Raw genomic sequence first — 72089 nt, forward strand, 5'->3', positions numbered from 1 at the left:
AACACGATTGGGTCGAACTATTATGCTGAGGAATCTGATGAACAAAAACTTCCAACCAGCAAAATGTAAATATTTGGGATTTGTATCTCTGGTGTTTAGTTTGCTAGGTTTTTTGTGTTTTTAATGCTCTGCTTGACCTGTGATATCTTTAGCCTATATATATTAAAGGTAGAATAGGTGTTGGTATAAATTCAAAGGAGGGAAGCCACCCTAGATTAAATTGATGGTTTGGTTGTACGGGGGACTCTTTGGAAGTTTTTTTGTTTGGTAACTGCGATCATCCTCAGTTGGGGAGGTAGATCTAGGTTTCAGGGGGTGAATTGTTTTTTTTTGTTTGTGTGAAGGGGTGGGGGGAGTGTTTTGGGGATTACTGTGGCAGCTTATTCTTTTCTGTTACAGATTGGCAAGGTTTTCTTTCCATTGTGTGCAGCTTGTGCCCTCGCTCTGTTTTGGATTGTGGGCCCTGTGTGTCTTTTGATATGGTTAACATGAGTGCTGCTGATGGAGGCCACCCTGTGAGGGTTATTTCTTGGAATATAAAGGGGCCTAATGGTCCTGTTAAAAGAGCTAAAGTTTTCTCTCCTCTGAAACAATTAAAAGCACATATTATTTCTACAAGAGACACATATACGAGTGGAAGACCATTTTAGACTCCGTAAAGCATGTATTAGTCAGGTTTTTCACAGAAATTATATATACACAGCTTAACTCCTTTCATGACATCACAGCTTTCAAACAAAGTAAATCTCATTCAGTAACTCATCATAGTCTTTGCAAAAATATTCAGTTCTTGCAGAAAATCAAATGCAGATTCTTCGAATAAGAATAAACTTGTACACACAGAGTGTTGGGCAGAGAGAGAAGAGAAAATGGAAGGGGAAAATAAATAAATCAGGGATAGGGTAAGAAGGGGAGGAGGGGCATTAATGGAAGTTAGAGAAGTCAATGTTCATGCCATCAGGTTAGAGGCTACCCAGCCAGTATATGGTGTTGTTCCTCCAAACTGAGTGTGGCTTCATCTTGACAGTAGAGGAGGCCATGGATAGATATGTCAGAATGGGAAAGGGACGTGGGATTAAAATGTGTGACCACTGGGTGATGCCACTTTCTCTGGCAGACAGAGCATAGGTGTTCAGCGAAATGGTCTCCCAGTCAGCATCGGGTCTCACCAATATATAAAAGGCCACACCAGGAGCACCAGACGCAGCATACCACACCAGCCGACTCACAGGTGAATTGTTGACTCACCTGAAAGGACTGTCTGGGGCCCTGAATGATGGTGAGGGAGGAAGTGTAAGTGCAGGTGTAGCACTTGTTCCGCTTACAAGGGTATGTGCCAGGAGTGCGATCCATGGGAAGGGATGGGGGGGTGGGGAATGAATGGACAAGTGAGTTGTTTAGAGAGTGATCCCTGCGGAAAGCAGAAAGAGTGGGGGAGGGAAAGATGTGCTTGGTAGAGGGATCCCGTTGGAGGTGGCAGAAGTTATGGAGAATTATACGTTGGACCCGGAGGCTGGTGGGATTGTAGGTGAGGATAAGGGGAACCCTATCCCATGTAGCATTAATTTCCTCCCATTTTACCCCATCCCTGATTTATTTATTTTTTTCCTGCTCCCCTTTTTGTTCTCACTCTGCCCATCACTCTGCCTGTTCTCCATGTCCCACTGGTGCTCCCGTACCACTTGCTTTCTCCCTAGGCCTCCCATCCCATGATCCTTCTTCAGCACTGTATCCCTTTTGCCAATTAATTTTCCAACTTTTAGCTTCACCCCAACCCCTCTGGTCATCTCCTATCATTTTGCATTTCCCCCGACCCCTCCTACTTTCAGATCTCTTACTATCTTTTCTTTCAGTTCGTCCTGACAAAGGGTCTCTGCCCGAAACTTCAGCAGTGCTTCTTCCTATTGATGCTGCCTGGCCTGCTGTGTTCCACCAGCATTTTGTGTGTGTTGCTTGAATTTCCAGCATCTGCAGATTTCCTCCTTTAAACTTATACATCCAACCCTTCTCCCTAAAATGTTCATTCATCCCACTTGGATTCTCCTTCCAAAAGTTACGCAGCAGGCAATTTACAACAAACAAATAAATGATCAGTTGAAGGAAACTGGAGCACACAACCACACTGCTGCCACACTCCCGGTGTGGCCTTTTATATATTGGTGAGACCCGATGCTGACTGGGAGACCATTTCGCTGAACACCTATGCTCTGTCTGCCAGAGAAAGTGGCATCACCCAGTGGTCACACATTTTAATTCCACGTCCCTTTCCCATTCTGACATATCTATCCATGGCCTCCTCTACTGTCAAGTTTAGTGCCCTTAACACTCCTTGCAGGTAGGTAGGAGCTATGGGGATGTGGTAGATTGACACAGACCCAAGGGGACCAGGCCCGGTCAATGAGCTGAAGTGGTAGACTTGTCTGAAGAACCACACAACTTTATGTCCACAGCACTAAAGTTGACTAAATATATGAAGAAAAGAATAATGGACAATTGCCTAAAATTTGAATAAAACATTATTCAAATTCCACTGGACACTGTATATGACCCCAATAGACTCACAGCTGAAGTGTTGCCTCACCTCTAAGGACTATTTTGGGGCCCTGAAAGGTAGTTTGAGAGAAGGTGTAGGGGCAGGTGTAGCACTCGTTCTGCTTGCCAGGATAAATGCCAGAAGCGAGATCGGTGGGGTGGGATAAATGAACGAGGAGTCGTATAGGGTGCGATCCCTGTGGAAAGCAGAAAGTGAGGGTGAGGAAAAAATTTGGTGGTGGGATCCTAGAGGAATTGGCAGAAATTCTGTAGAATTATGTGCTGGATATGGAGGCAGGTCAGATGGTAGGTGAGGACAAGATGAACCCTATCCCTGGTAGGGTGGCAGGAGGATGGGGTAAGACAGAGATGTGTGAAATGGAAGGGATGTGGTTGCGGGCAGCATTGATAGAGGAGGAAGGGAAGACCCTTTCTTTGAAAATGGAGGACATCTGTTTCATTCCTTCATTCTAGAATGAAAAGCCTCAGCATGAGTGCAGATGAGAGAAGACGGAGGAATTGAGAGAGTGATGCAGTTTTTACAAGTAAAAGGGGGAAGAGGTACAGTCCAGGTAGTTGTGTAGCTGTGAGAGTCTGTGGGTTTATTATAGACTTCAGCAGATACGATGTCTCCTGAGATAGAGACGGTGAGATTGAGAAAAATGAAGGAGATATCAGATTTATTTTAGATATAAGTAGGTTAGCTGTCTCAGATTTGGATGGTTTGACCCTACTTTTGGACTGCATTATCCATTTCCTAAGTAAACTAGAAAAAAATTGTTGCAATCAAAGGATAAGACATAGGAGTAGACTGAGACCATTTGGCCCATTGAGCCTGCATCACTATTCGATCATAGCTGATTCATTGTCCCTCTCAACCCGGTTTTCCTATCTTCTGGCCATAACATTTGACAACTTTATAATTAAGTACCTATCAACCTCCGCTTTATATATACACAGTGACTTGGCCTCCATGGCCATCTGTGATGCAACCTGTCAGAATGCTCTCTACTGTACAGCTATAGAAGTTTTGAGTGTATTTGTTGGCATGTCGAATCTCTCAAACTCTAAATGAAGTATAGTTGTTGTCTTGCTTCCTTTATAACTGCATCGATATGTTGGGACCAAGTTGGGTCCTCAGAGATCTTGACCCCCAGGTACTAGAAGCTGCTCACTCTCTCCACTTCTGATCCCTCTATGAGGATTGGCATGTGTTCCTTCATCTCATTCTTCCTGAAGTCCATAATCAGCTCTTTCATCTTACTAACGTTGATGCAAAGTTGTTACTGTAACACCACTCCCTAGTTGGCATATCTCCTCCATCTGAGATTCTACCAACAATGGTTGTATCATCAGCAAATTTACAAATGGTATTTGAGCTGTGCTTAGCCCTACAGTCATGGGTATAGAGAGAATAGAGCAGTGGGTTAAGCACACATGCCTGAGGTGCCCCAGTGTTGATCATCAGTGAGGAGGAGATATTGCCACGAATCTGTGTAGATTGTGCTCTGCCAGTTGGGCAGTTGTGGATCCATTTGCAGAGAGAAGTAAGAGAGGGAAAAGGGATTGGGAAATGGAGCAGGAGGTTGGGGGCATTCCCAGAAATTTGAAAAATTGATGTTCACGTCATCAGGTTGGAGGCTACCCAACCGGAATATAGGGTGACATTCTGACAACAGTGGAGAAGGCCGTGGATGAACATATGGGAAGTGAAATGGAAGGGGCTGGCCACTGGGAGATCCTGCTTATTCTGGCAGACAGAGTGTAGGTGCTCAGCGAAGCAGTCTCCCAATCTATTTCGGGACTCACCGATGTACAGGAGGCCGCACTGTGAGCACCGAACACAGTAAACAACTTCAACAGGCTCTCAGGTGAAGTGTCGGCTCATCTAGAAGGACTGTTTAGGGTCCTGAATGGTAGTGAGTGAGGAGGTGTAGGGGCAGGGGTAACACTTGTTCAGCTTGCAAGGATAGGTTCCAGAAGTTGGGTCAGTGGGGAGGGATGAATAGACAAAGGAGTAGCATAGGGAACAATCCCTGCGGAAAACAGAAGGTGTGGGCAGGGAAAGATCTGGTAAGTGGTGGGAACCATTGGAGGTGGCGAATGTTTTGATGAATTATGTGTTGGTCATGAAGGCTGCTTGGCTGCTGGGGAGGACAAGAGGAACCCTATCTCTGGTAGGGTGACAGGACGATGGGGTAAGTGTAAATGTGTCGCTTGACCTCACAAACAAGTCTCCGGATCCAGAAGGTTCTGCATCAGCACACTCTGTAGTCCCTGGTCCTGAAAGGCAACAAAATTCAGCTGCACTGTGCCATTATACGAGCATGCAGTGGAATGTTATGAGCAGAGTTATTCGAGGACAAGTATGATGTATTCCAGGTTCAAAATATTTCGTTTCATAACTTTGATGAATATTGTGCTATGCAATGGAATTTCTAGGCACATGAACAATAGAGACAAGCCAATTTTTCAGAACTGCTATCTGTCACACATTAACTACACTCATGAGGTCACTGTAGGTCTTACTGCACTATGTTGAGGTACTATGGACTGCCTCTGTCACCTCACTACACCGTCCTCTAGGGGTCGTTACACTACCCTCTGGGGTGATGGGGTGATGGGGTGTGAGCGGTTTAGTGTAGAACAATCTCGTTCATCCATTCCAGATTTCAAATTAGAGACCGCAAAGCTGTATCCAAGAAACCAGGGGCTCTTGCTGGTTCTGAGAACATCACTGCTACCAGTGTCTCTGTCTTCCTTCCACAGAACTCCGGGAAGGGGAAAAGCAGGGAAACACAAATAGTTAAAAGACTGTCTGAGATGCTGCCAGGTATGAAGAGTGGACAGATAGAAGATCAGCCAATCAGGTTGGGTCTGATGGGCCAAGTTATTTATTACTGTTGCTATCCCAGCATGCCTTTGTACGGTAATTGGATACTGAGAGCTCTGCATCTGCCTGCATTGTTGTTTCAGTGGCATCATTTCTTGGAGAAAGCTGGTGTCCTTTCTAGGATAAGTTTGTATGTTTGTATTCACCATCAGGAAATTGCTGTCAATCTGTTAGAGCAGGAAATCAGAACACAGGACACACTTCTCCATCGACTCAACATTAAAAGTCCATCTGAAGCTGTGAAAGATATTCAGAGAATGTTATTTCCAATGAACATGAGTTACAGAAGACTGGAAATTCTCCCATATTTTTATTTTATTTCTTAACCAAGCACAGAGGCTTGATTACATAAGTGTGCTGAAAGCATTGCTGTAACTGTAACTGGAGCACAGTGTTGGTGTTGTGCATTCATAGGCACATCATTGAAGGAAGATCAGGCTGCTTGTGTCGAAAGTAAAGCAGAGTTATTTTTTCAAGCCAACAAACTTTCATTGCAAAAAGTTTTCTCCCAGTTAAACAGATTACAGCCCAGTCATTTCTTTAAACAACTTCAGACAATTAAGCATATCCAGTACTTTCTGTTGTAATTTACATGTCTACTATCTGTAACACTTTCTGTATCATTTTGGATGCTCAGCAGTTCCAAGACTGGTGAGATGAAGATGTCAGTCAATCCTAGTGTCACACAGACAAAAATAGGCCTTTGGCCCATCATTAAGTTGCTGCCATGTGATTGGCAAATCGTATATTTGCATCAACGAGCAGGTGTTCAGGTGTACAACTGGACACAGAGGTAATCATTCAAATATGAAATAAAATTAACTACCATTTTGGCTCAATATATGTACACATTGAAATTTATTCATCTGTTGTTTAAAGTTTGGTGGACTCTCAGCTTTGTTACAAGAAATGACGTGAAGAAAAATGATTATTTATGATGTGACGAATTTCATGAATTTTCTTCACTTGCTGAAACACACAAAGAAATTTGTTGAAAGAGAAGCTCGATCAGCTTCACTGTCACTTCACGTTGGGCCCTCAGAAGGGAACCATTGACTTGGAAGATGTGATGTACATATTGCAAGATGCTAGAAATCTCGTTGTGAAATATCAAGCCACGTGTCACAAACCAACTCACTTTCGTAAATTGTCTGCAGGGAAAAAATAAACAAGCCATTCAGAACTTCAATGAAACTCTCGCTATCCTGCATTTTGCCAGAAAGCTAAGTTGATTAATCAATGTAAATATCACTTCGGAAAGGCATTTGAGTACTGTCCAATATCAGGTATTGAAACACAACTGGATTCGGCAGTTATAAGTGTAAGAAATGGAGAGTATTCCAAAACGAAGGAGATCTGCAGTAATCTTTTGAAATTAGATGATATTCATCCAGTAAATCTTTCCTAAGTATTCAATAAAGCTGAAATGTGTAAACATACTTTCTTTACAATATACGTTAGTACGATCTGTTATTTCTTGCCGATGGCGAATTGCATGGGGACAGTATTTACACAGTATACTCTGAGATTGGGGTGCAGGTGGTTGATACATCCTCGCTCTCCCAGTCTGGTGGGCCTCATGTCCTAGGTGTGTGCAGTTCGAGAGAGGTGTTTCTCTCACCACTGAATACATCGGCTTATTAGTGAGAGGCCAACCAGTTATGAATGTGGAGATGTCTGCTCAAACAGGGTTTCATTTATTTCAAGATACTGTGCAGAACGGGACCTTCCATGAAGTGATCCACACTGCCCAGCAAACACTTATTTCACACAGGCCAAATCACAGGACAATTTAAAATGACCAATTAACCCACGAACTGTGCATCTTCGGACAGTGGGGGAAACCAGGACATAGTTGGACAACGTGTCCGACAAAACAGAGTAAGGTGTGAAAGTCACCCACCAAAACAGGCAGGAATGACAGCAACGCTTTCTCTGTCTGACCAGATTATTAAGTTAGTGAAGTCAGCATCCAGGTCAGACAAATAGCTGGTGGTAGCATCCATTGTTAATACTGGTCACCCACAGATGTACACAAGCGGTTTCTTTGTATACTAGCAATGTGATATGCCTGTGGACACTGGGTTACCAGTGAATAACTGATCCAGCTTTGCCAGTGGCTGGAGAGATGATTTACATTATGAGTGTAGAGGTGAATGAATGAGGGCAGAGAGAAGGGAGCCTCACCTACTTGAGATTGAGGGATCGCAGTGATGCGAGCACAGATAACTGGATCCGTTAAATTGAATGTGATCTGTTTCTAGACTTTCAGACAACTGGAGAAGGCAACTGGTTTCCTTGGCTGCGTAAGTCTAGTGAAGACACTCTCCGGTCCTGCCCAGCTCGTGAGATTGAGACGGCTTCTCCCACCCCAAACCCCAGTTTGTGAGGATGCTGTGTAATTTGCTACCCTGTTACAAATTGGTGCCATGAAATTATAGACAGTGCACTGTGCAGACATACAACCCTGCAAACACCCATTTCAGGGAGGTAGCACCACCACCCCTGCCCCCACAACCCCATGTCCACCCCACCCCCGGTGCACCGCCTAGAATGAATGCGTACAGGATATTTGATTACGAAAGAACACAACGATTTATTGTCCTGATGAAGGGTCTCGACCCAATACGTCGACTGTACTTCTTCCCATAGATGCTGCCTGGCCTGCTGAGTTCCACCAGCATTTTGTGTGTGTTGCTTGAATTTCCAGCAGCTGCATATTTCCTCGTGTGTATTAGAAAACTAGTAGTTCTACTTAGCACAAAGAGAGACCAATCAGTATCTCTCTCTCTCTCTCTCTCTCGCTCTCTCTCTCTCTCTCTCTCTCTCTCTCTCTCTCTCTCTCTCTCTCTCTCTCTCTTTCTCTCTCTACCTCCTCTCCCTCCCCCTCTCACTCTCTCGGTCTCAAAAAAATCAATTTCCAAGTTATTCTACATAATTTGTGGGCATCAGGGAGCTGCTAGCAATAGGCGGGAGACTCCTGGAACTTCCGGGAGAGGTGGGATGTCTGACTGTATATGATTAACGGAATTATGTTTATGAATCTAAACTGAAGGGTTAGGAAAAAAGAAAAAAGCCCATTCTAATGAAACAGTCAAATGTCCACAAGTTGGAGCTCATCTTGAACTTCTCTGCTGAGAACACGCGCTGGGCCTTAAGTCAGTCTGAAACCACCCTTGAAACGTCACTCGCAATCTGTCTCGTACAAACGAGCCTACCACTGGATCGTACGCGATGATCGGATCTCCCCAGCATCTTCTCTCTCCATCTCCCACCGAACACAAGCCCAAAACCAACCTTATTGTCCCTCACCAAGAAAACCTCCCGCTAATTGGATGGCAGACATTCCACAACATCACTTATCTTCATCAATAACCTAAACAGACTTAAAGCAGAACAAACTGCTCTTACAGAAATGATAAATGAAAAACCTACATCATAACAGTATACGAGGGGTGATTGACAAGTTTGTGGCCTAAGGTAGAAGGAGTCAGTTTGAGAAAACCTAGCAATTTTATTTTTCAACATAGTCCCCTCCTACATTTACAGATGTCTTGGAGCATACGGATCCCTTCTTGTAGAAGTCAGAGTCTTGGACCTCCAGAAGTGGTCCACAACGGGGGGGGGGGGGTGATTGATAAGTTCATGGCATAAGGTAGAGGGAGATGAGTTATTAGCTTCAAACTTTCTGCATATTCACTCAAAGGGTTGAACTGTACATGCATGTAACTAGAGCTGTATAACTCATTTCCTTATTCGCAGCTGTGAACCAAAGCATTGCACTCTCCCCCACCACAAAAATTCATGTCCTCATGACCTTGAAATAATTTCTCATCTTGTCACTGGTAACACCGTCTTCAAAGGAATTTCCTGATGTCAGATCCTCCAATCCGCTGTAACTAGTAGTGACATATCTCACTGGGGGATTTGGAGTGCAGATCTGAACAATGGATTCCTAAAAGCTATAAATCCCAGTGCAGACAATGTTGTTTAAAATTCATTTCGATGTCTGTTTTGTGGATGTGAATCAGGAGATGTGAAGGTTGTGTGTAGTTTCAAAGAAAGCATTGACCATACATTGAAAATATGGAGTTGTCTTGTGACGTTTGACACATAAAATATCGAGCCCCACGTTGGTCCAGCAGACCTTTCCACCAAAGGCATCTATACCTGATGCATGCTGTACCTTGTTTTGTCTAATAAAGAAACTGTTTTGTATTTACCGGTGATTGTCTCCGGTGATTTCATTCACACAACACCCCGGCACTACATAGACCAGCCTATCTGGGGGACTCCTGACTCTTTGAGGCCTCCTTATCTCATCAACTACTACTTCAGTTTCAGACACTCCTTGGGATAATTCTCAGGTGGAACCACCTGGGAACGCTGAAGCCGGTCTGGAGGCGATGTGACCCGGTGTAGGATCTGTTCCTCAACTCCAGTCTGGGCCATTCTCTCAGTAGTAGAGACAATGCAGAGTGTTTCAGCTTTTCTGTTTGGGTCCGGTCTCCTTTCGCAGTCGCTGAACAAACAGTACCAATACACGGGTCATCTCGCTGACCAGCTGCCATTTCCTGGGGCTCAATTCTGGCAACTGCTTTGTCTTCAGAGCAGTCAGGTTGCAGTAAGCATGTGGAATGGCACCGTCAGAACCTCCCAAATGATCTACATCTCGATTCTGTCCTTGCCTTTCCCGTACCTTCCCGTGATGGAAAACTGGCACATGGCTTTCACTCCAATGGCAGGAAAGCGCTCCCACTCTCCGTCCCTGTCCAGCCCGTCATGCACACATTGGGACAACGCTTCGACATCAGTGTTTCTGCTTCCCAGACGGGAATTCAGACTGAAATCATAGGCAGACAACACCAACAACCATCGATGGCCTGTGGCATCCAATTTCATCGAGGCACGATGTAAGTTAATGGGTTGCTGTCCATCCTTAAATCGAATTTGGCACTATATAGATATTCACTTAATTTATGCACCACTGCCCATTTCAATGCCAGGAACTCCAACTTGTGCGTGGGATAGATTTTCTCTGAGGGAGGTACACTTCGGCTGACAAATGCCACAGTTCTCATCCCTGTGCTCTGATCCTGATATAGAACACCGCCTAAGCTCTCTCTGCTGGCATCTGTGAGCATGTACGGCATCCGGGGGTCTGTGAAAGCTCACACTGGCACTTTTGTCAGCAGATCCTTCAGCAACTGAAAGGACTCTTCCTATTTCACATCCCATCTTACCGCAAAAGGCTCTGAATTGCTAAAATAATCTCAAACATCCACTCCTTTCTTCCTCCCTTCCTTCCCCAATGGAGGGTCAATGCACAGAAGCTGATTTGAAGGGTGACTCACTTTAGAGTAGTCTATCACGAACCTCCGATAGTACCCACAGAACCCAAGGAACGAGCACATGGCACTCACTGTCTGAGAAGTGTAGGTTGAGAGGTGACCCAATAGAGGGGTATAAGATGATGTGAAGCATTCATCGTGTGAATAGTCAGAGGCTTTTTCCCAGAGCAGTTGTAGCTAACACGAGAGAGCACTGTCTTAAGGTGCTTGAGAGTAGATACAAGGAGATGTCAGGGATAAATTTTTTACACAGAGAGTGTTCAGTGCGTGGAATATCCTGCTGGCAACAGTGATGGAGGCAGATACGATGGGGTCTTTTAAGAGGCTCCAGGATAGGTACACGGAGCTCAGCAAAATAGAGGGCTATGGGTAAACCTAGGTAGTTTTCAGGTAAGGACATGTTCGGTACAGCATTATCAAGCTAGACCAGATAATTTTGAAAAGGACGGTTTCACATAAAAATGATAGGCGTCCACACTATACGTTTTAAAAAATATCTCCGTCCACATTGAAATGGAGACTTTGGCAAATCTCCTCCTAATGCGCATGCACAGGACACATCTACCGAAAACAAGCGAGATGTTTGGTGTTGAATCTCGCCATGAAAGTGCGCATTTGTGCAGTTATAGGCTAGAAAAGCTTAAACAACGAGCAGCTGCTGGCTCTCGCGCAGAAAGACATAAAAGTAACAAAAGCAAATACTGGAGCGTACGGAGGCAACCGACAGGGAGTTCACGGACAGTATGAACCAGGCTGACGACGATCATTGAAAAACTGACTAACTCTGTTGCATTAATAAAGCACCTTGTTAAAGGTGTAAAACATGTCTGGATCCGTATTATTTTGTATTTCCATACAATGTTACATTAGGCTGTTACACATCTATTGTCAGAGAAGTACTTGCAGAAATAGGTAAACCACCTTCATACAAGCAAGGACAGAAAACAGGGCAAAGTGTGTATCCTTATTGATTCAGTAAGTTATGGGCCAAAGTATTTGGTGAGTACATTTCTAACTCTTCTGGCTTCAGTCTCATTGCTGTCTGTTCTCAAATTGTTATGTTGCGTTCAAAAAAACAATGAAATGGTGCGCTGCCACCTGAGAGCGTTTTCAGATTTCTCCTGTTACCCGTCCACACTGATCTGCCTGAGCGGTGTTTTCAAAATTACACACTTTGGAGAGCGTTTCTGAAAAACTCCGGTTTCAGGGGATGAAAACACTGTTTTAGTATGGACAGAGGACAAAAACAAAGAGAAAAAGCTTCGGTTATGGATTTATCTGGCGTAGTGTGTACGTAGCTTCAGTTTCTATGTAAAGAAAAACAAAAAGAAAAGGGCCCATTCTAATTAAACAGACGAATGTGCACAAGGTGCAGCTCATCCTGAACTTCTCTGTTACTCACACGCTGGGCCTTCGGTCAGCGTGAAATCACACACCACCTTCCGAGCGTCACTGACAATCCATCTTGAACGAGCTGGTCTACCACTGGATCGTACGCTATGACTGGTTCTCCTCAGCGTCTTCTCTCTCCATCTCCTACCGAACACAAGCCCAGGACAGACAGAAAGACATACTTTATTGATCCCGAGGGAAAGTGGGTTTTGTTACAGTCACACCAACTAAAAATAGTGTAGAAATATAGCAATATAAAGCTATAAATATTTAAATAATAAGAAGAATATTATGCCACATGGAAATAAGTCCAGGACCAGCCTATTGGCTCAGGGTGTCTGACACAATGAGGGAGGAGTTGTAAAGTTTGATGGCCACAGGTAGGAATGACTTCCTATGACGCTCAGTGTTGCATCTCGGTGGAATGTGTCTCTGGCTGAATGTACTCCCATGCCTGACCAGTACTTTATGAAGTAGATGGGAGTCATTGTCCAAGATGGCATGCAACTTGGACAGCACCCTCTTTTCGGTCACCACCATCAGAGAGTCCAGTTCCACCCCCACAACATCACTGGCCTTACGAATGGGTTTCTAGATTCTGTTGGTGTCTGCTACCCTCAGCCTGCTGCCACAGCACACAACAGCAAACATGATAGCACTGGCCACCACAGACTCGTAGAACATCCTCAGCATCGTCCGGATGATGTTAAAGGACCTCAGTCTCCTCAGGAAGTAGAGACGGCTCTGACCCTTCTTGTAGACAGCCTCAGTGTTCTTTGACCAGTCCAGTTTATTGTCAATTCGTATCCCCAGGTATTGGCAATCCTCCACCATATCCACACTGACTCCTTGGATAGAAAAAGGGGTCACTGGTGCCTTAACCCTCCTCAGGTCCACCACCAGCTCCTTAGTCTTTTTCACATTAAGCTGCAGATGATTCAGATCACACCATGTGACAAAGTTTCCCACCGCAGCCCTGTACTCAACCTCATCTCCTTTGCTGATGAATCCAACTATGGCAGAGGCATCAGAAAACTTTTGAAAATGGCAAGACTCTGTGCAGTAGTTGAAGTCCAAGGTGTGGATGGTGAAGAGAAAGGGAGACAAGACCTACCTTATTGTCCCTCACAAAGAAAACCTCCCACTAATTGGATGGCACACATTCCACAACATCACTTATCTTCATCAATAATCCAAACAGACTGAAAGCAGAACAAACAGCTCTAACAGAACTGATAAATGAAATACCTACAGTAAACATGTCAACCAGCGCACTACAATTGTGACCAGAATTGCAGATTGATGAGAATTAGAAAAAGTGAAAATTATAATTAATTGATAAGGAATGTTCAGTACAACCCATTACACTGGCATTTTGCTAACACATGGGTTATTTCTATGGTTAAGCCATGCTGATGCAGAAAATGCTTCCAAATTGTTTTTCATTCCCTCAGTGTTATCAATAGACTTTGAATTTGAGTTTCTAGTGATAATCAGGAAGTAATGGATTGTATAAATGGGTGTCAGGTCGAACATCAGACGCAACAATGGAGACTCAGCAGAAGAAGAACCACACAAACTGAGAAAGAGCACAAATTGCTTTCCATCCAACGAACATCATGAGGTAAAGGACATTTCTTGCAGTTTACCTTTATGTACAGATTATTATAGAGAAGTTGGTTTACTAAAGTTACTGGATCACAGTGCAATAACTTTGAAAAATCCAGAGTGGACACACAGGCTAACACGGTAGTTGAATGACGAGACTGTAGGGGGATCCCTACGTTACTCTGCTGAGGTGGAAACAGTGCAGGGAACTGCAGTGCTTTACTTTTATTTTTGTTATTACCATGAATTAAAAACACAGTAAACACAAGATTTGCATCTGATTCCTGACTTCTTAAGAGCCTTCTGTACTGTATGGTCGCTAGATCCAAGAGCAAGTTCAAGGGATCATAAATAATCCTTACTCACGGCAGGAGAGGCAAGAGGAGTAGGAGAGTAGGAGTCTGATGAAGTCGGTTTACCTGCACTTGTCTTCCTCAAACAGGGGTCTTCGGTGGAATACGACTGAGAACAATGACACCATTTGAAAAATTTAGCAGTCAGTGTAATCGCTTTACCATGGATTGATTTCCACGGTAATTTGTAAGGAATGTGGACATTCTCTCTGTGACGGTGTGCATTTCCTCTGGGTACTCGACTGTCATCCTACATTAGAAAGATGTACGGGTTGGGGTTAGTGAGTATTTGGTGTCAGAAACGTGCTGACACACTTGCCGACTGTCCTGCACAAATCTTTTTGATCTGATATGATGCCAAATGATGCATTTCACTGTATGTTTTGGTCTACATGTGACAAAGAAAGCAAATCTTTTATCTTCAACATTTTTTGAAGCAGGAGTTGACTCAACTCTGCCATACACTACAGCCATGTAGATTTGACCACGTTGGAGCCTACGGGGTGCATTCAGTACTGAGGTAATACACCAGAGGAACATGCTACTCTAAACTGTCATAATTTCCAGCCCCTAGCGGCTTTCAGGACAGAATGGAGGAGCTGCATCCACGGTGCGGCAAATTCATCTCCTTTGGGAGGAAGCAGGAAGCAGAGTTGATCTCAGAGTAGGGTTAAAGGTCAGCACGACATGTTCTATGTTCGATGCTGGTCGATGTTCTTTCAGAAATGTGCAGCAGGATCAGGGGACGTTGCTCATGCAATTGTTCTGTGAACCGGTCTGGTAACTCGTAAATTGCCAGACTTCAGTGGACTTCACTAAACAGCTTTATCTCACTAATGTTATTGAAGTTCTCAATCTTCTAGACATTGAGTCTGAGTACTGGTGGCTGTCTTGGAAAAGCACCACTTCTCTGTACTGAGATCTGGAGCTATGCTCAGTCTGCTGGCAAAAAAATGAAATTCTGCAATAGTGGCAGAGCTCGACATCTGGTAATAAAACCAAGTCCACCATCAGTGTTACAAAGCAACAGAGCAGCTGCCTTGGCTGTTCAGGAGACACATTTCCATCTTCATCACCTGAATCAATTCTTCATATTGGGTTACTGATCTGAAACATTCTCCTTCCTCAGATGCAGACTGACAGGCTGAGCATTTCCAGGTTTTCAATGCCATAATTATAAAAAACATCTTTAATACAACAGCTTTGATACAGTTGATAACTCTGTTTTTTTCTGGGATTGCAGGTCAGACCTGCACCAAGTGATCTCAGATGGAATTCATGATTATGTTTTTTCTCTCTTGCAGCAACACACCAGGAGATTTATTGAAAGAGAAGCTCGATCAGCTGCAGTGTCACTTCACATGGAGGCCACAGAAGGAAACTATTGACTTGGATGATATGAGTTTGAGACTCCAAAATTCTCTGCATTTTAGTGTAAAACGTAAAGCTGAATTCTACAACCATCTTGCTTTTATAAACTGTCTGCAAGGTCATTTTGAAGAAGCCATTGTAAACTTAAAGGAAGCTGAAAAGATTCTGAGGGAGAAACACAAAGATGGATTTACAAGAAGAATCATCGTCACCTATGGAAACTTTGCCTGGGTGCATTACCACATGGGACAACTGACCGAGGCGCAGTCCTATCTCGACAAGCTGGAGATGATCTGTAAACCGCTCAGTGATGGCCCTCGCTATACAGCAATGATACCCGAGGTGTACGGGGAGAAGGGACTGTCATTGTTGTGTTCTGGTGCTGAATACTATGAGGAGGCAAAGGAATGCTTTGCAAAGGCTTTGGAGCAAGATCCTCACAACATCGAATGGATGTTTGGACTTGTGGCTGCACAGACTCGTCTGGCATCAATGTCTGGAACCCCAGAGAGTCTAGATCGGAGTCAGTCAGTGAAGCATTTCTGATGAGTTCTGGATCTGGAACCAGATGATACTGTGCCGATGGCGCTGTTGGCTGTAAATCTGCCGACGTTAAGGCAAAACGTGGAAGCAAATGAATTAGCTGAACAAGCATTGCAGAAGACTTCTGATCGTCCATATGTGCTTCGCTATGCTGCAAAATATTATAGACAAAGGGGATCTGTTGAGAAAGCAATTGAGCTATTGAAACATGCATTTGAATTAACTCCACACTCTTGCTTCTTACACCACCAGATCGGTTTTGCTACAGAAGTAAGCTGAAATATAATTGTATCAGAAATCCTGAGATGATCAGTCTATGCAAGTATCACTTTGAAAAGTCTTTTGAGCACCGTCGAAGGTCAGCTGTTCCACCACAACTGGACATTGCACCCATCTGCATAACAAGTGTGGAGAATTCCAGAGCAGAGGACACTTACCGTAGATTGGTGGAGTTAGTGGACATTCAACCAGAGAATATCCAGAGCATTTGACCGGAAGCTGGGTTATTTGAACTGTACCAGAAGAAAACTGAAACAAATGCTGTTCGTCTCTACCTGAAAAGAGTGAAAATTGAATATAACTCAAGAGAACAGGGAAAACGTCGCATGAATTTGGAGAAGTGGGCAGATAGGAAACTTAGTGTTAATGCACAAGACAGCAAGGCTCTTGGTATTAAAGCAATTCTGTATCAGCTGATTGGGATCAAGGATAAAGTGACTGAATACTTTGATGAGGCCTTGAAGTTTGATCCTGGCAATGAGGAATATATGAGTGCTCTTTCTCAATTACACATCTGAGCACCACTGGGATGATTAAAAGATGCATTTCCATCTGATCTGAGGATCGGTTTGGTGAGGTGTTGCTTTACTATTTATATCCTCTTAGCACCTTCTCTTACTCATTAGTGTTCAATTTGCAAAATGATCCCTTTGTAGCTAGACCCAATTATTGTGTTTCTTTTAAAAATATTAATCCTCCAAGTACCCTGAGCAAACTGAATTCAATTGTGCTTCTCTGGACTCTGGAAAGATGGGATTTGGGATACTGCAGCAAGTGGAGTTAATTTTTTCACGTTGGTTGTTCGACCTATTAATCATTGATGTATTTTATTTTCAAATATATTAAGTTTGATTTTATCTTAAGGATCTTTGTAAAACATCTCGTAATGATGTGTTTTGTAATTAAAGCTTCAAAGCAGAGTTGGTCTTGCATTGTCAAAATCAAAGGAAATGAGCAACAAATCCTTAACAGCATGATTCCAACCTGCTGAGTGTGGTGTTGCAGTGGCTTGGAAGGGAATGACTGGGAAGTGACAGTGGAGGGGCTTTGGGGATCACTAATGAAATTTCAATAAGATAGTGTTCTTAACAACAAAAAAGGATTAGAGTTTTTATTCATAATAATTAAAACCAAGACAATGTATCTGCAAAACTCCAAATAAGCTTGGGTGTGCATAACTGAGCAGATGCATCAATGTCAGCGAGTTAGAATTGCAGGAAGAATTTTAAATGAAGACAGATTTATAGAGCGGGTGTCTGAGTAGAGGGGACTAGAGTAGGAGGGCTTTGGCACAACAGGGCTTCAGCGATAAGAGGTCGAGGTGAGGTAAATTACTTGTGAAGAATAGGAATAGGAAGTATGTTTGCGAGGCTGGTGTTCTGTACTTGGTGTTGGATGTGGGATGTCTGGGAGACTTTGTTGCCGATAGAGCTGTAAATGTAGTCCATATGGACTTCAGCAAGACACTTGACAAGACAGGCCATGTAAGGCTTACTGAGAAAGTAAGAGGCATGGGTCCCTCTTTGACTTTGCATTGTGGATCCCCAATTGGCTTACTCACAGAAGGCAAAGCATGGTTGTAGACAGGTCATATTCTGCATGGACGTCAGTCACCACTGGAGTGTCTCAGGGATCTATTATGGAACCCTTACTCTTTGTAAATTTTATAAATTAACCATATGAGGAAGTGGAGGGCTGGGTTAGTAAGTTTGCTGATGACACTAAGATTGGTGGTGTTATGGATAGTGTGAAGGATGTGGAATCTATAGAAGAGGTGCAGAGGAGATTTACAGGGATGTTGCCTGGATTGGGGAGCATGTTTTATGAGAATAAGTTGAGTGATCTTGACCTTTTCTCCTCTGAGATGCGACCTGATAGTTGTGTATAAGATGTTGAGAGGCACTGATCATGTTGATAGTCAGAGGCTTTTTCCCAGCGCTGAAATGGCTAACATGAGAGGGCACAGTTGTAAGGTGCTTGGAAGTAGGTACAGAGGAAATGTTGGGGGTAAGCTTTTTACGCAGAGATTGGTTAGTGCATGGAATGGGCTGCCAGCAACGATGGTGGAGACAGAAATGATAGGGTCTTTTAAGATACTCTTGGTTAGGCACATGGAGCTTAGAAAAATAGAAGGCTATGGGTAACCCTAGGTAATTTCTAAAGAAAGTAAATGTATGGCACAGCATTGTGGGCCAAATGGCCTGTATTGTGCTGTAGGTTTTTTATGTTCCTTTGTGCCAATGGACTCATAATGGAACAAGAAGATGGAAGGGTATCGTGCAAGGATCATGCCTTTGACCTGACCAATGGTGTTGGTATGGTGATAGCCAAAAGACATTCCTGTGATGTGCATGGGCTTGGCTGCTGATCAGGTGATAATCCTGTAAGTAGACTATGGAAATCAGATATGGTTAGAGATTGGGGATGTTCCATGCTGTATGTCTAAATAAAATATAATTAAACTTCATTTACTTGTGCACAAGGAGAAGAGTGTGTCTCCTGTCACCACACTGTTCTGAAGTCTGAACAGAGGAATGTCATTTTTATACAGAATTGACTAGCAGGTACAGATGTTCACCCTTTCAGGAGGCAAAACGTTTCAATTCTGATTCCCATTCTCTTTCTGACATCTCAGTCCATGTTCACCTCTTGAGACCACCCTCAGAATGGAGGAGCAACACCTTAACACCTTATCTCCTGCCTAGGTAGCCTCCTACCTGCCGGAATGAACATCCAAATCACAGACCTCCGTTGAAAACCCTGCCCCCCCTTACCCCCCATCCCTAACTATTATTCTAGTCTGGTTCTCTTTCTCTCTCTTTTCTCCCCCCTCACTATAATCTCCCCCCAGCCCTACCTTTCATTCTCTTTTATTTCCCATAATTCTCCACCTGCCCCCAGCCCATTTCCCTCCAGCCTAACACTTCCTAGCTCTCTACTTTATCCCTCCACCCACCTCTTATCCCCCCTCGACCATCCCATGTTACTTCACTCCTGATGAAGGGTTTCGGCCCGAAACGTCGTCACTACCTCCTCCCATAGATGCTGTCTGGCCTGCTGAGTTCTGCCAGCATTTTGTGTTTTTACTTTACTTTCGGTCTGGGCAGCCTCCAAGCTGATGGCTTTCATATCAATTTCTCCTCCTGGGGTGAAAAAATTCCCAACCCTTTCCTCTTCTTCTATTACCCACTCTGACCTCTCACCTCTTCTCACCTCTCTATCACTTCCTCCTGGGTCCCTTCCTCCTCTCCTTTCTCCTCTGGTCCGCTCTCCTATCCAATTGGGTTCATTCCTCTCCACCCCTTAATTTTTCCTACCTTCCTGGATTCAGTGACCACCTTCTAACTGTTCTCCATTCCCTACCCCCACCGTGTTTAAATCTGGCATCTTCCCCTTTCCTCACCAGACATGAAGAAGGGTGCATCACCTGTGTGGCACTGGTCTTCTCACGGGTGACTGGTCGCCACACTCTTTGAGAAAATCAAATTACTCTCGGTGCCACTGAGCTGTCAGAGGAATCCAGGTGTCCAAAGGAGGCAGTGAATAGAAGCACGTTTGGCACAACAGGGCTTCAGCGATAACAGGTTGAGGCGAGGTAAATTACTTCTGAGGAATAGAGTAGGAGGTATGTTTGCGATGCAGGTGTTCTGTACTTGGTGTTGGATGTGGGATGTCTGGGAGACTTTGATGCCGATAGAGCTGCAAATGTAGTCCAAATGAAGTCCACACCCGTTTAGAGATAAGACTTTGCTTCTAAGACAAAAACTATACGTACAAAATATTTATACGAGCAAGAACAATTCAAAATTTCAATATTTTGTTTATGTTGCAAATCTTAGATGCCAAATAAATTGAATTCCTTTTTCATTAAATTCAGTGCGATTCCTTTATTACTCCAATCTCTCTAACTCATTAGATCCAGTGTTCTTCCCTATTTACAAGCTTACAGACTAAACTTAACTTTTCACCTATTCGTGGTTAGTTCATAAACCAAATATAATTCCTTTTCTCAAGTATTATAGTGAACTCCAGTTTCAGTCCCAGGCAGTATATCTACAAGTTTAAATTCAAATTCAAAAATTAAATATACACAGTTCAACACCATTCATGACATCACAGCTGTCAAACAAAGTAAATCTCATTCTGTAACTTATCGTAGTCTTTGCAAAAATAATCAGTTCTTGCAGAAAATCAAATTCAGATTCTTCGAATGGGAATAAAATTTTTCATCCAACCCTTCTCCCTAAGATGTTCATTCATCTCACTCTGATTCAATTTCCAAAAGTTATGTAGCACAGGATCTCTGTTGAAAGCATAAAGTGGGCGTGAGGGAAAAATTTGCTATTGGGATCGCATCAGAGATGGCAGAAATTCCACAGAATTATGTACCGGATGTGGAGGCTGGTCAGATGGTAGGTGAGGACAAGAGGAACCCTATCCCTGGTAGGGTGGCGGGAGGACGGAAGGACATCTTCTTCATTCCTTCATTCTAGAATGAAAAGACTCAGCCTGAGAGCAGATGCAGTGGAGACGGAGGAATTGAGAGAAGGAGGGGCATTTTTACAAGTAATACAGTCGGATGAGTTATAATCCAGGTAGCTGTGAGAGTCTGAGGGTTTATTATAGTCTTCAGTAGATAAGCTGGCTCCAGAGACAGAGACGGTGAGATTGAGAAAGACGAAGGAGATATCAGATTTATTTTAGATATCAGCAGATTAGCTGTCTCAAATTGGCATGGTTTGACCCTACATTGTGGACTGCATGATCCATTTCCTAAGTAAACTAGAAAAAATTGTTGCAAACGAAGGATAAGACATAGGAGCAGAATGAGGCCATCTGACCCATTGAGCCTGCATCACTATTCCATCATGGCCGATTCATTGTCCCTCTCAACCCCATTCTCCGACCTTCTGCCCATAACATTTGACACCTTTATAATGAGGTGCCTATCATCCTCCACTTTATATAAACACAGTGATGCAGCCTGTCAGAATGCTCCTATGGTACCTCTATAGCAGTTTTGAGTGTATTTATTGACTTGTCGAATCTCTCAAACTCTTAATGAAGTATAGTTGCTGTCTTGCCTTCTTTATAATTGCATTGATATGTTGGGACCAGGTTAGGTCCTCAGAGATCTTGACCCCCAGGAACTTGAAGCTGTTCACTCTCTCCACTTCTGGTCCCTCTATGAGGATTGGCATGTGTTCCTTCATCTCACCCTTCCTGAAGTCCATAATCAGCTCTTTCATCTTACTAACGTTGAGTGCAAAGTTGTTCCTGCGACACCACTCCACCGCTTGGCATATCTCCTCCATCTGAGGCTCTACCAACAACGGTTTAATCATCAGCAAATTTATAGATGGTATTTGAGCAATGCTTAGCCCTACAGTCATGGGTATAGAGAGAATAGAGCAGTGGGTTAAGCACACGTGCCTGAGGTGCACCAGTGTTGATCATTAGTGAGGAGGAGCTATTATCACCAATCCATGAATATTGTGGTCTTCCGATTAGGAAGTTGTGGATCCATTTGCAGAATGAAGTAAGAGAGGGAAAAGGGAATGGGAAATGGAGAACGAGGTGGTGGGGGAGTGATGGGGGGTATTACCAGATATCAGAAATTTGAAAAGTTGATTTTCACGTCATCAGGTTGGAGGCTAACCAACCGGAATATAGGGTGACATTCTGACGACAGTGGAGAAGGCCGTGGATGAACATATGGGAAGTGGAACTGAAGGGGCTGGCTACTGGGAGATCCCACGTTCAGTCAGACAGAGTGTAGGTGCTCAGCGAAACAGTCTCCCGATCTATGTCGGGACTCACCAATGTACAGGAGGCCGCACTGGGAGCACCAAACACAGTAAACAACTTCAACAGACTCTCAGGTGAAGTGTTGGCTCACCTGGAAGGACTGTTTAGGGTTTTGAATGGTAGTGAGTGAGGAGGTATAGGGGCAGGTGTAATACTTGTTCAGCTTATAAGGATGAATTCCAGAAGGGAGATCAGTGGGGAGGGATGAATAGACAAGGGAGTAGTACAGAGAAAATCCCTGTAAAAAAACAGAAGGTGTGGGCAGGGAAAGATATGCTAGGTTGTTGGAACCGTTGGAGGTGGCAAAAGTTCTGAAGAATTATGTGCTGGACATGAAGGCTGTTTGGCTGGTAAGTGAGGACAAGAGGAACCCTATCTCTGGTAGGGTGATGGAACGACGGGGTAAGAGTAGATGTGCTGCTTGACCTCACAAGCAAGTGTCCGGATCCAGAAGGTTCTGCATCAGCACACACTGTAGTCCCTGGTCCTGAAAGGCAACAAAATTCAGCTGCACTGTGCCATTATATGTGCATGGAGTGGAATATTATGAATAGAGTTATTTGAGGACAAGTATGATGTATTCCAGGTCAAATATATTTCATTTTAAAACTTTGATGAATATTGTGCTATGCAATGGAATTTCTAGGCACATGAACGATAGAGACAAGCCAATTTTTCAGAACTGCTCTTTGTCCCACATTAGTTACACTCATGAGGTCACTGTAGGCCTTACTGCACTGTGTTGAGGTACTATGGACTGACTCTGTCACTTCACTACACCGTCCTCTAGGGGTCGCTACACTACCCTCTGGGGTGATGGGGTGTGTGGGGTTTAGTGTAGAACATCCAGTCCAGATTTCAAATTAGAGATCAGGCTGCTTGTGTCAAAGGTAAGGCACAGTTATTATCTCAGACCAATAACTTTCATTACAAAAAATTATCTCCCAGTTAAACAGATCACAGCCCAGACACTTGTTTCCACAACTTCAGACAAAAATGCATATCCAGTACTGTCTGTTGTTATTGAGACATCGAGTGTCTGCAACACTTTCTGTACCATTTTGGATGCTCAGCAGTTCCACGACCGGTGAGAGGGAGATGTCAGACAATCTCAGTGTTACACAGTCAAAACTAGGCCTTTGGCCCATCATTAAGTTGCTGCCACGTGATTGGCCGATCGGATATTTGCATGAACGAGCAGGTGTTCAAGTGTACAACTGGACATAGAGGTAATCATTCAAATATGAAATAAAAGTAACTTCCATTTTGGCTCAATATATGTACAAATTGAAATTTATTCATCTGTTGTTTAAAGTTTGGAGGACTCTTGGCTTTGTTACAAGTAATGATGTGAAGAAAAATGATCATGTATGAAGTGATGAATTTCATGAATTTTCTTCACTTGCAGCAACACACAAAGAGATTTGTTGAAAGAGAAGCTCGATCAGCTTCACTGTCACTTCACGTGGGGCCCTCAGAAGGGAACCATTGACTTGGAAGATGTGATGTACAGATTGCAAGATGCTAGAAATCTCGGTGTGAAATATCAAGCCACGTGTCACAACCCAACTCACTTTCGTAAATTGTCTACAGGGAAACAATAAAGAGGCCATTCAAAACTTTGATGAAACTGTTGCAATCCTGCATTTAACCAGAAAGCAAAATTGTTTAATCAATGCAAATATCACTTTGGAAAGGCATTTGAGCAATGTCTAATATCAGCTATTGAACCACAACTGGATTTTGCAGTTATAAGTGTAAGAAATGGAGAGTATTCCAAAGTGAAAGAAATGTACAGTAATCTTTTGAAATTAGAAGATATTCATCCTGTAAATCTTTCCTAAATGTTCAATAAAGCTGAAATTTGTAAATATACTTTCTTTACAATATACACAGTGTACGATCTGTTATTTCTTGCTGATGGCAAAATGCATGTGGACAATATTTACACAGTTTTTGCTCAGATTGGGGTGCGGGTGGTCGATACATCAAAGGTCTCCCAGTCTGGTGGGACCCAAGCCTTGGATGTACGACATTCGAGAAAGGTGGTTTTATCACCGCTGAAAACATTGGCTTATTAGTGAGAGGCTAACCAGTCATGTATCTGGAGATGTCTGCTCAAACAGGGTTTCATTTATATCAAGAAAAAGTGCAGAACAGGTCCTTCCAGGAAATGATCCACACTGCTCAGCAAACTCTTATTTAATAACACAGGCCAAATCACAGGGCAATTTAAAATGACAAATTAACCCACGAACTGTGTGTCTTTACACAGTGGGAGAAATCTGGAGCACCTGGAGGAAACTCGGAGAGAATATACAAACTCCTTACAGGTGCTGCCAGAATTGAACTCCGAACTCCAAACGGCCCAAACTGTAATAGTGTCACACAACCTGTGCACTACCATAGCAAACATTTATGAATGTCTGATTTTGTAATAGAAACTTTGTTATTATGAGTCCCAGTCCGTGTGCTTCATTGAAGATTACTCACTCCAGTATTTAGAAACAAAAGTGGGTTTGGGGGATTTAAGTCTAAAGAAACCAACTCTGAAAATCACGATGAGTCTTCGTATGAGATTCTTTCACTGCAGGTGACACGAAGGTCGGTGGTGTTATGGAGAACGCAGAAGTGAAAGGCGCTTACTGACCAGTCAGGATACAAGAGGATGCGTGTGTACTTGTTTGAGAGAATGTATAGTGTTTGTGAGTGTGTTTGTTTTCATTAAGATTAATTTTGAAATTTTGATATAGCGCACTTTTATAGAACAGGCATCGTAACTAAGTGGCACAGAAGTGGAAGATTGCACAGTACATACCATCTGTTTTTAAGTACGTACTGTTTAATTGTCTTGTCTTGTCTTGTCCATACTGCACCAACCACCGCCACTGGGCTATAAATGTGCAGGAGCAGTGTGTGGAATTTTTATCCATCCCTCATATTTTCAAATAGTTTTGAAATTTCTGAGGGAGAGGTTATACCCTCTGGGGAATGATAATGCCCATGGTTCAGAGAGCTGATGAGCCTGCCATGGATTATGAGAGCGTAAATACCAAGCATATGAGGAACACTCTGGTTGGAAAATCCAGGGATGGCTGATCCAGTCCACATGAAAATGCAGAATGAAGGCCTGAGCTCAACCCACCAGGAAATTTTAGTTTTGGGGACAGTTGTGGGATTTAAATATTCCACCAGAGATAAATCAGAGACGGAGGAAGAGAGGTCATAAAGTGGCTGTAGAGGATGTAGCTGCTATGAAGACACAGTGGACATGCTTTCTGTGCCAGCAAATAGGGCACCTGGCAAGAGATTGCCCAAATAGACATAGATTGGTAAAGGTGATGTCACAGTATGTTACAGCTATGGCCTATCAGGCAGAGTTGGACAATGTGTCCGACAAAACAGAGAAAAGTGTGAAAATCATCCATCAAAAAAGGCAGGAATGACAGCAACGCTTTCTCTGTCTGACCAGATTATTAAGTTGGTGAAGTCAGCATCCAGGTCAGACAAATAGCTGGTGGCTGCATCCATTGTTAATACTGGTCACCGACGGATGTACACAAGCGGTTTCATTGTATACTAGCAATGTGATATGCCTGTGGACACTGGGTTACCAGTGAATAACTGATCCAGCTTTGCCAGTGGCTGGAGAGATGATTTACATTACGAGTGTAGAGGTGAATGAATGAGGGCAGAGAGAAGGGAGCCACACTTACTTGAGATTGAGGGATCGCTGTGATGCGAGCGCGGATAACTGGATCCGTTAAATTTAATGTGATCTGTTTCCAGACTTTCAGACAACTGGAAAAGGCAACTGGTTTCCGTGGCTGCGTAAGTCTAGTGAAGACACTCTCCGGTCCCGCCCAGCTCGTGAGATTGAGACGGCTTCTCCCACCCCAAACCCCAGTTTGTGAGGATGCTGTGTAATTTGCTACCCTGTTACAAATTGGTGCCATGAAATTATAGACAGTACACTGGACAGACATACAACCCTGCAAACACCCATTTCAGGGAGGTAGCACCACCACCCCAGCCCCCACAACGCCATATCCACCCCACCCCCGGTGCACCTCCTAGAGTGTGTGCATACAGGATATTTGATTACGAAAGAACGCAACAATTTATTGTCCTGATGAAGGGTCTCGACCCAATACGTCAACTGTACTTCTTCCCATAGATGCTGCCTGGCCTGCTGAGTTCCACCAGCATTTTGTGTGTGTTGCTTGAATTTCCAGCAGCTGCAGATTTCCTCGTGTGTGTTAGAAAACTAGTAGTTCTACTTAGCACAAAGAGAGACCAATCAGGATGCTTTATCTCTCTCTCTCTCTCTCTCTCTCTCTCTCTCTCTACCCCCTCTCACTCGCTCGGTCTCAAAAAAATCAATTTCCAAGATATTCTGTATAATTTGCAGGCATCAGGGAGCTGCTAGCAATAGGCGGCAGACTCCCGGAACTTCCGGGAGAGGTGGGATGTCTGTCTGTATATGATTAACGGAATTATGTTTATGAATCTTAACTGAAGGGTTAGGAAAAATAACAAAAAGAAAAGAGTCCATTCTAATGAAACAGTCAAATGTGCACAAGTTGGAGCTCATCTTGAACTTCTCTGCTGAGAACACGCTCTGGGCCTTAAGTCAGTCTGAAACCACCCTTGAAACGTCACTCGCAATCTGTCTCGTACAAACGAGTCTACCACTGGATCGTACGCGATGACCGGATCTCCCCAGAATCTTCCCTCTCCATCTCCCACCGAACACAAGCCCAAAACCAACCTAATTGTTCCTCACCAAGAAAACCTCCCACTAATTGGATGGCACACATTCCACAACATCACTTATCTTCATCAATAACCCAAACAGACTGAAAGCAGAATAAACTGCTCTTACAGAACTGATAAATGAAATACCTACAGCATAACAGTTTACGGGGGGTGATTGACAAGTTTGTGGCTTAAGGTAAAAGGAGTCAGTTTTAGAAAACCTAGTACTTTTATTTTTCAACATAGTCCCCTCCTACATTTACAGATGTCTTGGAGCATACGGATCCCTTCTTGTAGAAGTCAGTGTCTTCGAACTCCAGAAGTGCTCCACAGCGGAGGGTGATTGATAAGTTCATGGCATAAGGTAGAGGGAGATGAGTTATTAGCTTCAAACTTTCTGTATATTCACTCAAAGGGTTGAACTGCACATGCATGTAACTAGAGCTGTATAACTCATCTCCATATTCGTAGATGAGAACCAAAGCATTGCACTCTCCCCCACCACAAAAATTCATGTCCTCATGACCTTGAAATAATTTCTCATCTTGTCATTAGTAACACAGTCTTCAAAGGTATTTCCTGATGTCAGATCCTCCAATCCACTGTAAGTAGTAGTGACATATCTCACTGGGGGATAGTCTCAACCCTCTGTTTCCCTGTGTTAGAGTGAGTTTTAGATTTAGGTTTTATACCTTTAACAATTGACTTCAGCTATCAGTCTTCACATCCGAAACTGTAATTTGCATTTAATTTGGAGTGCAGATCTGAACAATGGGTTCCTAAAAGCTGTGAATCCCAGTGCAGACAATGTTGAGTAAAATTCATTTCGATGTCTGTGGTGTGGATGTGAATCAGGAGGTGTGAAGGTTGTGTGTAGTTTTAAAGAAAGCCTTGACTATACATTGAAATTATGGAGCTGTTTATTGACGTTTGACTCATAAAATATCAAGCCCCACGTTGGGCCAGCAGACCTTTCCATTGAAGGCATCTCTATATGATGCCTGCTGTACCTTGTTTTGTCTAATAAAGAAACTGTTTTGCATCTCCCAGTGATTGTCTCCGGTGATTTCATTCACACAACACCACGGCACTACATAGACCAGCCTATCTGGGGGACTCCTGACTCTTTGAGACCTCCTTATCTCATCGTCTACATCTTCAGTCTCAGACACTCCTTGGGATACTTCTCAGGCAGAAACACCTGGGAACGCTGAGGCCGGTCTGGAGGCGATGTGACCCGGTGTAGGATCTGTTCCTCAACTCCAGTCTGGGTTATTCTCTCAGTAGTAGAGACAATGCAGAGTGTTTCAGCTTTCTGTTTGGGTCCTGTCTCCTTTCGCAGTCGCTGAACAAACAGTACCAATACACGGGTCATCTCACTGACCAGCTGCCACTTCCTGGGGCTCAATTCTGGCAACTGCTTTGTCTTCAGAGCAGTCAGGTTGCAGTAAGCTTGTGGAATGGCACCGTCAGAACCTCCCAAATGATCTACATCTCGATTCTGTCCTTGCCTTTCCCGTACCTTCCCGTGATGGAAAACTGGCACATGGCTTTCACTCCAATGGCAGGAAAGTGCTCCCACTCTCCGTCCCTGTCCAGCCCGTCATGCACACATTGGGACAACGCTTCAGCATCAGTGTTTCTGCTTCCCAGACGGTACTTCAGACTGAAATCATAGGCAGACAACACCAACAACCACCAATGGCCTGTGGCATCCAATTTCGTCGAGGTCAGGATATAGGTTAACGGGTTGCTGTCCATCCTTACCTCGAATTTGGCACCATATAAACATTTGCCTAACTTATGCACCACTGCCCATTTCAATGCCAGGATCTCCAACTTGTGTGTGGGATAGATTTTCTCTGAGGGAGACACACTCCAGCTGATGAATGTCACAGTTCTCATCCCTGTGCTCTGATCCTGATATAGAACACCACCTAAGCTCTCTCTGCTGGCATCTGTGAGCACGTACAGCATCCGGGGGTCTGTGAAAGCTCACACTGGCACTTTTGTCAGCAGATCCTTCAGCAACTGAAAGGACTCTTCATATTTCACATCCCATCTTACCACAAAAGGCTCTGAAGTTCTAAAATAATCTCTACCATCCACTCCTTTCTTCTTCCCTTCCTTCCCCAATGGAGGGTCAATGCACAGAAGCTGATTTAAAGGATGACTCAATTTAGAGGAGTCTATCACGAACCTCCGATAGTACCCACAGAACCCAATGAACGAGCACATGGCACTCACTGTCTGAGAGGTATAGGTTGAGAGATGACCCAATAGAGGGGTATAAGATGATGTGAAGCATTCATCGTGTGAATAGTCAGAGGCTTTTTCCCAGAGCAGAAGTGGCTAACACAAGCGGGCACTTTTTTAAGGTGCTTGAGAGTAGATACAGAGGAGATGTCAGGGATAAATTTTTTACACAGTGAGTGGTAAGTGCGTGGAATAGCCTGCTGGCAACAGTGATGTAGGCAGATACGATGGGGTATTTTAAGAGGCTCCTGGATAGGTACATGGAGCTCAGTAAAATAGAGGGCTATGGGTAAACCTAGGTAGTTTTCGGGTAAGGACATGTTCAGTACAGCATTGTGGGCCGAAGGGCCTGTATTGTGCTTTAGATTTTCTAAGGCTACATCCACGCTAGACCAGATAATTTTGAAAAGGACGGTTTCACATAAAAATGATAGGCGTCCCCACTATACATTTTTAAAAATATCTCCGTCCACATTGAAATGGAGATTTTGGCAAATCTCTTCCTAATGTGCATGCAATGGACACAGCTGCCGAAAACAAGCAACATGTTTGGTGTTGAATCTCACTGTGAAAGTGCGCGTTTTGCAGTTATAAGCTAGAAAAATTTAAACAACGAGCACCTGCTGGCTCTCACGCAGAAAGACATAAAAGTAACAAAACCAAATACTGGAGCGTACGGAGGCAACTGATAGGGAGTTCATGGACAGTATGAACAGGCTGACAACGAACATTGAAAAACTGACTGACTCTGTTGCATTAATAAATCCCCTTGTTAAATGTGTAAAACATGTCTGCATCTGTATTATCTTGTATTTCCATACAATGTTACATTAGGCTGTTACACATCTATTGTCAGAGAAGTACTTGCGTAAATAGGTAAACCATCTTCATCCAAGCAAGGACAGAAAACAGGGCAAAGTGAGTATACTTATTTATTCAGTAAGTTATAGTTCAAAGTATTTGGTGAGTACATTTCTAACTCCTCTGGCTTCAGTCTCATTGCCATCTCTTCTGAAATTGTGAGGTTGCGTTCAAAAAAACAATGAAATGGTGCGCTGCCACCTGAGAGCGTTTTCAGATTTCTCCAGTTACCCATCCACACTGATCTGCCTGAGCGGTGTTTTCAAAATTACACACTTTGGAGAGCATTTCTGAAGAGCTCCAGTTTTGGGGGAAGAAAACACCGTTTTCATGTGGACATAGGGCAAAAACAAAGAGAAAAAGTTTCGGTAATGGATTTATCTGGCGTAGTGTATACGCAGCCTCATTTTCTATGAAAAGAAAAACAAAAAGAAAAGGGCCCATTCTAATGAAACAGGCAAATGTGCACAAGGTGCAGCTCATCCTGAACTTCTTTGTCACTCAGACGCTGGGCCTTCGGTCAGCGTGAAATCACACACCACCTTCCGAGCCTCACTCACAATCCATCTCGAACGAGCTGGTCTACCACTGGATCGTATGCTATGACTGGTTCTCCCCAGCGTCTTCTCTCTCCATCTCCTAACGAACACAACCCCAAGACAGACAGCAAGACATACTTTATTGATCCCGAGGGAAATTGGATTTTGTTACAGTCGCACCAACCAAGAATATTGCAGAAATATAGCAATATAAAACCATAAATAATTAAATAATAATAAGGAAATTATGCCACGTAGAAATAAGTCCAGGACCAGCTTATTGGCTCAGTGTGTCTGACACAATGAGGGAGGAGTTGTAACGTTTGATGGCCACAAGCAGGAATGCCTTCCTATGATGCTCAGTCTCTGGATGAATGTATTCCTGTGCCAAACCAGTACATTATGGAGTGGATGGAAGACATTGTCCAAGATGGCATGCAACTTGGACAGCATCCTCTTTTCAGACACCACCGTCAGAGAGTCTAGTTCCATCCCCACAACATCACTGGCCTTACGAATGAGTTTGTTGACTCTGTTGGTGTCTGCTACCCTCAGCCTGCTGCCACAGCACACAACAGCAAACATGATAGCACTGGCCACCACAGACTCGTAGAACATCCTCAGCATCGTCCGGCAGATGTTAAAGGACCTCAGTCTCCTCAGGAAAAAGAGAAGGCTCTGACCCTTCTTGTAGACAGCCTCAGTGTTCTTTGACCAGTCCAGTTTATTGTCAATTCGTATCCCCAGGTATTGGCAATCCTCCACCATATCCACACTGACTCCTTGGATAGAAAAAGGGGTCACTGGTGCCTTAACCCTCCTCAGGTCCACCACCAGCTCCTTAGTCTTTTTCACATTAAGCTCCAGATGGTTCAACTCACACCATGTGACAATGTTTCCCATCACAGCCCTGTACTCAGCCTCATCTCCCTTACTGATGAATCCAACTATGGCAGAAGCATCAGAAAACTTTTGAAGATGGCAAGACTCTGTGCAGTAGTTGAGCTCCAAGGTGTGGATGGTGAAGAGAAAGGGAGACAAGACCCACTTTATTGTCCCTCACAAAGAAAACCTCCACTAATTGGATGGCACACATTCCACAACATCACTTATCTTCATCAATAACCCAAACAGACTGAAAGCAGAACAAACTGCTCTTACAGAACTGATAAATGAAATACCTACAGTAAATATGTCAACCAGGGCACTACAATTGCGAACAGAATTGCAGATTGCTGATAATTAAAAATAGTGTAAATTATAATTAATTGATAAGGAATGGTCATCAGGACAACTCATTATACTAGCATTTCACTGACACATGGATTATTTCTATGGCTAAGCAATGCTAAAGCAGAAAATGCTTCCAAATTGCTTTTAATTGCCTTAGTGTTATCAATAGACTTTGAATTTGAGTTTCTTGTGATAGTCAGGAAGTAATGGATAGTATAAAGGGTTGTCAGGTCGAACATCAGAGGCAACAACGGAGACTCAGCAGAAGAAGAACCGCACAAACTGAGAAAGAGCACAAATTGCTTTCCATCCAACGAACATCATGAGGTAAAGGATGTTTCCTTGCAGTTTATCTTTATGTACAGATTATTATAGAGGAGGTGGTTCACCAAAGTTAGTGGATCACAGTGCAATTACTTTGAAAAACCCAGAGTGGACACACAGGCTAATACGATAGTTGAATGATGAGACTTTAGGGTGATCCCCACGTTACTCTGCTGGGGTGGAAACAGTGCAGGGAACTGCAGTGCTTTACTGTTATTTTTGTTATTAACATGTAATAAAAAGGCAGTAAACACAAGATTTGCATCTGATTCCTGACTTCTGAAGAGCCTTCTGTTCTGTCTGATCACCAGATCCAAGAGCAAGTTCAAGTGATCATAAATAATCCTCACTCACGGCAGGAGAGGCAAGAGGAGTAGGAGAGTAGGAGTCTGATCAAGTCGGTTTATCTGCACTTGTCTTCCTCAAACAGGGGGCTTCGGTGGAATACGACTGAGAACAATGACATTATTTGAAAAACTTAGCAGTCAGCGTAATCACTTTATCACGGATTGATTTCCACGGTAATTTGTAAGGAATGTGGACATTCTCTCTGTGACTGTGTGCATTTCCTCTGGGTATTTGACTGTCATCCTATATTACAAAGATGTACGGGTTAGGTTTAGTGAGTATTTGGTGTCAGAAATGTGCTGACACACTTGCCGACTGTCCTGCACAATTCTTTTGATCTGATATGATGCCAAACGATGCATTTCACTGTATGTTTTGGTCTACATGTGACAAAAAATGCAAATCTTTAATCTTCAACATTTTTAGAAGTAGGGGTTGACTCAACTCTGCCATACACCACAGCTGCGTAGATTTGAGCACATTGGAGCCTACTGGCTGCATTCAGTACTGAGGTAATACACCAGAGGAACATGCTACTCTAAACTGTCATAATTTCCAGCCCCTAGCCGCTTTCAGGACAGAATGGAGGAGCTGCATCCACGGTGCGGCAAATTCATCTCCTTTGGGAGGAAGCAGGAAGCAGAGTTGATCTCAGAGTAGGGTTAAAGGTCGGCACAACATGTTCTATGTTCGATGCTGGTCTATGTTCTTTCAGAAATGTGCAGCAGCATCAGGGGACGTTGCTCATGCAATTGTTCTGTGAACTGGTCTGGCAACTCGTAAATTGCCAGACTTTAGTGGGCTTCACAAAACAGCTTTATCTCACTAATGTTACTGAAGTTCTCAATCTTCTAGACATTGAGTCTGAGTACTGGTGGCTGTCTGGGGAAAAGCACCACTTCTCTGTACCGAGATCTGGAGCTATGCTCAGGCTGCTGGCAAAAAAACGAAAGTCTGCAATAGTGGGAGAGCTCAACGTCTGGTAATAAAACCAAGTCCACCATCAGTGTAACAAAGCAACAGATCAGCTGCCTTGGCTGTTCAGGAGACACATTTCCATCTTCATCACCTGAATCAATTCTTCATATTGGGTTACTGATCTGAAACATTCTCCATCCTCAGGTGTAGACTGAAGGTTGAGCATTTCCAGGTATTCAATGTCATAATTATAAAAAAAAGTCTTTAAAAGGCAGCTTTCATGCAGTTGGTAAATCTGCTTTTTATGGGATTGCAGGTCAGACCCACACCAAGTGATCGCAGATGGAATTCATGATTATGTTTTTTCTTTCTTGCAGCAACACACCGGGAGATTTATTGAAAGAGAAGCTCGATCAGCTGCAGTGTCACTTCACATGGAGGCCACAGAAGGAAACTATTGACTTGGACGATATGAGGTTGAAACTCCAAAATTCTCTTAGATTTAGTGTAAAACATAAAGCTCAATTCTACAACCATCTTGCTTTTATAAACTGTCTGCAAGGTCATTTTGAAGAAGCCTTTGAAAACTTAATGGAAGCTGAAAAGTTTCTGAGGGAGGAGTACAAAGATGAATTTGAAAGAAGAAGCATCATCACCTATGGAAACTTTGCCTGGGTGCATTACCACATGGGACAACTGACCGAGGCCCAGTCCTATCTCGACAAGCTGGAGATGATCTGTAAACCGCTCAGTGATGGCCCTCGCTATACAGCAATGATACCCGAGGTGTACGGGGAGAAGGGATGGTCATTAATGAGTTCTGGTGCTGAATACTATGAGGAGGCAAAGGCATGCTTTGCAAAGGGTCTGAAGCAAGATCCTTTCAACTTGGAGTGGATGACTGGATTTGCATCTGCACAGACTCGTCTGACATCAACGTCTGGAACCCCAGAGAGCCGAGATCAGAGTCAATCAGTGAAGCATTTCTGACAAGTTCTGCATCCTGATCCAGATGATGCTGTGGCCATGGTGCTGTTGGCTCTAAATCTGCAGATGTTAAGGCAAAATGAAGAAGTAAATGAATTAATTGAACAAGCATTGCAGAAGACTTCTGATCTTCCATATGTGCTTCGCTATGCTGCAAAATATCATAGACAAAGGGGGTCTGTGGGAAAGCAATCGAGCTGTTGAAACATGCATTTGAATTAACTCTACACTCTTGTTTCTTACACCAGCAGATTGGTTTGTGCTACAGAAGTAAGCTGAAATTCACTCACAGCAGATGTCCTCAAAATTCTGAATTTCAGCAGAAAACTGAGTTGATCAGTCAATGCAAGTATCACTTTGAAAAGTCTATTGAGCACCATTGAAGATCAGCTGTTCCACCACAACTGGATGTTGCACCCATCTGCATAACAAGTGTGGAGAATTCCAGAGCAGAGGAGACTTACCGTAGATTGGTGGAGTTAGTGGACATTTGTCCAGAGAATATGCAGAGCATTTGACTGGAAGCTGGGTTATTTGAACTGTTCCAGAAGAAAATTGAAACAAATGCTGTTCGCCTGTTCCTGAAAGGAGCAAAAATTGAATATAACTCAAGTGAACGGGAAAAATATTGCATGAATTTGGAGAAGTGGGCAGATAGGAAATTTAGAATAAATGCACGAAAGAGCAAGGCTCTTGGTATTAAAGCAATTCTGTATCATCTGAATGGGATCCAGGATAAAGTGACCAAATACATTGAGAAGGCCTTGAGGAATATGTCAGTGCTCTTTCTTAATTACCATCTGAGCACCAATGGTTTGTTTAAAAGATGCATTTCCATCTGATCTGAGGATCGGTTTGGTGGGGTGTTGCTTTACTAGTTATATCCTCTTAGCACCTTCTCTTACTCATTAGTGTTCAATTTGTAAAAATGGTCCCTTTGTAGCTAGACCCAATTATTGTGTTTCTTTTAAAATATTAATTCTCCAAGTACCCTGAGCAAACTAATTTCAATTGTGCTTCTCTGGACTCTGGAAAGATGGGATTTGGGATACTGCAGCAAGTGGAGTTAATTTTTTCACGTTGGTTGTTCAACCTATTAATCATTGATGTATTTTATTTTCAAATATATGGAGTTTGATTTTATCTTAAGGATCTTTGTAAAATATCCTGTAAGGATGTGTTTTGTAATTAAAGCTTCAAAGCAGAAGTTGGTCTTGTCTTGTCAAAATCAAAGGAAAATGAGCAACAAATCCTTAACAGCATGATTCCAACCTGCTGAGTGTGGTGTTGGAGTGGCTTGGAAGGGGAATGACTGGGAAGTGACAGTGGAGGGGCTTTGGGGATCACTAATGAAATTTCAAAAAGATTATGCTTTTAACAGGAAAAAAGGATTAGATTTCTCATTCATAATAATTAACATCCAAGACAATGTATCTGCAAAACTCCAAACAAGCTTGGCTGTGCATGACTGTGCAGACGCTTCAACATCAGCGAGTTAGACCTGCTGGAAGAATTTTAAATGAAGAGAGATTTATAGAGTGGGTGTCTGAGTAGAGAGGTCTAGAGTAGGAAGGTTTTGGCACAACGCGGCTTCAGCGATAATGGGTTGAAGTGAAGTAAATTACTTGTGAAGTATAGGAATAGGAAGTATGTTTGCTGGGCCAGTGTTCTGTACTTTGTGTTAGATGTGGGATGTCTGGGAGACTTTGATGACGGTAGAGCAGTAAATGTAGTCTATATGGATTTCAGCAAGACACTTGACAAGGCAGGCCATGTAAGGCTTATCGAGAAAGTAAGATGCATGGGATCCAAGCGGACCTTGCTCCATGGATCCAGAATTGGCTTGCTCACAGAAGGCAAAGCATGGTTGTAGACGGGTCATATTCTGCATGGACGTCAGTCACCACTGGAGTGTCTCAGGGACCTGTTCTGGAACCCGTACTCTTTGTGATTTTTATTAATTACCTGGATGAGGAAGTAGAGGAATGGGTTTGTAAGTTTACTGACGACACTAAGGTTGGAGGTGTTGTGGATAGTGTGAAGGATGTGGAATCTATAGAAGGGTTGCAGAGGAGACTTACAGGGATGTTGCCTAGATTGGGGAGCATGTTTTATGAGAACAGGTTGAGTGAACTTGGCCTTGACCTGATAGAGGTGTATAAGATAATGAGAGGCACTGATCATGCAGATAGACAGAAGCTTTTTCGCAGGCCTGAAATGGCTAACATGAGAGGACACATTTGCAAAGTGTTTGGAAGTAGGTACAGAGGAGATGTGAGGGGTAAGCTTTTAACACAGAGACTGGTGAGTGCGTGGAATGGGCTGCCAGCAACGATGGTGGAGACGGAAATGATAGGGTCTTATAAGAGACTCCTGGATCGGTACATTGTGCTTAGAAGAATAGAGGGTGATGGGTAACCTTAGGTAATTTCTGAAGTAAGTAAATGTATGGCACACCATTGTTGACTGAATGGGCTGTAGGTTTTCTCTGTTTCTGTGTGCCAATGGACTCATAATGGATCAAGAAGCTGGAAGGGTATAGTGCAAGGATCATGCCTTTGACCTGACCAACGGTGTTGATATAGTGATAGCCAAAAGACATTCCTGTGATGTGCATGGGCTTGGCTGCTGATCAGGAGATAACACTGTAAGTAGACTATGGAAATCAGATATGATTATAGATTAAGTGAGCATTTGTCCCAAAAAATGTTCGGGGTTGGGGAAGAATGAGAAGGGAGATGCAGAAAGTAGAAAATAGAGCATATGACCACAAGTTCGGGATCAATCATGTGAAATTTCTCAGAGAGAAGTTGTTATCGCAAATTAACTGGACACTTGTTCCTCAGTCACCACGGTAGCACAGCTGGGGCATTGGAGTTCAGGGTTTCATTCTGATGTTGTATATAAGCAGTTTTTCCGTTCCTCCTCGTGAATACGTGAGTTTCCTCCAATGCTCCGCTTTTTCTCCCTCATTCCAAAGTCAAACCTGTTAGCAGGCTGATTTGTCATTATAAACTGTCCTGATATCACACTAGGTTTATATAGGTGTGTTGTTGGAGGGTGTGTCTCATCGGGCCAGTAGGGGCTGTTCCATGCTATATGTCTAAATAAAATATAATTATACTTCATTTACTTGTGCACAAGGAGAAGAGTGTGTCTCCTGTCACCACACTGTTCTGACGTCTGAACAGAGGAATGTCATTTTTATGCAGAATTGACCAGCAGGTACAGATGTTGACGATTCCCGGTGGCGAAACATTTTGATTCAGATTCCCATTCCCATTGTTTCATCTCATTCCATGTTCTCCTCTTATGGCCACCCTCAGGATGCTGGAGGAACATCTTACATTCCGTCTGTGCAGCCTCCAACCTGATGGCATGAATATCAATTTCTCACCCACTTTCTTCTTCTTCTATTCCCCACTCTGGCCTCTTACCTCTTCTCACCTCTCTATCACTACCTCCTGGGTCCCTTCCTCCTCCCCTTTCTCCTCTGGTCCACTCTCCTCTCCTGTAGCCTAACAATTTTCCAATGACCGATGGCGTTTCACTTCTTTCCGATCGCTTTATTACTTCCACCTTATTTTCAATTGTGATCGTGATTATTTTCGTGAACAGAAACACTGTGGATCCAGAGCTCCGCCACCGGGTCCTAATTTCCACCGCACTGAGACATGTTATATAAAGTCCGGTGTTCCGCTGAGTCCTAAAGTCCACCACATGGTGACAGGTTAAATAAGGGACATTAGCATCCACGTTTTTTGGTATCGGTGGGGGTTTCAGAACCAATCCCCCATGGATAAGGAGGGCCGACTGTATTCCCTCTTTCCATCCCCACCTTTTTATAAATCCAGCGTCTTCTCACTTTCCTTTCCAGTAATGAAGAAGGGTGCAACACCTGTGTGGCACTGGTCTTATCACATGTGAATAGTCGCCACAATCTTTGAGAAAATCAAATTACTCTCGGTGCCACTGGGCTGTCAGAGGAATCCAGGTGTCCAAGGAGGCAGTGAATAGAAGCCACACACATTTGGAAATAAGGTTTTGTTTCTAAGACAAAAACTATACATACAAAATATTTGCATGAGCAAGAACAATTCAAAATCCCAGCATTTTGTTTAGGTTGCAAATTTTAGATGCCAAACCAAAAGAAGTTCCTTTTTAACTAAAATCAGTGAGATTCCTTTATCACTCCAATCTTTGTAGCTCATTACATCTAGTGTTATTCCCTATTTACAAACTTACAGACCAATCTTTCCTTTTTACTTATCCCTGGTTAGTTAAAAAACCAAATATAATTCCTTTTCTCAAGTATTATAGTGAACACCAGTTTCAGTTCCAGGTTTAAATTCAAGTTTATCTACAAGATAAATTCAAATGCAAAGATTATATTTACACAGTTTAACTCCCTTCATGACATCACAGCTTTCAAAGTAAATCTCATTCAGTAACTCATCATAGGCTTTGCAAAAATAATCAGTTCTTGCAAAAAATCAAATGCAGATTCTTTGAATGAAAATAAACTTATACATCCAACCCTTCTCCCTAACATGTTCATTCATCTCTCCTTGATTCACCTTCTAAAAGTTATGCTGGAGACAATTTACAACAAACAAATAAATGATCAGTTGAAGGAAACTGGAGCACACAACCACACTGCTGCAATGCCAGCCCTTAACACTCCTTGCAGGTAGGTAGGAGCTATGGGGATGTGGTAGATTGACACAGACCCAAGGGGACCAGGCTCGGTCAATGAGCTGAAGTGGTAGACTTGTCTGAAGAACCTCCCAACATCATGCCCACAGGACTAAAGTTGGCAAGGGTTCTGTATTTTGTCCATAAGAGACTCAGGGGGCAGGGCCTCATATCATTGGACCAAACCAATTTTTTAAGGAGACATTATGAGCAAATGAAAGCACTCAGTGTGCCTGTGAATCTCTCCACCCGTAACACACCAGTCACTGCAGCTCTTCAGCAAACCTTCAGAATCCCTCATCGTAGAAGACTGGAAATTTTGTGTAATTTCAAAATACTAGTGCCATCTCATTCAGGGGAAATAAAAAGGGAAGAAGTTCAAAGTGATGAAAAGAATTATTATTATTATTCACATTATTCAAGTTCCACTGGATGCTGTATATGACTCCAATTGACTCACAGGTGAAGTGTTGCCTCACCTGGAAGGGCTGTTAGGGGCCCTGAAAGGTAACTTGAGAGAAGGTGTAGGGGCAGGTTTAGCACTTGTTCCTCTTGCAAGGATAAATGCCAGAAGCGAGATCAGTGGGGAGGGATGAATGAAGAAGGAGTCTTATAGAGTCCGATCCCTGTGGAAAGCAGAAAGTGGGGGTGAGGGAAAAATTTGCCGGAGGGATCTCATAGGAGATGGCAGAAATTCCGTAGACTTATTTGCCGGATGTGGAGGCTGGTCAGATGGTAGATGAGGACAAGAGGAACCATATCCCTGGTAGGTTGGTGGGAGGACGGAAGGACATCTTCTTCATTCTAGAATGAAAAGACTCAGACTGAGAGCAGATGCGGCGGAGACGGAGGAATTGAGAGAAGGAGTGGCATTTTTACAAGTGATACAATCAAATGAGTTATAGTCCAGGTAGCTGTGAGAGTCCATGGATTTATTATAGACTTCAGCATATAAGATGTCTCCAGAGATAGAGACGGTGAGATTGAGAAAAAAGAAGGAGATATCAGATTTATTTTAGATATCAGTAGATTATCTATCTCAAACTTGGATGGTTTGACACTACATTGTGGAATGCATGATCCATTTCTTAAGCAAACTAGAAAAAATTGTTGCAATCAAAGGATAGGACATAGGAGTAACCCCACTTTTTAAAAAAAGGAGGGAGAGAGAAACCAGAGAATTATAGACCAGTTAGCCTGACATCAGTGGTCGGGAAAATGCTGGAGTCAGTTTTCAAAGATGTGATAACAGCACATTTGGAAAGCAGTGAAATCATTGGACAAAGTCAGCATGGATTTGTGAAAGGAAAATCATGTCTGACGAATCTTATAGAATTGTTTGAGGATGTAACTAGCAGAGTGGATAGGGGAGAACCAGTGGATGAGGTATATTTGGATCTTCAAAAGGCCTTTGACAAGATCCCACACAGGAGATTAATGTGCAAACTTAAAGCACATGGTATTGGGGGTATGGTACTGATATGGATAGAGAATTGGTTGGCAGACAGGAAGCAAAGAGTGGGAATAAACCAGACCTTTTCAGAATGGCAGGCAGTGACAAGTAGGGTACCGCAAGGCTCAGTGCTGGGACCCCAGTTGTTTACAAGATATATATTAATGATTTAGATGAGGGAATTAAATGCAGCATCTCCAAGTTTGCGGATGACACGAAGCTGGGCAGCAGTGTTAGCTGTGAGGAGAATGCTAAGAGGATGCAAGTTGAACTGGATAGGTTAGGTGAATGGGCAACTTTATGGCAGATGCAATTTAATCTGGACAAATGTGAACACGAAAACAGATTATTATCTGAATAGTGGCCAATTAGGAAAAGGGGAGGTGCAATGAGACCTGGGTGTCATTGTACACCAGTCATTGAAAGTGGGCATGCAGGTACAGCAGGCGGTGAAAAAGGTGAATGGTATGTTGGCATTCATAGCAAGAGGATTCGAGTACAGAAGCAGGGAGGTTCTACTGTTCTGCAGTTGGTGAGACCACACCTGGAGTACTGTGTGCAGTTTTGATCCCCTAATCTGTGGAAAGACATTCTTGCCATAGAAGGAGTACAGAGAAGGTTCACCAGATTGATTCCTGGGATGGCAGGACTTTCATATGAAGAAAGACTGGATCGTCTAGGCTTATACTCATAGGAATTTAGAAGATTGAGGGGGGATCTTATTGAAACATACAAAATTCTAAAGGGATTGGACAGGCTTGATGCAGGAAGATTGTTTCTGATGTTGGGTAAGTCCAGAACGAGGGGTCACACATTAGGACCAAGATGAGGAAAACCTCTTCACACAGAGAGTGGTGAATCTGTGGAATTCTCTGCCATAGGAAACAGTTGAGGCCAGTTCATTGGCTATATTTAAGAAGGAGTTAGATATGGCCCTTGTGGCTAAAGGGATCAGGGGCATGGAGAGAAAGCAGGTACAGGATTCTGAGTTGGATGACCAGCCATGATCATACTGAATGGTGGTGCAGGCTCGAAGGGCTGAATGGCCTACTCCTGCACCTATTTTCTATGTTTCTATGTGTAGAAGAGCCTGCATCAACTATAATGCAGCCTGTCCAAATAATCTCTACCGTACATCTATAGAAGTTTTGAGTGTATTTGTTGACATGTCGAATCTTTCAAACTCATATTGAAATATAGTTGCTGTCTTGCCTTCTTTATAATTGCATTGATATGTTGGGACCAGGTTAGGTCCTCAGATATCTTGACCCCCAGGAACTTGAAGCTGCTCACTCTCTCCACTTCTGGTCCCTCTATGAGGATTGGCATGTGTTCCTTCATCTCATTCTTCCTGAAGTCCACAATCAGCTCTTTCATCTTACTAACGTTGAGTGCAAAGTTGTTGCTGCAACACCACTCCACCGCTTGGCATATCTCCTCCATCTGAGATTCTACCAACAACGGATTAATCATCAGCAAATTTATAGATGGTATTTGAGCTATGCTTAGCCCTACAGTCATGGGTATAGAGAGAATAGAGCAGTGGGTTAAGCACACATGCCTGAGGTGCACCAGTGTTGATCATTAGTGAGGAGGAGCTATTATCACCAATCCATGCAGATTGTGGTCTTCCGGTTAGGAAGTTGTGGATCCATTTGCAGAATGAAGTAAGAGAGGGAAAAGGGAATGGGAAATGGAGAAAGAGGTGGTGGGAAAGTGATGGGGGGCATTACTAGATATCAGAAATTTGAGAAGTTGATTTTCACGTCATCAGATTGTAGGCTACCCATATAGGGTGACTTTATGACAACAGTGGAGAAGGCCATGGATGACCATATGGGAGGTGGACAAAATCCAAGATGGCGGCATGACGCAGCTTGCAGCAGCCACTCCGGAGCTGATTATCTGTTATTTGTGAAGTGGGATGCTGTGCGCAATCATAATCAGTTGAAAACGGATGTGGGAACATGGAAGGACATCTGGAAATCTCCAGAAAGACCTTCTTCGTTGCTGCTGCTGCTGTGAGGTCCGGGACTGCTGGGAAAAACAGGACCCCAGTCCTTGGGGTCACATCGCCAATAGCCGTTGGCAGGGCCGTCTTAATACACTCGGCAGAGGATGGTGCTCAGAGAAGCTGTGCCGGAGGCTCAAAGGTTTGATAGATTCGAAGTCCGCTGCGGTCAGGTCGCTTTCATTGTGTGCTGCGTCTGCGAGGCTGAGTCGGGCGGCGCCCTGGAAGTCCATAGCGGGGGTATTCCCTTCTGCCGCCGGCGTGGGATGGCGAGTCTGTCGGGACCCTGGGGACTTGTAGAAACTGTGGTGATTTCTTTTGAACTTATAGTCCGTTAACATCTTTGGACTATTTTTACTATGCCCATGGGCTGTTTTTTTATCAATTATGCTATTGTTTGCACTGTTGTAACTATGTGGTTTTGTGCAGGTCTTGTAGCTTTAGGTTTTTGGTCTTGTTTGTCTGGTGGATTTGGAACTCCTTTCTGTGGAATGTGCTAAGACAGTAGCATGATATTATTACGCAGCAGCCTCTCTGGACTCTGGTTTGGGGATTGCCAAAAGTAATGTGGATTTTCTGGTGTCGTCTGTTTTGTCATATGCTTTTGTGATATCATTCTGGAGAAACATTGTCTCATTTTTTAACTGCATTGCACTTGTGGTTTCTAAATGACAATAAACTGAATCTGAAGGGGCTGGCCACAGGGAGATCCCACTTGTTCGGTCAGACAGAGTGTAGGTGCTCAGCGAAACAGTCTCCCGATCTATGTTGGGACTCACCGATGTACACGAGGCCGCACTGGGAGCACCGAACGCAGTAAACAACTTCAACAGACTCTCAGGTGAAGTGTCGGCTCACCTGGAAGGACTGTTTAGGGCCTTGAATGGCAGTGAGTGAGGAGGTGTAGGGGCAGGTGTAATACTTGTTTGGCTTATAAGGATGGGTTTGAGAAGGGAGATCAGTGGGGAGGGACGAATAGACAAGGGAGTAGCATAGGGAAAATCCCTGCAGAAAACAGAAAGTGTGGGCAGAGAAAGATCTGCTAGGTGGTGGGGACCGTTGGAGGTGGCCAAAGTTTTGAAGAATTATGTGCTGGACATGAAGGCTGGTTGGCTGGTGGGTGAGGACAAGAGGTACCCTATCTCTGGTGGAGTGGCAGGATAATGGGGTAAGAGCAGATGTGCTGCTTGACCTCATAAACAAGTCTCCGGATCCAGAAGGTTCTGTATCAGCACACACTGTAGTACCTGGTCCTCAAAGGAACAAAATTCAGCTGCACTGTTCCATTATGCATGCATGCAGTGGAATGTAGATTACATATAGATTGGGTGAACCAACTTGGTAAGGGTGCTGAGGAAGAGGATTTCTTGGAATGGATGTGGGATGGTTTTCTGAACCAACATGTCGAGGAACCAACTGGAGAGCAGGCCATTCTAGATTGGGTATTCAGCAATGAGGAAGGGTTAGTTAGCAATCTTGTCGTGTGAGGCCCCTTGGGTAAGAGTGACCATAATATGGTGGAATTCTTCATTAAGATGGAGAGTGACATAGTTAATTCAGAAACAAAGGTTCTGAACTTAAAGAAGGGTAACTTTGAAGGTATGAGACGTGAATTAGCTAAGATAGACTGACAAATGATACTTAAAGGGTTGCAATGGATATGCAATGGCAAGCATTTAAAGATTGCATGGATGAACTACAACAATTGTTCATCCCAGTTTGGCAAAAGAATAAACCAGGGAAGTTAGTGCACCCATGGCTGACAAGGGAAATTAGGGATAGTATCAAGTCCAGAGAAGAAACATATAAATTAGTCAGAAAATGCGGCACACCTGAGGACTGAGAGAAATTCAGAGTCCAGCAGAGTATATATATATATATATAAAATCAATTTCCAAGATATTCTATATAATTTGCGGACATCAGGGAGCTGCTAGCAATAGGCGGGAGACTCCCAGAACTTCCAGGAGAGGTGGGATGTCTGACTGTATATGATTAACAGAATTGTGTTTATGAATCTTAACTGAAGGGTTAGGAAAAATAACAAAAAGAAAAGAGCACCTTCTAATGAAACAGTCAGATGTGCACAAGTTGGAGCTCATCTTTAACTTCTCTGCTGAGAACACGCGCTGGGCCTTAAGTCAGTCTGAAACCACCCTTCAAACGTCACTCGCAATCTGTCTCATACAAACGAGTCTACCACTGGATCGTACGCGATGTTCGGATCTCCCCAGAATCTTCCCTCTCCATCTCCCACCAAACACAAGCCCAAATCCAACCTTACTGTCCCTCACCAAGAAAACCTCCCTTTAATTGGATGGCAGACATTCCACAACATCACTTATCTTCATCAATAACCCAAACAGACTGAAAGCAGAACAAACTGCTCTTACAGAACTGATAAGTGAAATACCTGCATCATAGCAGTACACGAGGGGTGATTGACAAGTTTGTGGCCTAAGGTAGAAGGAGTCAGTTTTAGAAAACCTAGCACTTTTATTTTTCAACATAGTCCCCTCCTACATTGACAGACGACTTGGAGCATACGCATCCCTTCTTGTAGAAGTCAGGGTCTTCGACCTCCAGAAGTCATCCACAACGGGAGGGGTGATTGATAAGTTCATGGCATAAGGTAGAAGGAGATGAGTTATTAGCTTCAAACTTTCTGCATATTCACTCAAAGGGTTGAACTGCACGTGCATGTAACGAGAGCTGTATAACGCATTTCCTAATTTGTAGCTGTGAACCAAAGCATTGCACTCTCCCCCACCACAAAAATTCATGTCCTCATGACCTTGAAATAATTTCTTATCTTGTCATTAGTAACACCGTCTTCAGAGGATTTTCTTGATGTCAAACCTCCAATCCAACTGTAAGTAGTAGAGACATATCTCACTGGGGGATAGTCTCAACCTTCTGTTTCCCTGTGTTAGACTGAGTTTTGGGTTTAGGATATGTACCTTTAACAATTGAATTTGGCTGTCAGTCTTCACATCCGAAACTGTATTGTGAGTTTAATTTGGGGTGCAGATCTGAACAATGGGTTCCTTAAAGCTGAGAATCCCAGTCCAGACAATGCTGATTAAAATTAATTTCGATGTCTGTGGTGTGGATGTGAATCAGGAGGTGTGAAGGTTGTGTGTAGTTTCAAAGAAAGCATTGACCACACATTGAAAATATGGAGTTGTCTTGTGACGTTTGACACATAAAAAATCGAGCCCCATGTTGGGCCAGCAGACCTTTCCACCGAAGGCATCTCTACATGATGCCTGCTGTACCTTGTTTTGTCTAATAAAGTAACTGTTTTATATCTACTGGTGATTGTCTCTGGTAATTTCATTCACGCAACAACTACATAGACCAGCCTATCTGGGGAACTCCTGACTCTTTGAGACCTCCTTATCTCATCGTCTACATCTTCAGTTTCAGACACTCCTTGGGATACTTCTCAGGCAAAACCATCTGGGAATGCTGGGGCCGGTCCGGTCCAAACAATAGGCGTCCACACTATACGTTTTTAAAAATATCTCTGTCCACATTGAAATGGAGATTTTGGCAACTCTCCTCCTAATGCCCATGCTCAGGACACATCTACTGAAAACAAGCAACATGTTTGGTGTTAAATCTCGCCATGAAAGGGCGCGTTTGTGCAGTTATAAACTTGAAAAGCTTAAACAATGAGCAGCTGCTGGCTCTTGCACAGAAAGTCCAGGACCAGCTTATTGGCTCAGGGTGTCTGACACTGAGAGAGGAGTTGTAAAATTTGATGGCCACAGGTAGGAATGACTTCCTATGATGCTCAGTGCTGGATCTCGGTGGAATGAATCTCTGGCTGAATGTACTCCCATGCCTAACTGGTACATTATAGAGTGAATGGGAGACATTGTCCAAGATGGCATGCAACTTGGACAGCATCCTCCTTTCAGACACCAACGTCAGAGTGTCGAGTTCCACCCCCACAACATCACTGGCCTTACGAATGAGTTTCTAAATTCTGTTGGTGTCTGCTACCCTCAGCCTGCTGCCTCAGCACAAAACAGCAAACATGATAGCACTGGCCACCACAGACTGATAGATCATCCTCAGCATCGTCTGGCAGATGTTAAAGGACCTCATTCTCCTCAGGAAGTTGAGACAGCTCTGACCCTTCTTGTAGACAGCCTCAGTGTTCTTTGACCAGTCCAGTTTATTGTCAATTCGTATCCCCAGGTATTTGTAATCCTCCTCCATGTCCACACTGACCCCTTGATGGAAACAGGGGTCACCGGTGCCTTAGCAGTCCTCAAGTCCACCACCAGCTCTTTAGTCTTTTTCACATTAATCTGCAGATGATTCTGCTCGCACCATGTAACAAAGTTTCCCACCGCAGCCCTGTACTCCGCTTCATCTCCCTTGCTGAGAATCCAACTATGGCAGAGGCATCAGAAAACTTTTGAAGATGGCAACACTCTGTGCAGTAGTTGAAGTCCGAGGTGTGGATGGTGAAGAGAAAGGGAGACAGGACCTACCTTATTGTCCCTCACAAAGGAAACCTTCCGTTAATTGGATATCACACATTCCACAACATCACTTATCTTCATCACTAACCCAAACAGACTGAAAGCAGAACAAACTGCTCTTACAGATCTGATAAATGAAATACCTACAGTAAAGATGTCAACCAGGGCACTAGAATTGTGAACAGAATTGCAGATTGCTGATAAATAGAAAAAGTGAACTCGTGGGAATAACAGTAACGAGCAGAGATATTGATGCTTTTCAGTTGAAGTAATCTGTTACTGCACTTTCAGACAACTGGAAAAGGCAACTGGTTTCCTTGGCTGCGTAAGTCTAGTGAAGACACTCTCCGGTCCCGCCCAGCTCGTGAGATTGAGACGGCTTCTCCCACCCCAAACCCCAGTTTGTGAGGATGCTGTGTAATTTGCTACCCTGTTACAAATTGGTGCCATGAAATTATAGACAGTACACTGTACAGACATACAACCCTGCAAACACCCATTTCAGGGAGGTAGCACCACCACCCCGCCCCGACAACCTAATATTCACCCCCCCCCCCAACACCAGCCATGGGTGGATGTATGCAGGACATTTGATTATGAAAGAACACAACAATTGATTTGATCACATACTGAAACTATATACACACAGATATATATACATGTATTTCTATATATTTCTGTTCCTTATTGACTAGATTGTTGGCAGTCTCAATGCTAATAGCTCAACACTAATGTAAATAGCTTTTCTATTTCTTTTGCAAAGTTTCTTGTACTGTGATGTGGCTTGCTTGGCAGATTTGAGCATTTTGCCAGAAATCTCAACATCATAGCAGTCTGTGTCAATGATTCTATTAATATTGCAAGATATCAGATTGACAAATGTTTTGTGAGACAGCTGACTTCTGAATTCTGTCTTAATGTGACGCACCATGTTGAATTCCCTTTCTACATCACAATTAGAATTTGGCAGTATCAAAAACAGCTTCATCACCTGGCAGGGCTCTTTGAATCCCAACTGTCCTGTGCTCACAGATTTTACTTTGGACAATGAAAGAGAGAGAGAAGTCGATTGTTAAGCCCGCCCAAATAAATTTCTGGAATATTGTATATGATTTGCAGGGATCAGGGAGGGGCTATCAACATGCAGGAGACGCTCAGTACTTCAGGGAGAGGTGGGATGTCTGACTGTATATGATTAAAGGAATTATATTTATGAATTTTAACTGAAGACTTAGGAAAGAAGAAACAAAAGTAAAAACAAGAATAACAAAAAGAAAAGAGCCCATTCTAATGAAACAGTCAAATGTGCACAAGTTGGACCTTATCTTGAACTTCTCTGCTGAGAACACGCGCTGGGCTTCGATCAGCGTAAAAGCCCACACCACCCTTCAAACATCGCTCATGATCCATCTCGAGCAAACGAGTCTACCACTGGATCGTATGCTGTGCCCAGATCTCCCAAGCATCTTCTCTCTCCATCTCCCACCGAACACAAGCCCAAAACCAACCTTATTGTCCCTCACCAAGAAAACCTCCCTTTAATTGGATGGCACACATTCCACAACATCACTTATCTTCATCAATAACCCAAAAAGACTGAAAGCAGAACAAACTGCTCTTACAGAACTGATAAATGAAATACCTACAGCATAACAGTATACGAGGGGTAATGATAAGTTCTTGTCCTAAGTAAGAAGGAATCAACTTTAGAAAACCTGGCACACTTATTTTTCACAATAGTCCCCTCCTACATTTACAGACTTACTCCAGTGGTCATGGAATATACGGATCCCTTCATTGTAGAGTTCCTAAAAGCTGTGAGTCCCAGTCCTGACAATGCTGATTAAAATTCATTTCAGTCTCTGTGGTGTGGATGTGAATCAGAGGGTGTGAAGGTTGTGTGTAGTTTCACAGAAAGAATTGTCCATACATTGAAATTATGGAGCTGTCTTGATGTTTGACACACAAAAATTCGAGCCCCACGTTGGGCGAGCAGACCTTTCCACCGAAGGCATCTCTACATGATGCCTGCAGTACCTTGTTTTGTCTAATAAAGAAACTGTTTTGTATCTACTAGTAATTTCCTCCGGTGATTTCATTCACACAACCACACCCTGGTGCTACATAGTCCAGCCAATCTGGGGGACTCCTAACTCTTTGAGGCCTCCTTATCTCATCATCTACATCTTCAGTCTCAGACGCTCCTTGGGATACATCTCAGGCAGAACCACCTGGGAACGCTGAGGCCGGTCTGGAGGCGATGTGACCCGGTGTAGGATCTGTTCCTCAACTCCAGTCTGGGTCATTCTCTCAGCAGTAGAGACACCGCAGAGTGTTTTATCTTTTCTATTTGGGTCATGTCTCCTTTCGCAGTCGCTGAACAAACAGTACCAATACACGGGTCATCTCGCTGACCAGCTGCCACTTCCTGGGGCTCAATTCTGGCAACTGCTTTGTCTTCAGAGCAGTCAGGTTGCAGTAAGCTTGTGGAATGGTACCGTCAGAACCTCCCAAATGATCTACATCTCGATTCTGTCCTTGCCTTTCCTGCACCTTCCCGTGATGGAAAACTGGCACATGGCTTTCACTGCAATGGCAGGAAAGCGCTCCCACTCTCCGTCCCTGTCCAGCCCGTCATGTGCACATTGGGACAAAGCATCGGCATCAGTGTTTCTGCTTCCCAGACGGTATTTCAAACTGAAATCATAGGCAGACAACACCGACAACCACCAATGGCCTGTAGCATCCAATTTCGTCGAGGTCAGGATAGTAGTTAACGTGTTCCTGTCCGTCCTTACCTCGAATTTGGCACCATATAGATATTCACTTAACTTATGCACCACTAACATTTCAATGCCAGGAACTCCAACTTGTGTGTGGGATAGATTTTCTCTCAGCGAGACACACTCCCGCTGACGAATGCCACAGTTCTCATCCCTGCGCTCTGATCCTGATATAGAACACCGCCTAAGCTCTCTCTGCTGGCATCTGTGAGCATGTACGGCATCCGGGGGTCTGTGAAAGCTCACACTGGCACTTTTGTCAGCAGATCCTTCAGCAACTGAAAGGAATCTTACTATTTCACAACTCATCTTACACCATTAGGCTCTGAAGTTCTAAAATAATCTCTACCATCCACTCCTTTCTTCCTCCCTTCCTTCCCCAATGGAGGGTCAATGCACAGAAACTGATTTGAAGGGTGACTCACTTTAGAGTAGTCTATCACGAACCTCCGATAGTACCCTCAGAACCCAAGGAACGAGCACATGGCACTCACTGTCTGAGAGGTGTAGGTTGAGAGGTGACCCAATAGAGGGGTATAAGATGATGTGAAGCATTCATCGTGTGAATAGTCAGAGGCTTTTTCCCAGAGCAGAAGTGGCTAAAATGAGAGGGCACTTTTTTAAGGTGCTTGAGAGTAGATACAGAGGAGATGTCAGGGGTAAATTTTTTACACAGTAAGTGGTAAGTGCGTGGAATAGCCTGCTGGCAACAGTGATGGAGGCAGATACGATGGGGTCTTCTAAGAGGCTCTTGGATAGGTACATGGAGCTCCGCAAAATAGAGGGCTATGGGTAAACCTATGTAGTTTTCAGGTAAGGACATGTTCGGTACAGCATTGTGGGCTGAAGGGCCTGTATTGTGATTTAGATTTTCTAAGGCTACATCCACGCTAGACCAGATAATTTTGAAAAGGACGGTTTCACGTAAAAATGATAGGCATCCACACTATACGTTTTAAAAAATATCTCCGTCCACAATGAAATGGAGATTTTGGCAAATCTCCTCCTAATGCGCATGCACAGGACACATCTACTGAAAACAAGCAACATGTTTGGTGTTGATTCTTGCTGTGAAAGTGCGCGTTGTGCAGTTATAGACTAGAAAGCTTAAACAACGAGCGGCTGCTGGCTCTCACGCAGAAAGACATAAAAGTAAAAAAAGCAAGTACTGGAGCGTACGGAGGCAACCGACAGGGAGTTCACGGACAGTATGAACAGGCTGACAACGAACATTGAAAAACTGACTAACTCTGTTGTATTAATAAAGCACCTTGTTAAATGTGTAAAACATGTCTGCATCAGTATTATCTTGTATTTCCATACAATGTTACATTAGGCTGATTCACATCTATTGTCAGAGAAGTACTTGCATATATAGGTAAACCACCTTCATACAAGCAAGGACAGAAAACAGGGCAATGTGTGTATACTTATTGATTCAGTAAGTTATGGGTCAAAGTATCTGGTGAGTACATTTCTAACATTTCTGACTTCAGTCTCGTTGCTATCTGTTCTGAAATTGCTAGTGCTACTCTGAACTCGAGCAAAATCCTTGCCTGCAATTTTATCAAACCTCCGCTCAGTCCCTGCAGCATCCATAACCACATATCGTAATCACTTTAAAGACAATAGTTTTTCCCAGACTTAAACACACAACCCACCAGATCAATGCTCAGGGCAATTACAAGAATTCCAATGAACTCGATCCTGGACGCGTCCCCACAATGAATCACCCTGGTTTCCTTGGCTGTGTAAGTCTAGGGAAGACATTCTCAAATCCCACCAAACTCGTGAGATTGAGTTGGCTCATTCCAGCCGTAACCACGGTTTGTGTGGATGCTGTGTAATTTGCCACCCTGTTACAAATTAGTGCCACGAAATAACAGAAAGTACACAGCATACAATCAAAGGAATTATACTTATGAATCTTAATTTAACTCAACCGATTGTAGGGATGACTTACAGCGGATTGAAAAGATTAAGCATATAGACATTAAGAAAGAGAATGTGCTGGAGCTTTTGGAATGTATCAAGTTCGATAAGTCCCCGGGACCGGACAAGATGTACCCCAGGGTAAGATGGGACACGAGGGAAGAGATTGCTGAGCCTCTGGTGATGATCTTTGCATTATCAATGGGGACGGGAGAGATTCCAGACAATTGGATGTGTGCAGTTGTTGTTCTTTTATTCAAGAAAGTGAGTAGAGATAGCCCAGGAATCTATAGATCAGTGAGACTTACTTCAGTGGTAGGTAAGTTGTTGGAAAAGATCCTGAGAGGCACGATTTATGAACATTTGGAGAGGCATAATGTGGAATATGAGGAATATGAGATGGTGAGGAATAGTCAGCAGGGCTTTGTCAAAGGCACGTCATGCCTTACAGGCCTGACTGAATGTTCTGAGGATGACTAAACACATTGACGGAGGTAACACAGTAGATACAGTGTATATGGATTTCAGCAAGGCATTTGATGAGGTACTCCATGGGAGGCTTATTGAGTAAGTAAGGAGGCGTGGGATCTAAAGGGACCTTTCTTTGTGGATCCAGAATTGGCATGCTCACAGAGGGCAAAGTGTGGTCGTGGATGGGTCATATTCTGCATGAATGTCAGTCTCCACGTGGAGTGCCTTAGAGATCTGATCTGGGACTCCTTCTCTTAGTCATTTTCATAAATGACCTGGATGAGGAATTGGAGGGTTGGGTTATTAAATTTGCAGTTGACACAAAAGTTGGGGCTGATGTGGATATTGTGGAGGAGTGTCAGCATTTACAGCGGGAAATTGATAGGATGCAAAACTGGGCGGAGAAGTGACAGATTGAGTTCAACCCAGATACGTTTAGTGTGTTTTGTTTTGGTAGGTCAAATATGATGTTAGAATATACTATTAAAGGTAGGTCTCTTGGTAATGTGGAGGATCAGAGGGATCTTGATGTCTGAGTCCATAGGGCACTCAAAGCTACTGCGCAGGTTAACTATGTGGTTAAGAAAGCATACAGTGTATTGGTCTCCATCAACCGTGGGATCGCGTTTAAGAGACAAGAGGCAATGTTACAACTGTATAGGACACTGGTCAGACCCCAGTTGGAGTACTGTGCTCAGTTCTGGTCACTTCACTGAAAGGAAGGACGTGGAAGCTATAGAAAAGGTGCAGAGGAGATTTGGCGGGACTGGGAAGAATACCTCATGAGAACAGGTTGAGTGAACTCTGCCTTTTCTTCATGGAGAGGGGAGGGTTGAGTGGTGAACTGATAGAGGGGTAGAAGATGATGGGAGGCATTGATCATGTGAATAGTTAGAGGCTTTTCCTCAGGGCTGAAATAGCTAATGTGAGAGTGCACTGTTTTTAAGAGTTGAGAGTAGGTACAGAGGAGATGACAGGGGTAAATTTTTTACACAGAGTGGTAAGTGTGTAGAACTGGCTGATGGCAAAGGTAATGGAGGCAGATACAACAGGGTCTTTTAAGAGGCTCCTGGATAGGTACATTGAGCTCAGCAAAATAGAGGGCTATGGGTAACCCTAGGTAGTTTTCAGGTAAGGACATGTTCGGCACAGCATTGTGGGCTGAAGGGCCTGTATTGTGCTGTAGGTTTTCTATGTTTCTACGTTAAAGTGTTAGTAAGAATAACAAAATGAAAAGGGCCCATTCTAATAAAACAGGCAAATGTGCACAAGGTGCAGCTCATCCTGAACTTCTCTGTTACTCACACGCTGGGCCTTCGGTCAGCGTGAAATCACACACACCCTTCTGAGCGTCACTCACAATCCATCTCGAACGAACGGGTCTACCACTGGATCGTATGCTATGACTGGTTCTCCCCAGCATCTTCTCTCTCCATCTCCCACCAAACATAAGCTCAAGACCTACCTGATTGTCCTTCACCAAGAAAACCTCCCACTAATTGGATGGCACACATTCCACAACATCACTTATCTTCATCAATAACCCAAACAGACTGAAAGCAGAACAAACTGCTCTTACAGAACTGATAAATGAAATACCTACAGTAAAGATGTCAACCAGGGCACTACAATTGCAATCAGAATTGCAGATGGCTGATAATTAGAAAAAGGGAAAATTATAATTAATTGAAAACAAATGGTCAGAACAGCCCATTACACTGGCATTTTGCTGACACGTGGATTATTTCTATAGCTGACCAATGTCGTAGGAGAAAATGCTTCCAAATTGATATTAATTGCCTCAGTGTTATCAATAGACTTTGAATTTGAGTTTCTGGTGATAATCAGGAAGTAATGGATAGTATAAAGGGTTGTCAGGTCGAACATCAGACGCAACAATGGAGACTCAGCAGAAGAAGAACCGCACAAACTGAGAAAGAGCACAAATTGCTTTCCATCCAACGAACATCATGAGGTAAAGGACGTTTCCTTGCAGTTTATCTTTATGTACAGATTATTATAGAGGAGGTGGTTCTCCAAATTCATCTCCTTTGGGAGGAAGCAGGAATCAGAGTTGATCTCAGAGTAGGGTTAAAGGTTGGCACAACATGTTCTATGTTCGATGCTGGTCTATGTTCTTTCAGAAATGTGCAGCAGGATCGGGGGACGTTGCTCATGCAATTGTTCTGTGAACTGGTCTGGTAACTTGTAAATTGCCAGACTTCAGTGGGCTTCACAAAACAGCTTTATCTCACTAATGTTATTGAAGTTCTCAATCTTCTAGACATTGAGTCTGAGTACTGGTGGCTGTCTTGGAAAAGCACCACTTCTCTGTACCGAGATCTGGAGCTATGCTCAGCAGTCTGCTGACAAAAAAACGAAAGTCTGCAATAGTGGGAGAGCTCAACGTCTGGTAATAAAACCAAGTCCACCATCAGTGTAACAAAGCAACAGATCAGCTGCCTTGGCTGTTCAGGAGACACATTTCCATCTTCATCACCTGAATCAATTCTTCATATTGGGTTACTGATCTGAAACATTCTCCATCCTCAGGTGCAGACTGAAGGCTGAGCATTTCCAGGTATTCAATGTCATAATTATAAAAAAAAGTCTTTAAACGGCAGCTTCCACACAGTTAGTAAATCTGCTTTTTATGGGATTGCAGGTCAGACCTGCTCCAAGTGATCTGAGATGGAATTCATGATTACGTTTTTTCTCTCTTGCAGCAACACAACAGGAGATTTATTGAAAGAGAAGCTCGATCAGCTGCAGTGTCACTTCACATGGAGGCCACAGATGGAAACTATTGACTTGGACAATCTGATGTTCAAATTGCAATATTCTCTGACATTGGGTGTAAAATATCAGGCTGCATCATACAACCACCTTGCTTTTGTAAACTGTCTGCAGGGTAATTTTGAAGAAGCCATTGAAAACTTAAAGGAAGCTGAAAAGATTCTGATGGAGAACCACAAAGATGAATATGAAAGAAGAAGCATCATCACCTATGGAAACTTTGCCTGGGTGCATTACCACATGGGACAACTGACCGAGGCCCAGTCCTATCTCGACAAGCTGGAGATGATCTGTAAACCGCTCAGTGATGGCCCTCGCTATACAGCAATGATACCCGAGGTGTACGGGGAGAAGGGATGGTCATTGTTGGGTTCTGGTGCTGAATACTATGAGGAGGCAAAGGAATGCCTTGCAAAGGCTCTGGAGCAAGATCCTGACAACACTGAGTGGATAATGGGATATGCAACTGCACTATTTCGGCTGGAAGCATTTTCTGGAACCCCAGAGAGTCGTGATCAGAGTCGGTCAGTGAAGTATTTCCGACGAGTACTGGAACTTGATCCAGATGATGCTGTGGCCATGGTGCTGTTGGCTCTAAAACTGCAGAGGTTAAGGCAAAATGTGGAAGCAAATGAATTAGTTGAACAAGCATTGAAAAAAACTTCTGGTCTTCCATATGTGCTTCGCTATGCTGCAAAATATTATAGAATAAGGGGATCTGTGGAGAAAGCAATCGAGCTCTTGAAAAAAGCATTAGAATTAACTCCCAACTCTTGTTTCATACACCACCAACTTGGATTGTGCTACAGAAGTAAGCTGAAATACACTCGTTGCAGATCTCCTCACAATCCTGTATTTCATCAGAAAGCTGAGTTGATCAACCTGTGCAAGTATCACTTTGAAAAGTCTTTTGAGCACTGTAGAAGGTCAGCTACTAAACCACAGCTGGACTTTGCACAGATCTGCATAACAAGTGGGGAATATTCCAGAGCAGAGGAGACTTACCGTAGATTGGTGGAGTTAGTGGACATTCGTCCAGAGAATATGCAGCGTATTTGTCTGGAAGCTGGGTTATTTGAACTGTACCAGAAAAGATCCGAAACAAATGCTGTTCGCCTCTTCCTGAAAGGAGTGAAAATTGAATATAACTCAAGAGAACGAGAAAACTGTCGTATGAATTTGGAAAAATGGGCTGATAGGAAACTTAGAATAAATGCACATGATAGCAAGGCTCTTGGTATTAAAGCAATTCTGTATCAGCTGAATGGGATCAAGGATAAAGCGACTGAATACTTCGAGAAGGCCTTGAAGTTTGATCCTGGCAATGAGGAATATGTGAGTGCTCTTTCTCAATTACACATCTGAGCACCACTGGGATCTTTAAAAGATGTATTTCCATCTGATCTGAGGATAGGTTTGGTGGGGTGTTGCTTTACTAGTTATATCCTCTTAGCACCTTCTCTTACTCATTAGTGTTCGATTTGCAAAAATGGTCCCTTTTTAACTGGATCAAACTATTGTGTTTCGTTTAAATATATGAATTCCCCAAGTATTTGGGATACTGCAGCAAGTGGAGTTAAACGAGAAATCAAAAATTTTTTCACATTGGTTGTTTCAAATTTTAATCTTCAAATGTATTTTATTTTTCAAATATATGGAGTTTGGTTTTATCTTAAGGATCTTTGTAAAATATCCTGTAAGGGTGTGTTTTGTAATTAAAGCTTCAAAGCAGAAGTTGGTCTTGTCTTGACAAAATCAAAGGAAAATGAGCAACAAATCCTTAACTGTATGATTCCAACCTGCTGTGTGGTGTTGGAGTGGCTTGGAAGGGAATGACTGGGAAGTGACAGTGGAGGGGCTTTGGGGATCTCTAATGAAATTTCAAAAAGACAATGTTTTTAACAACAAAATATGATCAGAGTTTTCATTCATAATCATTAACAACCAAGACAATGTATCTGCAAAACTCCAAACAAGCTTGGGTGTGCATGACTGAGCATTCGCATCAATGTCAGCGAGTTGGACCTGCGGGAACAATTTTAAACGAAGACAGATTTATAGAGCGGGTGTCTGAGTAGAGGGGACTAGAGTAGGAGGGCTTTGGCTCAACAGGGCTTCAGCGATAACTATTGCAGAAAAGAGAAAAGAGAGCATATGACCACCAGCTCGGGATCAACCATCTGAAATTTCAAAGAGAGAAGGTGTCGTCGCCAATTAACTGGACACTTGTTCCTCAGTCACCACGTTAGCATAGTGGATAGCACAGCTGGAGCATCAGAGTTCAGAGTTTCATTCTGATGCCGTGTATAAGCAGTTTTTCCATTCCTCCTCGTGAATACGTGAGTTTCCTCCGGATGCTCCGCCTTTCCTCCCTCATTCCAAAGTCAAACCTGTCAGCAGGCTGATTTGTCATTGTAAACTGTCCTGATATCACACTAGGGTTATATAGGTGTGTTGTTGGGTGGTGAGTCTCATTGGGCCAGTAGGGGCTGTTCCATGCTGTATGTCTAAATAAAATATAATTATACTTTATTTACTTGTGCACAAGGAGACGAGTGTGTCTCCTTCACCACACTGTTCTGAAGTCTGAACAGAGGAATGTCATTTTGATACAGAATTGACTAGCAGGTACAGATGTTGACCATTCCCGGTGATGAAACTTTTTAATTCTGATTCCCATTCTCATTCTGACATCTCAGTCCGTGTTCTCCTCTTGAGACCACCCTCAGGATGGAGGAGCAACACCTTACATTCCGTCTGGGCAGCCTCCAAACTGATGGCATGAATATCAATTTCTCCTTCTGGGGAGAAAAAATTCCCACCCCCTTCCCTCTTCTTCTATTATCCACTCTGGCCTCTTACCACTTCTCACCTCTCTATCACTTCCCCTGGGAACCTTAGTCCTCCCCTTTCTCCTCTGGCCCACTCTCCTATCCGATCAAGTTCATTCCTCTCCTCCCGTTTATTTTTCCTACCTTCCTGGATTCATTGACCACCTTCTAACTGTTCTCCATTCCCTACCCCCACCGTGTTTAAATCTGGCATCTTCCCCTTTCCTCACCAGACATGAAGAAGGGTGCATCACCTGTGTGGCACTGGTCTTCTCACGGGTGACTGGTCGCCGCCCTCTTTGAGAAAATCAAATTACTCTCGGTGCCACTGAGCTGTCAGAGGAATCCAGGTGTCCAAAGGAGGCAGTGAATAGAAGCCACACACGTTTGGAAATAAGGCTTTGTTTCTAAGACAAAAACAATACGTATGAACTATTTCCATGAGCAAGAACAATTCAAAATTCCAATGTTTTGTTTAGGTTGCAAATCTTAGATGCCAAACCAAAACAAATTCCTTTTTAATTAAAATCAGTGAGATTCTATTATTACTCCAATCTCTCTAACTCATTGGATCTAGTGTTATTCCCTCTTTACAAACTTACAGACTAAACTTTCCTTTTTACTTATCCCTGGTTCATTAGAAAACTGAATATAATTCATTTTCTCAGTTTCAGTTCCAAGCAGTATATCCACAAGTTTAAATTCAAAATCAGAAATTGTATATACACAATTTAACTACTTTCATGACATCACAGCTTTCAAACAATGTAAATCTCATTCAGTAACTCATCATAGCCTTTCCAAAAATAATCAGTTCCTGCAGAAAAAAAAATTCCGATTCTTCGTTTGAAAATAAACTTATAGATCCAACCCTTCTCCCTAACATGTTCATTCATCTCTCTTTGATTCACCTTCCAAAAGTTACGCTACATGCAATTTACAACAAACAAATAAATGATCAGTTGAAGGAAACTGGAGCACACAACCACACTGCTGCAATGCCAGCCCTTAACACTCCTTGCAGGTAGGTAGGAGCTATGGGGATGTGGTAGATTGACACAGACCCAAGGGGACCAGGCTTAGTCAATGAGCTGAAGTGGTAGACTTGTCTGAAGAACCACCCTACACCATGCCTACAGCACTAAAGTTGGCAAGGGTTCTGTATTTTATCCATCAGCGACTCAGGGGTCAGGGCCTCATATCATTGGACCAAACCAATTTTTTAAAGAGACTTGACCAGCAATTGAAAGCACTCGGTGTAACTGTGAGTCTCTCCATCCATAACACACCAGGCACTGCAGCTCTTCAGCAAACCTTCAGAATCCCTCATCGTAGAAGGCTGGAAATTTTGTGGGACAGTGTAATTTCCAAATCCTGGTGCCATCTCAGTCAGGGGAAATAAAAAGAAAGAAGTTCAAAGTGATGAAAAGAATAATGGAGAATTGCCTAAAATTTGAATAACACAGAAAATGCTGTGGGAACTCAGCAGTCCAGGAAGCATCTATAGATAAAAGTACAGTCAACATTGTGGGCCGAGTCCATTCAGCTAGACTGCATAAAAAAATGAGAAGTAGATTTAAATGTGGGGGGAGGGAAAAGAGAAATACAGGGTGATAGGTGAAACCGGAATGCGATTAATGAAGTAAAGAGCTGGGAAGATGATTGGTGAAAGTGATACATGGCTGGAGATAGGGGAATCTGATATGTGGGGATAGGAGGCCATAGAAGAATGTAAAGGGGTGAGGAGTATCAGAGGGAGGTGACGGGCAGGCAAAGAGATACGATGAGAGAAGGAAAAAGGGATGTGACTGGTGATGGAGAGGCTGGTGGGGGTGGTGGGTAGGGAGGCATTACCAGACGTTTGAGAAATTGACGTTCATGCCATCAGGTTGGAGGCTATGCAGACGGAATAAAAGGTGTTGATCCTCCAACCTGAGTGTGGTCTCATTGCGACAGAAGGGGAAGCCATTGATTGACATATCGGAATGGGAATGGGAAGTGGAATTAAAATGGGTGGCTGCTGGGAGATTCTGCTTTTTCTGGCAGACGGAGCGTAGGTGCTTGGCAAAAAGGTCTCCCGATCTACGTTGTGCCTCACCGATACGCAGGACACCACAGTGCGAGCACTGAACACAGGACATGACCCCAATAGACTCACCGGTGAAGTGTCGCCTCACCTGGAAGGACTGTTTGGGGCCCTGAATGGTAGTGAGGGAGGAGGTCTAGGTGCAGGTGTAGCACTTGTCCACTTGCAAGGATAAATGCCAGAAGTGAGATCAGTGGAGAGGAATGAATGAACAAGGAGTTGTGTAGGGTGTAATCCCTGTTTAAAGCATAAAGTGGGTGTGAGGGAAAAATTTGCTGGTGGGATCTCATAGGAGATGGTGGAAATTCTGTAGACTTAAGTTCTGGATGAGGAGGCTGGTCAGATGGTAGGTGAGGACAAGAGGAACCATATCCCTGGTAGGGTGGCAGGAGGATGGGGTCAGAGTAGAGATGTGTGAAATGGAAGAGATGTGGTTGAGGGCAGCATTGATGTTGGAGGAAGGGAAGACCCTTTCTTTGAAAAAGGAGGACATCTCCTTCATTCCAGAATGAAAAGCCTCAACCTGAGAGCAGATGCGGCAGAGACTGAGGAATCGAGAGAAGGAATGGCGTTTTTACAAGTAATGGGGGGGGAAGAGGTACAGTCCAGGTAGCTGTGAGAGTCCGTGGGTTTATCATAAACATCAGTAGATAAGCTGTCTCCAGAGACAGAGATGGTGAGATTGAGAAAGGCAATGGAGGTAGATTTATAATGGACATCGGCAGATTAACTGTCTCAGAATTCGATGTTTTGACCCTACTTTTGGACTGCATGATCCAGATTCTAAGTAAACTAGAAAAAAATGTTGCAATCAAAGGTTAAAACATAGGTGTAGAGTTTGGCCATTTGGCCCATTGAGCCTGCATCACTATTCGATCATGGCTGATTCATTATCCATTTTCCTGTCCATAACATTTGATAACTTTATAATTAAATACCTATCAACCTCCACTTTATATATACGCAATGACTTGGCTGACATGGCCATCTGTGATGCAGCCTGTCAGAATGCTCCTATGGTACATCTGTAGAAGTTCTGGGTGTATTTGTTGACAGGTCGAATCTCTTAAATTCTTAATGAAGTATAGTTGCTGTCTTGCCTTCTTTATAATTCCATTGATATGTTGGGACCAGGTTAGGTCCTCAGAGATCTTGACACCCAGGAACTTGACGCTGCTCACTCTCTCCACTTCTGATCCCTCTATGAGGATTGGCATGTGTTCCTTCATCTCACTCTTCCTGAGTCCATAATCAGCTCTTCCGTCTAACTGACGTTGTGTGCAAGGTTGTTGCTGAAACAACACTCTCTAGTTGGCATATCTACTCCTTCTGAGATTCTACCAACAATGGTTGTATCATCAGCAAATTTATAGATGGTATTTGAGCTATGCTTAGCTGGACAGTCATGGGTATAGAGAGAATAGAGCAGTGGGTTAAGCACACACACCTGAGGTGCACCAGTGCTGATCATTAGTGAGGAGGAGCTATTATCACCAATCCGTGCAGATTGCGGTCTTCCGGTTAGGAAGTTGTGGATCCATTTGCAGAGGGAAGTAAGAGAGGGAAAAGGGAATGGGAAACAGAGGAAGTGGGGAGGGTAGTGCTGGGGACATTCCCAGAAATTTGAGAAATTGATGTTCACGTCATCAGATTGGAGGCTACCCAACTGGAATATAGGGTGACCTTATGACGACAGTGGAGAAGGCCGTGGATGAACGTATGGGAAGTGGAACTGAAGGGGCTGGCCACTGGGAGATCCCACATGTTCGGTCAGACAGAGTGTAGGTGCTCAGCGAAACAGTCTCCCGATCTATGTCGGGACTCACCAATGTAAAGGAGGCCGCACTGGGAGCACCGAACACAGTAAACAACTTCAACAGGCTCTCAGGTGAAGTGTCGGCTCACCTGGAAGGACTGTTTAGGGTCTTGAATGGTAGTGAGTGAGGAGGTGTAGGGGCAGGGGTAACACTTGTTCGGCTTGCAAGGTTAGGTTCCAGAAGGGAGATCAGTGGGGAGGGATGAATAGACAAGGGAGTAGCACAGGGAAAATCCCTGCGGAAAACAGAAGGTGTGGGCAGGGAAAGATCTGGTAGGTGGTGGGAAACATTGGAGGTGGCGAAAGTTTTGAAGAATTATGTGCTGGACATGAAGGCTGGTTGGCTGGTAGGTGAGGACAAGAGGAACCCTATCTCTGGTAGAGTGATGGAACGACGGGGTAAGAGCAGATGTGCTGCTTGACCTCACAAACAAGTGTCCGGATCCAGAAGGTTCTGCATCAGCACACACTGTAGTCCCTGGTCCTGAAAGGCAACAAAATTCAGCTGCACTGTGCCATTATACGTGCATGCAGTGGAATGTTATGAACAGAGTTATTTCAGGACAAGTATGATGTATTTCAGGTTAAATATATTTCATTTCATAACCTTGAAAAATATTGTGCTATGCAATAGAATTTCTAGGCACATGATCAATAGAGACAAGTTTTAGGAACTGCAGTTTGTTACATATTAACTATGCTTATGAGATCACTGCACTGTGTTGAGGTACTATGGACTGCCTCTGTCACCACACTACACCGTCCTCTAGGGGTCGCTACACTACCCTCTGTGGTGATGGGGTGTGAGCGGTTTAATGTTGAACATCCAGTCCAGATTTCAAATTAGAGACCGCAAAGCTGTATCCAAGAAACCAGAAGCCCTTGCTGGCTCTGAGAACATCACTGATACCAAATTCTCTGTCTTCCTTCCACAGAACTCTGGGAAGGGGAAAAGCAGGGAAACACAAATAGTTAAAAGACTGCCAGATATGAAGAGTGGACAGATAAAAGATCAACCAATCAGGTTGGGTCTGATGGGCCAAGTTATTTATTACTGTTGCTCTCCCAGCATGCCTTTGTACGGTAATTGGATACTGAGAGCTCTGCATCAGACTGCATTGTTGTTTCAGTGGCACCATTTCTTGGAGAAAGCTGGTTTCCTTTCTAGGATAAGTTTGTATTCACCATCAGGAAATTGCTGTCAATCTGTTAGAGCAGGAAATCAGAACACAGGACAGACTTCTCCATTGAATCAACATTAAAAGTCCATCTGAAGCTGTGAAAGAAATTCAAAGAACGCTATCTCAAATGAACATACTGAGTTACAGAACACTGTAAATTCTCCCGTATTTAAATTTATATTTTAACCATTGCACAGAACCTTGATTATGGAAGTGTGCTGAATGCATTGCTAAAACTGTATCTGGGGCATAGTTGTTGGTGTTGTGCATTCATAGGCACATCATTAAAGGCAGATCAGGCTGCTTGTGTTGAAAGTAAAGTAGAGTTATTATTTCAGGCCAATAAGCTTTAATTCCAAGAATTTATCTCCCAGTTAAACAGATTACAGCCCAGTCACTTATTTCGACAACTTCAGACAAATAAGCATATCCAGTAATTTCTGTTGTTATTTAGATGTCTAGTATCTGTAACAATTTCTGTACTATTTTGGATGTTCAGCAGTTCCAAGACAGGTGAGCGGGAGATGTCAGTTAATCCTAGCGTCACAAAGAAGAATAGGCCTTTGGCTCATCATTAAATTATTACCGCGTGATTGGCTGATCATATATTTGCATTAATGAGCTAGTATTCAGGTGTACAACTGGATGTATACGTAATAATTCAAATATGAAATAATAGTAACTTACATTTCAGCTCGATATATGCACAAATTGAAATTTATTCATCTGTTTAAAGTTTGGTGGACTCTTGGCTCTGTTACAAGTAATGATATGAAGAAAAATGATCATGTATGAAGTGATGAATTTCATGAATTTTCTTCACTTGCAGCAACACACAGAAAGATTTGTTGAAAGAGAAGCTCGATCAGCTTTACTGTCACTTCACGTGGGGCCCTCAGAAGGGAACCATTGACTTGGAAGATGTGATGTACAGATTGCAAGATGCTAGAAATCTCGGTGTGAAATATCAAGCCACGTGTCACAACCCAACTCACTTTCGTAAATTGTCTACAGGGAAACAATAAAGAGGCCATTCAAAACTTTGATGAAACTGTTGCAATCCTGCATTTAACCAGAAAGCAAAATTGTTTAATCAATGCAAATATCACTTTGGAAAGGAATTTGAGCATCGTCCAATATCAGCTATTGAACCACAACTGGATTTTGCAGTTATAAGTGTAAGAAATGGAGAGTATTCCAAAGTGAAGGAGACAAACAGTAATCTTTTGAAATTAGATGATATTGATCCAGTAAACCTTCCCTAAATGTTCAATAAAGCTGAAATTTGTAAATATACTTTCTTTACAATATATACAGTGTATGATCTGTTATTTCTTGCCGATGGCAAAATGTATGGGGGCACTATTTACACAGTATACTCTCAGATTGGGGTGTGGGTGGTCAATACATCCTGGCTCTCCCAGTCTGGTGGGACCCAAGTCCTGGAGGTACAGAGTTTGGGAAAGGTAGTTTTCTCACCGCTGAATACATTAGCTTATTAGTGAGAGGCTAACCAGTGATGTATCTGGAGATGTCTGCTCAAACAGGGTTTAATTTGTATCAAGATACTGTACAGAACGGATCCTGCCAGGAAATGATCCACACTGCCCAGCAAACACTTATTTAACACAGGCCAAATCACAGGGCAATTTAAAATGACCAATTAACCCACGAGCAGTGCGTCTTTACACAGTGGGAGAAAACTGGAGCACCATGAGGAAACTTGGAGAGAATATACAAACTCCTTACAGGTGCTTCCAGAATTAAATTCTGAACTCCGAATGGCTCGAGCTGTAATAGTGTCGCATAAATCATGTCGCTACCATAGCAACCATTTATGAAAGTGTGATTTTGAAATAGTAACTGTTATTATGATTCCCAGTCCCTGTGCTTCACTGAAGATTACTCACTCTAATATTCAGAAACAAATGTGTGTTTCGGGGATTTAAGTCTAAAGAAACCAACTCTGAAAATCAAGATGAGTCTTCGTATGAGATTCCTTCACTGCAGGTGACACGAAGGTCGGTGGTGTTATGGAGAGCGCAGAAGTGAAAGGCGCTTACTGACCAGTCAGGATACAAGAGGATGCATGTGTACTTGTTTGAGAGAATGTATAGTGTTTGTGAGTGTGTTTGTGTTCCTGCCTTCCTGACGATAAAACCAAGGAAGGTGACGGGCCCAGATGGCATCCTGGGACGGGTTCTCCGGGCCTGTGTAAGCGAGCTGCCTGGAGTATTTGCTGACATCTTCAGCTGCTCCTTGCTTCAGTCTAAGAAGCATGTTTTAAGAAGGCAACAATAATCCCGGTGCTGAAGAAAAGCAAGGTAGCATACCTGAATGACTACCGACCTGTGGCTCTAACATCAATTGCTATGAAGTGCTTTGAGCGATTGGTTATGGCACACATCCACCATAATCTACCGGTCAACCTCGACGCTTTGCAATTCACCTAGCAGAGCAACAGGTCAATGACAGATGCGATCTCTCTGGCACTAGATTCCTCCTTAGAACACCTTGGAGAATAAAGACACATATGTAAGGCTCATTTTCATTGATTACAGCTCTGCCTTTAATACCATCATTCCAAATAAACTGATTCCTAAGCTCTGGAACCTGGGTCTTAGCACTCAGATCTGCAGCTGGATCTTCAACTTCCTTACAGACAGGACCTAGGCTGTAAAAATAGGGGACAAGCTCTCCTCTACAATCACTCTGAGCACCGGTGCCCCACAAGGCTGTGTACTCAGCCCCCTGATGTACTCACTGTACACTCATGATTGTGTAGCAAAGTTTCCATCAAACTCTATATATAACTTTGCTGATGACACCACAATTGTAGGCCATATCTTGGGTAATGATGATTCTGAGTACAGAGAGGGAATTAAGATCTGGTGACATGGTACGAAGACAACAACCTATCCCTCAACATCAGCAAGACGAAGAAATTGGTTGTTGACTTCAAAAGGAGTAGCAGACCGCAGGACCCCATCTACATCGGTGGTGCGCAAGTGGAACAGGTCAAAAGCTTTAATTTCCTTGGGGTGAATACCACAATTGACCTGACTTGGTCTAACCAAGCAGAGTTCACTGCCAAGAAGGCCCACCAGCACCTTTACTTCCTTAGAAAGCTGAAGAAATTTGACCTGTCCCCTAACACCCTCAATAATTTTTATAGATGCACCATAGAAAGCATTCTTCTAGGTGCAGCACAACCTGGTATGGAAGTTGTCCTGTCCAAGACCGGAAGAAGCTGCAGAAGATCATGAACAGAGCTGAGCACATCACACAAACCAATCTTCCAGCCTTGGACTCACTTTACACCACACACTGCAGGAGCAGTGCTGCCAGGATAATCAAGGACACGGCCCACCCAGCCAACACACTTTTTGTCCCCCTTCCCTCCAGGAGAAGGTTCAGGAGCATGAAGATTTGTACAGCCAGATTTGGAAACAGCTTCTTTTCAACTGTGATAAGACTGCCGAACAGATCCTGTCCCGGATCTGGGCCGTACCTTCCAAATATCCGGATCTGACTTGAACTATCTTACTTCCCCTTTTCTATTTTCTAGTTATGATATATAAATTAAATTTTTATTATATTTGATTTGTACTTCAGGGAGTGCAAAGCGCAGAATCAAATATCACTGTGATGATTGTTCACTCTAGTATCAATTGTTTGGTGACAATAAGTGTTCTTTGAGATTAAGTTTTAATCTTTGATGTAACACACTTTTATACAACAGGCATCATAACTCAGTGGCACAGAAGTGGAAGATTGCAGGGGTACATACCATGTGATTGTATGTGTGTACTGATTAATTTTTATCCATCATGCATATTCTGATTCATATGGGATGAGAATCCCGACGACACGAGCCAGACCTTGACCCTGGTTACTATCATTCACAAGTCTTACATCACGGGGAATAACAGAGCATTTTGTATGCACTGACCTTATTTAAAATTGTTTGTAGAAATTCAGAATATTAATGCACAAGCTCGATAAATGATTGAGGTGCACCAGGTCACCCAAAAGATATATAGGTGTGGTAAAAGTGAGATGCCCGAGGAATCTGTGGGACAGAATAGCCCAGGGAGAGCGGGATGGTACACGGACAACTCGTGGGAATGACAGTAATGAGCAGATATTGATGCTTTAAGGTTGAAATGAGGCAGTGAGAGGGAGGAGGTGAGAGTAACTGGGGAATGATAATGCCCATGGTTCAGAGAGCTGATGAGCCTGCCATGGATTATACAGAGCGTAAATATCAAGCAAATGAGGAACACTCCAGTTGGAAAATCCAGGGTTGGCTGATCCAGTCCACATAAAAATGCAGAACAGAGGCCAGTGTTCAACCCACCAGGAAATTTTAGTTTTGGGGACAGTTATGGGATCGAACTATTCCACCAGAGATAAATCAGATGAGGAGGAGGAGAGGTCATTAAGTGGCTGTAGTGGATGTAGCTGCTATGAAGACACAGTGGTCATGCTTTCTGTGCCAACAAATAGGGCACCAGGCAAGGGAGTCCCCAAATAGACATAGATTGGTAATGGTGATGGCACAGTATGTTACAGCTATGGCCTATCAGGGCATTGTTGGACAATGAGTCTGACAAAACAGTGAAAGGTGTGAAAGTCACCCACCAAAACAGGCAGGAATGACAGCAACACTTTCTCTGACTGACCAGATTATTAAGTTGGTGAAGTCAGCATCCAGGTCAGACAAATAGCTGGTGGTAGCATCCATTGTTAATACTGGTCACCTACAAGTGGTTTCTTTGTATACTAGCAATGTGATATGCCTGTGGACACTGGGTTACCAGTGAATAACTGATCCAGCTTTGCCAGTGGCTGGAGAGATGATTTACATTACGAGTATAGAGGTGAATGAATGAGGGCAGAGAGAAGGAAGCCTCACTTACTTGAGATTGAGGGATCGCAGTGATGTGAGCACGGATAACTGGATCTGTTAAATTTAATGTGATCTGTTTCCAGACTTTCAGACAACTGGAAAAGGCAACTGGTTTCCTTGGCTGCGTAAGTCTAGAGAAAGCACTCTACGGTCCCGCCCAGCTCGTGAGATTGAGACGGCTTCTCCCACCCCAAACCCCAGTTTGTGAGGATGCAGTGTAATTTGCTACCCTGTTACAAATTGGTGCCATGAAATTATAGACAGTAAACTGCATATGATTAAAGGAATTATGTTTATGAAATTTAACTGAAGGGTTAGGAAAGAATAACAAAAAGAAAAGAGCCCATTCTCATGAAACAGTCAAATGTGCACAAGTTGGAGCTCATCTTGAACTTCTCTGCTGAGAACATGCCTTTGGTCAGCGTGAAAGCCCACACCACCATTCAAATGTTGCTCACAATCTGTCTCGAGCAAATGAGATCTACCACTACTTTTTCCCATTTCTCCCTCCCCCCCACTACTTTCAAATCGCTTACTATCTTTCCTTTTAGTTAGTCCTGACGAAGGGTCTCGGCCCGAAACATCAACAGTGCTTCTCCCTATAGATGCCGCCTGGCCTGCTGTGTGTTCTTTGAGTCTACCACTGGATCGTACGCTATGCCCAGATCTCCCCAGCATCTTCTCTCTCCATCTCCCACTGAACACAAGCCCAAAACCGTCCTTATTGCCCCTCACCAAGAAAACCTCCCACTAATTGGATGGCACACATTCCACAACATCATTTATCTTCATCAATAACCCAAACAGACTGAAAGCAGAACAAACTGCTCTTACAGAACTGATAAATAAAATACCTACAGCATAACAGTATACGAGGGGTGATGATAAGTTCGTGTCCTAAGTAAGAAGGATCAATTTTAGAAAACCTGGCACATTTATTTTTCACCATAGTCCCCTCCTACATTTACACACTTAGTCCAGCGGTCGTGGAATATACGGATCCCTTCTTTGTAGAGTTAGCGTGTTGAAACTGATGATGTTGTCCACAGCAGTGGTGACTAAGTTTGTGGTATAAGGTGGAAGGAAATGAGTAATTAGCTTCAAACTTTCTGCATAATCACTTAAAGGGTTGAACTGCATGTGCATGTAACAAGAGCTGTATAACTCATCTCATTTGTAGATGAGAACCAGGCCATTATGCTCTCCCCCTCCACAAAAAATTCATGTCCTCATGACCTTGAAATAATGTCATCTTGTCATTAGTAACATAACTTTCAAAGGAATTGCGTGACGTCAGAACCTCTAATCCAGCTGTAAGTAGTAGTGACATATCTCACTGGGGGATAGTCTCAACCCTCTCGTTCCCTGTGTTAGAGTGATTTTTGGATTTAGGATATGTCCCTTTTACAAATTGACTTCAGCTATCAGTCTTCACATCCGAAACTGTATTGTCCATTTAATTTGGAGTGCAGCTCTGAACAATGGGTTCCTAAAAGCTGTGAATCACAGTCCAGACAATGTTGAGTAAAATTCATTTTGATGTCTGTGGTGTGGATGGGAATCAGGAGATGTGAAGGCTGCGTGTAGTTTCAAAGAAAGCATTGTCCATACGTTGAAAATATACATTTGCCTTTTGATGTTTGGCACATAAAACATCGAACTCCACGTTGGGCCAGCAGAACTTTCCACCAAAGGTATATCTATATGATGCCTGCTGTACTTTGTTTCGTCTAATAAAGAAACTGTTTTGTATCTACCAGTAATTTCCTCCGGTGATTTCATTCACGCAGCAACACCTCGGCTCTACAAAGACCAGCCAATCTGGGGGACTCCTGACTCTTTGAGGCCTCCTTATCTCATCATCTTCATCTTCAGTCTCAGACACTCCTTGGGATACTTCTCAGGCAGAACCACCTGGGAACGCTGAGGCCGGTCTGGAGGCGATGTGACCCGGTGTAGGATCTGTTCCTCAACTCCAGTCTGGGCCATTCTCTCAGTAGTAGAGACACCACAGAGTGTTTCATCTTTTCTGTTTGGGTCACGTTCCCTTTCGCAGTCGCTGAACAAACAGTACCAATACACGGGTCATCTCGCTGACCAGCTGCCACTTCCTGGGGCTCAATTCTGGCAACTGCTCTGTCTTCAGAGCAGTCAGGTTGCAGTAAGCTTGTGGAATGGCACCGTCAGAACCTCCCAAATGATCTACATCTCGATTCTGTCCTTGCCTTTCCTGCACCTTCCCGTGATGGAAAACTGGCACATGGCTTTCACTCCAATGGCAGGAAAGCGCTCCCACTCTCCGTCCCTGTCCAGCCCATCATGCACACATTGGGACAACGCTTCGACGTCAGTGTTTCTGCTACCCAGACGGTACTTCAGACTGAAATCATAGGCAGACAACACCAACAACCAGCGATGGCCTGTGGCATCCAATTTCATCAAGGTCAGGATATAAGTTAACGTGTTGCTGTCCGTTCTTACCTCAAATTTGGCACCATATAGATTAAGATAGAGGTCTTTCAAAACAGGCACTTATCCAGGGAAAGCTTTAACACATCAGCTTTCAGGCAGCCCAGCACCTTCATGTTCCTACAAGGTGAACCCAAACACTATGAGTTCATCCAGATACACCAATACCTCAAGCAATTTCAAAATGGAAGAATCCCAGTGGACATATAAATACTGCCTTCTCTTTGTCAGCCTCACTCATGGGGATCTGGTAATACCCACCCCTCAAGTCCAGCACACTGAAACACCTCACACCATTCAGACAGGCCTGCTCGTCCTTGATTCTCGGGTCTGTATACCGGTTGTGGACTGTACACCTGTTCAGAGTCTGATAGTCTACACACATCTGTACCTTCCCCTTCTTTTTCCTGGCCACCACTATTGGACATGAGTAAGGGTTTCTGAACACTGATGATCCCAGCTTCCTTCAATGTCTGCAGATGAATGACTTGGCAGTCAACCTTCCTCTTTCCGGAAAGCATTTCTCCCCGGCTTGCCTCACGTGGACACTGGACATTACCATCACTGGGAAGAGGTGCGCCATTGGCATCCCCCGCCTGAGGGTGACCTCTCGCTCCGAAGTGTTCCTGACACTAACTGTCATCCTGTTCACCTGTACAACTGAGGGCTTCTGCAATTCGGGCCTCACCAGTACCCCAGCAGGGAAGCCTGGCTCCGCGTCGAGGTTTTCTGGAGCATCCACCTTACCTCAGCCTCAGGCATTCCAGGAAATTTGGGTTTTCCCCATCACTCTCGCTGCATTCCCAGGTGAACCACGCAGTCCCTCATTCGTGCTCATCATCCAGCCCAGTGCGGCCACACACTTCCTCAGAAGCAGCTCGGAACACGGGCGAATGGACAACGTTTTCAGAAAGCTTTCTCCAACTTTGTCCTTGCAGGCTCCCACTAGCTTCCTCACAATAGGAGTATTCGTCACCTCAAGCGTTGAAGTTACATCTTTCTCAACCGGGTCCGGACAATTGAACATTAATGGATCAGGGACCTCAGCTACTCCCATATCTGCCTCTGAAAACTCCAGCTTCAATGACAGGTGATCATCGTACGGACAGTCATCTGTACTCAGATTCCAGATCTCTGGCGCACTGAGTGGCGTCAATGATAAAAGTGTCAAATACCGGTTGTGAAATGAACAGAACAGCGGAGTAGCCTGAGAGCCGGTGTCACGTATGACTCCAGTATAAATACCCTCAATCTGTAGCGATAAGCTGAAGCTATGCCCCACAAGGCCTTCAGGTTTAGGGTCTTTTGTTTTAGGGTGTTCCTTGAATGTGTTCCCCCCAAAACGTAAGGCCATTCCCTCACTTATTCTCTTCTCTTACTTACCCATGGGGTAAGGAACTCTCTGAGGGTTTTCTGGTCCTTCACACTCCCTCCTGACGTGTCCCTCTTCACCACAGTTATAACAGACAATACTGGTCACATGCACCCTTTTTCCTCGTCTCTCCCCTCAGGGCATCGGACTCCCTGTCGTCTTTATTGAATGGAGTGACTGCATCTGCCGATAACAGCCGGGACATCTCAGTTCTGAACTCTGCCACGAGCTCCTTTACCACTCCCCAGGGTGGGTTAAATATGATGACAGAATATATTATTAATGGTAAGACTGTAGGCAGTGTGGAGGATCGGAGGGATCTTGGGGTCCGAGTCTATAGGACACTCAAAGCTGCTGCACAGGTTGACTGTGTGGTTAAGAAAGCATACGGTGTAATGGCCTTCATCAACCATGGGATTGAGCTTAGG

At 43.5% G+C, this 72089-nt stretch overlaps 1 protein-coding gene across 1 annotated transcript; it reads left to right on the top strand.

Annotated features, from left to right (window-relative positions):
• Positions 1-16648: 16648 nt before the first annotated feature.
• LOC132379835 (interferon-induced protein with tetratricopeptide repeats 1-like) lies at positions 16649-56359 on the top strand. The gene is made up of 5 exons (XM_059948113.1): positions 16649-16796; positions 33305-33431; positions 33745-34342; positions 54593-54635; positions 54936-56359. The coding sequence occupies exons 1-5, from the start codon at positions 16649-16651 to the stop codon at positions 56357-56359; spliced, it is 2340 nt and encodes a 779-aa protein (XP_059804096.1).
• The last annotated feature ends 15730 nt before the right edge of the window (positions 56360-72089 follow it).

This window comes from Hypanus sabinus, chromosome 22 (assembly GCF_030144855.1).
Source record: "Hypanus sabinus isolate sHypSab1 chromosome 22, sHypSab1.hap1, whole genome shotgun sequence".
Classification (NCBI taxonomy): domain Eukaryota; kingdom Metazoa; phylum Chordata; class Chondrichthyes; order Myliobatiformes; family Dasyatidae; genus Hypanus; species Hypanus sabinus.

Coding starts and splice junctions, on each gene's coding strand:
- LOC132379835 (XM_059948113.1), top strand. CDS start 16,649: ATGAATTTGGAGAAGTGGGCAGATAGGAAACTTAGTGTTAATGCACAA. Junction 16,797..33,304: donor GGCCTTGAAGTTTGATCCTG/GCAATGAGGAAT, acceptor TCAATCTTCTAG/ACATTGAGTCTGAGTACTGG. Junction 34,343..54,592: donor GCCGAGATCAGAGTCAATCA/GTGAAGCATTTC, acceptor AGTCTGCAATAG/TGGGAGAGCTCAACGTCTGG.